The sequence below is a fragment of the Callorhinchus milii genome, unplaced genomic scaffold (genome assembly GCF_018977255.1).
Source record: "Callorhinchus milii isolate IMCB2004 unplaced genomic scaffold, IMCB_Cmil_1.0 Scaffold21, whole genome shotgun sequence".
NCBI classification, from domain to species: Eukaryota; Metazoa; Chordata; class Chondrichthyes; order Chimaeriformes; family Callorhinchidae; genus Callorhinchus; species Callorhinchus milii.
Genome location: NW_024704762.1, coordinates 2,060,640 through 2,120,639, shown reverse-complemented (window position 1 = coordinate 2,120,639; position 60,000 = coordinate 2,060,640). Strand labels below are relative to the sequence as shown.

The 60,000-nt window shown below is 48.2% G+C and overlaps 1 protein-coding gene across 3 annotated transcripts; it reads left to right on the top strand.

Annotated features, from left to right (window-relative positions):
* The first annotated feature begins 31,775 nt into the window (after positions 1–31,775).
* tnfaip8l1 (tumor necrosis factor, alpha-induced protein 8-like 1) lies at positions 31,776–50,238 on the top strand. 3 transcript variants are annotated; one of them, XM_007907971.2, is made up of 3 exons: positions 31,776–31,841; positions 32,315–32,402; positions 49,649–50,238. In XM_007907971.2, exon 3 carries the CDS (start codon positions 49,654–49,656, stop codon positions 50,212–50,214), a length of 561 nt encoding a protein of 186 aa, XP_007906162.1. In that variant the 5' UTR covers positions 31,776–31,841; positions 32,315–32,402; positions 49,649–49,653; the 3' UTR covers positions 50,215–50,238. The 3 variants fall into 3 exon arrangements, with proteins under 3 accessions (XP_007906162.1, XP_007906163.1, XP_007906160.1); XM_007907972.2 differs by having other exon boundaries at positions 31,776–31,975; XM_007907969.2 differs by lacking the exons at positions 31,776–31,841; positions 32,315–32,402 and adding an exon at positions 43,759–43,971.
* The last annotated feature ends 9,762 nt before the right edge of the window (positions 50,239–60,000 follow it).

Sequence of the window (60,000 nt, the reverse complement as noted above, 5' to 3'; positions counted from 1 at the left end):
GTGAGAGTGTGTGAGAGCGTATGTGTGTGTGTGTGTGTGTGACAGCTCTCATCCTGTTTCGAGAATGATTTGAATCCTGGTCGGTGAATCACAACGCTCAATGAGGCAGAGGAACATTTAAATCGAGTGTGTCTCTAGCGCTCCGGAGCAATGAATTATTCACCATAGTGCTGTGCTGAGGGGATAGGTGTCAGCCCGGCTCAGTTCGGAGCACTCTCGCTTCTCAGTCAAAAGGTTGTGGGTTCAAGCCCAGTGTGACGGCTTTGAGCTCACAGTCTAACGTTGGCACTTCATTTATTCAGCTGGGAAAATGGATGGATTTCCTCCCAGTGTCCTGGCCAACAATGGCCAAGACAAAATTGGTCATTCCTTTCATAGCTGTGTGCAGGCAGTCGCTGTGCCCAAGTTGTCTGCGACGTTTTACCTACGATTGCACAGTCACTACACTTCACTGTAAATCCTGTGAAGCGCTTCAAGACGTCTCGAGACGACAATGATAACAAATGCATGGATCATACTACCCGCACACCAGTATATCCTGATGTAAGGAAGACTCTTATGAACACTCATGTTTAACATGTGAACATGTTTAATGTACCTTTTACTTATCTCTTGTAAGTCTCTTTATTAAGTCACGGTCTGCAAGTTGCCAGCTATATTTTTTCACTGGGTTGCCTCATGATCCAGTGCATTTAAATTTGTGTTCCCACGGTTGGTTGACCGACACAATTTGACTTCAGGCGGGAGAAAGAGAAAAGAGTTTCTCTTTCCTGGTGTCCTGGCCGACAATTCCCCAGATAAAAATTGATCATTCGTGTCACGGCTGATTGCGGGACACTGCTGCGCGCAAGTTGCCTACAAAATACACCGTCACTACACTTTACTGTATATTCAGGGAAGCTCTTTAAGGCGTCCTACATGAAATCCGTTGCATCAAACGCAAGGAATATTCATTTTATTTTTTGGATTGACCGTCACTTGTGAGCAGAATGTAGTGTTATGGAATGAAACAGATTTATTTAGGATGCAAAAAATAGTGGGGTCAATTTTTGGGGGGCAGGGGAGGGTGCAGAGGGAATGTATATCTCCTGGTAACTGGCACATCACATGTGTCGCCCCCACTAAAGACTTGTGAATGTGCTTTGAGATGTCCTCACGATGAAACGCTGTATCAAATAGAAGGATTATTATTATTATATTGAAAGAAAACCATATTTCAAGTTACCTTATCCTTGAGGAGGTCGTGACTTTACCCAGATCCCTTTTACTGATCACTGAAAAGAAAACAAATTATTTTGACATTAAACCGTGTTTAAAATTTAATATGTAGTGTCTTAAAATATGTATGTGGTACAAGCCAGATTGACTCGGGGCATTTAAAGCCGGTGTGACAATAGCAGTCTCACATTGTGCAGTGAGTGCCAGCTTTATTTTAGAAGTCTTATATACGCTTATTAATAATAAATCTTTATTATAATAATCCCTGCACGCCAGGGACATAGGATTGCAGTGTGGGTTTACAGCGCTGGAAGAAGTGTGGCAATGTTCTGTGAAACGCTTTGAGACGCACCCTCTGGAACTCCATCCCACAGCCCCTCTGCCTCATCCCCTCCCTTGCCCTCTTCAAGACCCATCTCTAGACCCTCATCTTCAACCGTGCCTTTGGTCACCCTCCTACCCCTACCTTCCCTGCCCTCCACCCGATCTGATCCCAACCACCAGCTCGGGTGTGGATCCCTGATTGTCCAGCACCTTGGGACGTCCTCTTGACATGAAAGGCACTGTACAAGTGTAATTTGTTGTTGTCTCAATGATGTGATAAGGCACTGTATCAAATGGAAGAATTATTATTATTCTCCTGTGATACAATTTGAAAAGTGAAGGGAGTTTCTCTTAGTTTGTCGGCCAACTATCCTCCAGTCTGAATTGATCATTCATTTAATAGCTGTAGGTAGGACATCGCTATGCGTCAATTTGCTGCTGCATCTGCCTACAAACACCCGGTCACTACGTTCAACAGTAATTACTGAGAAAAAATTTAAAATTTTATATTCTCTCTATTAAATGTGAGAATTATTACTATGACTTCCTGATTTGTCTCCTCTGCTCTCCTGCTCTCTACACCCTCGATGCTGTCCGCTCTGGATCTTTGTGTAATTTTCTCAAATCTCTAAAAATCTGTAGTCGCTGCAGCTTAATTATTAAAAATAATCATTGCCTTTGATATAGCACCTTATCACATCGTTGAGACGTCTCAAAGTGCTTCACCGCGTATACTGTAAAGTGTAGTGACTGTGTAGTTTGTAGTGATTAATTCTATTTGGGGGGGGGATTTGTTGGCGAGGACATGGGCAGAGAGAAACTCCCACCTCTTTTCCAATAGCGCTATGAGATTTTTAACGTCCACCTGAACAGGCAGACGGGACCTCGGTTCAACGTCTCATGCAAAGGACGGCACCTTCGACAATCCAGCACTCCCCCAGTACTCTACTGGAGTGTCGGGGGAGACTGGGAGGGATTTGAACCGCCTTCTGACTCCCGAGTCGAGACTGAGAATCAAACGTTGTTCGGCAATAACAAAAATCAGCCATTTCGAAAGGAATTCGCCGTGAAATGCAGGACGCCAGTGAGAGCTGTGTGGTGTCTGAGATCAGCAGAGATGCGAGGCGTGCTGTGTCAGAAAGCTCCCTTTTATCCCAGGTCACCAAAAACAAAGAGAAGTTAAAAAGGGGAATAATCTCAGAGCTGCCAAAAACCAAGTTGCAAAACCTTCCATTTTTACTAACCAGGACATCAAGTACCTATGAATTCCACACTAGTCTCTCGCTAATTGCTTCCCGTTTCACCTAATTAGTGTTGATCCAAACACAGCCGTTCACATCACACACAGATTGTGACAGACACTCACACTAACAGGCGCAACTATTCACAAAGATCAACTATTTTTCTTTTAAATGTCTGTCTCCTTCAGTGTATTCGCATCTTCAACTTAACTCCAGAGATAGTTTTTATTTTATTCTGGTCAGTCGGACACATGCGGAAACCCATCACCGTTGCTTAAGAGACTCCAAACCAAGCTGAGAATCCCGAGCAGCCCACCTTCACGTGGAAATCCCAGAGATAGATTGTTGGAACAGAATGCGCTTTCTCTCTCTCTCTCTCTGGAGGGACGCAGCCCTCTTACCTAATTCCGGAGAGTATTAGGCGCAGGTTGGAAAAAGCCAAGGCTTTGGGGGGAGCCCAGAGTGTGCATTGGGGTAACTACTGGAGTCTAACCAGCTAAAACCACACAGCTTATCACTGATAGAGCTGTCTGGCAAGCTTTCCCACTGCTTACCCAGCTAGGACCTTTGGCTTGCAGGGTTACCAGGAGCTGAGTGGGAGGATTCCCTGCCCTCAGGGTCTGTAGGCAAAGGGAGATTCAGGCAGTGCAACTTTGGGAGGGGGCAGAGGTACTGCGGAGTTGTGTGTGGGGGGAATTACAGTAGCCGAGTCGGTCTCGTGGGGAGAAATCCCACCTGGCTCCAGATATTCCTCGCATTTTAGAGCGGCCAAATTATTATTCAACATAAACTTCAAAGAAGTGTAGCAGTTTTCTTCATTCCCCAGACAATGAACAGCTGTACTTCACAGATCATTTCCTGCCTCAGCTGAAGCTAACAATAAGAATTCTATTTGACAATAATAGCGTCTTATCACATCGAAAGGCAACTTCAGGGGATTTTTACTGTGAAGAGTGGGGACTCTGCAATTTGTAGTCAAACTCAGCAGCCAATTCACGCAGAGCACTGTTCCACAAACGGACATGAAGTGAATGAGCGATTTTGTTTTGGGAGATTGTTGGATAGGACATCAGGAGAGAGACACTCTACTACTTTTGAGTAGTGCCAAGGGATCTTCGACGTCCACACTGAACAGGCAGATGGGACCTTAGTTTAACATCTCATCTGAAGGACGGCACCTCCGACAACAACAATAATATAATAATTATTTCACTTGATGTCGTGCCTTATCACGTCGTTGAGACATCTCAAACCGCTTCACAGAATATATTGACTGTGCATTTTGTGGGCTATTTTATTATAATTTATTTGATTATATTTATATTTTATTGACAAGGCAATGCACTGCCCAGCCCTGAACTGGAGCTATTTCGTTTCATTTAATTATGTTTTAATTTATTACATTTTATAACATTTAGTGTATTTGGAGTCCTGTAGCTCAGTGGTTGAGCACTCGCTTTGCAAGCTAGAGACCTGAGTTCAATTCCAGGCAGAGGGCGAAACCTTGGGCAAGTTTCCTTACTCCACACAGAGCCTAATAATAATCCCTCCAAAACCAAAAACAATAATAAATTGGTCATTTTCAATCCATGACTGATTGTGGGACATTGCTGTGCGCAATTGGCTGCCGCGTTCGCCCACAAATATACAGTCAATTCACTTTACAGTGTGTTCTGTGAAGCGCTTTGGGACGTCCTCCCGACGTGAAAAGCGCTATATCAAATGCAAGGATTATTATTATTATTATTATTATTATTATTTACCATATTTTATTTTTATTATATTTTATTGACGCTGCCCTGGAGTGTCAGCCGAGACCGTGAGATCAAAGTCCCAACATACAACCTTTGGAACCAGAGGCAGGAGAGAGAACGACTGAGCCAGGTGGAAGTTGCTTCAAGTTTTCATTACAAAACTTTTCGAAAAGGAGCAGAACAATTGAACTTGCTGCTTGGCTGCCCTGAAAATTGTGCATTAAAACTAATAGCCTTCACACTGCAACTCTCTGTCAGACCTGCCAGCACCGATAGACTCAATGCTGCTACCAGGTCCTCATTCAAAATAACTGCTGTCTTGTCACTGGTAATCAAAAGTGAAATCTGTGACAATTCCCCCACTGCTCCATTCACCATCCATTCTCTGCTACTCACAGGGCATTCGTTGCTTATTCCAGTGACCACCCATCTTCAGGAACCCGGGCAGAAATCATCTGCGGTCCATTTGAGATGTTAACCCATTCAATTAATGTCTTAGCTTGTTAAACTCCAGCAGCCACCCTCCATACTCACACGCAGCAGTCCCCAAACCTTGGCTCTTGCCAGCCTGCACCCAATGTTATCATATTAATCCTTGCATTTGATACAGCATCACGTCAGTGAGATGTCTCAAAGCGCTTCACAGAATATACTGTGAAGTCAATTGACTGCACATTTTGTGGGCGAAACACAGCAGCCAATTGCGCACAGCAGCGTCCCACAAACAGTCGTGGATTAAATGACCCAATTATTTGTTGAGGGAGTGATTATTACCCCTGAAAAATGATCCGTCAATCGACTAACAACCAGGTTCCCACTTACTGCTAGGTGAACAGAGGTGTGTGGAGTAAGGAAACTTGCCTAATATTTTGCCCTGGCTGGGAATTGAACCCAGGTCCTTTCTCTTACGAGGTGAGCGCTCTAACCACTAAGTTACAGGAATCCTCCAATAATCTCTGGTATTAGGTAAGCAGGGTGGATCCCTCCGGGGAGAGAGTGCACATTCCATTCCAGTCACAGGAGTTTCTGGAATATGTGGATTTCATGTGGATACGATGGGTTTCTCCATGTGTCAGACACCCGTCTGATGCCAAAAATCTAATCTTCAGTGAAGCTTTAGAGAGAAAATGACAAAGCTGCATCTGACATAGTGCCTTATCACATCATTCAAAACGTCTCACAGTGCTTTTTCACAGGGCTTACTGTAAAGTGACTGTATTTGCAGATGTGCTCAATGATGCCTTTAGTTATTAACAGGGGGGAAATTAATGTTAATTAACCAACTCAAATTAGCATCCATAGTTAATAAAATATCAAGATATAAAAACCCTCTCAGGGTCTGAGCACCACTATCCTGTGCGACGCTGAGGCAAAAGCAATTTTAGGTTGTTAATTTTAGACCCTAATATAGTAATTATCATTTGATATAACAGCTATATAACATTATCAAGATACTCAAAGTGCTTCGCAGGATTTATTATAAAGTCTAGTTTTATTCACTCACAAACAGTACACAGTCAATCCACTTTACAGTGTATCCTTTGAAGCGCTTTGAGATGTCTCAAAAACGTGAGAAGGCTCTCTATCAAGATTAATTAATCAATTAATTAATTAATGACCGTGTGTTTTGCAGGCAAATCCAGCGGCTAATTTGCACACAGCAATGTCCCTCAAGCGTCCTTGGAGTGAATGATGGCTTTTATCTGGGGGATGGTGGGGCAGGGCACTGGGAGAGAGAAACTCCCTTATCCAATAGGCAGAATTGATAGTCGATCGACCCATTACACATTGATATCATGTTAATGGTCTCTGGGCCTCCTCTTTAGCACAGCGCTGCCCGGGGTGAAGGAGAGTGATGAATGACATTGACATCTGTAGAAGGCGGACAGAAGTTTGGCTTCATTCCTTTGATTTCCACCTCCCCCCCTCCCCCGAGCCCCTGAATTGACTGCTATATTAAAGTTCATCTCATCCCCGGAATTCATGTCCTTTCAATCATTTCCATTCTCACCTAAAGCGTTGGAAAGAAACTGCCTCTGAGTGTCACATTAATTGCACACATTCACAGATTAGCTTTCTATCTGGTTTCAGCGTCTCCTGTAGGGCTCTGACTCCTTCTGAGTTCCTGATAGGAATAATAATAATAATATTATTAATCCTTGCATTTGATATGGCGCCTTATCACGTCTTCGAGACGTCTCAAAGCGCATCACAAAATATACTGTAAAGTGAATTGATTGTGTATTTTCTGGGCGAAACACAGCAGCCAATTGCGCACAGCAGCGTCCCACAACAGTCGTGGGCTGAGCGACCAAATTGTTACTATTTTTTATTTCGAAGGGATTATTACCCCTGGAAAAGCGATTCCGCGAATCGACTAACAAATGGGTTCCTGCTTACTGCTAGGTAAACAGAGGTGTGATAGGAATTTCCAGTCAAATTATATCATCTGATGGATTTTGAGGTTTTTTTTGGCACATCGCGAAATGTTCACCATGTTAGAAGTTGGATCACGTTCCTTATTAGCGTCATGACTTGGACCAAACTCAGAAGAGCGCCCACCTACTGCACCAATGTGACACTGTCCTAGTCCCACACTGACCAACCTGGGGCCTCTGTGAGTGAGGTAAGCTCTCAGCCCGGCTCAGTCGCATTCTCGCCTCTGAGTCATGGTTATAATAATAATAATAATAATCCTTGCATTTGATATAGCGCTTTTCACGTCGGGAGGACGTCCCAAAGCGCTTCACAGAACACACTGTAAAGTGAATTGACTGTACATTTGTGGGCGAACGCGGCAGCCAATTGCGCACAGCAATGTCCCACAAACAGTCGTAGATTGAAAATGACCAATTTATTATTGTTTTTGTTTTTGAAGGGATTATTATTAGGCTCTGTGTGGAGTAAGGAAACTTGCCCAAGGTTTCGCTCTCTGTCTGGAATTGAACTCAGGTCTCTCGCTTGCAAAGCGAGTGCTCTAACCACTGAGCTACAGGACTCCACAATTATGCGACAGAAAGTCACATTGTGTGGAACATTTGCCCTCTTGTTGTGAGTTCACACCTCACGGTCACAGTCTCACTCCAGTGGCGTGCTGGGGGTGGGGTGGGGGGGGGGGGGTGGCCCAGGGGTTGCATTGTTGGACATCCCCTAGTTACACAACTTAGCTCAAGAAATTGCGCAATTTAGAGCCCACAAGGGTCTGAATTAGTTCCCTTTGCTCAGATGGCTCCAGCCTTCTTCATGTCCCCGCCACTCCACCATCGCAACTCCTTGAATCCCTGGACCTCTCTGACTCAATCCTATCCTGTTTCTCTCTCCCCATGTCCTGGCTGACAATCCCCCAAATAAAATTGGTCACTCAGTCCATGGCTGTTTGTGGGACACTGATGTGTGCAAATTAGCAGCCACGTTTCGCCCACTAAATACAGTCACTCCACTTTACAGTATATCCTATGAAACGCTTTGAGACATCTTGACAACGTGATAAGGCAAGTAAGTATTATTATTACAAATGTAAATTTGTATTGCACTGTACTGTATAGAGCACCTATAATACTGAACCAAATCCAGACGCTTCATAGTAATCACTGTTAAGTGGAGTGACTGTGTATTTGTTGGTACGCGCAGCAAATTACACTTAGGAGTAAAATCCCCCAAAGCACTTGGAGACGTCCCTGTGACATGAAATGGCGCCGTATCAAATGAATGTAAGGATTAATATCTTATTATTATTCCTCTTTTAGCGGAAAGAGGAGCGATGAACCGAACGAGAATTTTTATTTTAATCAACAAAAGATGCAAAGAAAAAAATCGCTGATTAAAAAAAACACACTGGTCACAAAAATACAAGAATAAAAGATTAATCCTGATTATTTTGAGTTTCCTCAGGCGTGAAAAACTCTAAGGACCACAGCCTTGTTGAAGGCGGGTTGCTTGAAGAAATTAGTTGTGATGCTTGCTTCTTGCACCCTTAAATGCCAAATGAATGTGACACAACCCTGTCTCGCAGGAGATTAAAGTCTACCCTTTTACTCCTGGGAAGAGTTGAAACAACTCAGGTCCCGTTATCTTGAAAGGCTCCTTGAAACTCGGAAGGCTGCCTACTCATTAGTCATTAGGCAAATCAGCTCTCGTCCCAAAACAGGACAAGAATCCGAAGCCAGAATCAAATGAGCAATTTTCACAATTTGCGTGAGTTCCCGTCGAAAGTCATTAGCATGCGATTGTCAGGTCAACACAACTCTGCCTGGCAAATGTGCCTTGAGGGTTCAGCAGAGAAATAATTACCACGTCCTTGGCTTCTTCTTTGTAAAATGTTTTAATTAACAAATTTAAATGGGTTTTGTTTTAATTATTTCCTCTACACACACACCGCCACCACACACACACCACCAAACACACACAAAGAAACGCACACAACACCACCACCACACACCAAATACTCACACCAAACACATACACACCACCACGCACACCACATAAATACATACACACACACCGCCACCTCACACATCGCACACCACACACCACCACACACACAGCATATACACACACACACACCATCACACACATACAGCTTTCTCCTGTGGTGCTCCGAGACACTACCTCGTGTGAGGGACGCTATATAAATGTAAGTTGTTATTGCTGTTATTGGTGGCACTGTCCCCACCCAACACCGCCCCACTCTCTTCCATCTTTTTGCCCCATAGTGACTGAAGGGTGGGGTGGGGAGTGTTGCGTGGGGCAAGGCTGCTTTCCAAAAGGACAGAGAGAGAGAGAGAGAGACCTGGGCGGGGAGATGGACAGATCACAGGTGATCCCAATCCTGTCCTCTCCCAGCATCCACACACCGGCATGTCCCGGTGGGTAAATTGCTAAGATACGCAATTATGGGGGAAGAGGGGGGAGGTAGACGGATGGGGGACGATTGAGGAAGATAATGGGCGAAGGAGCAGGTGAGAGGAGGAGGGAGGAACGGAGGTGAGAATGGGAGTTGAAGGAAGGGGCTGGAGTGGGGGCGAGGGGTAATTGGGGAGTGGAGGCAGGGAGAGTGAAGGAAAGGAGGTGAGAGGAAGTGGTGGGAGGGGGATTGAGTTCAGTGGGAGGGAGGGAGGGAGGGAGGGAGGGAGTAGGGAGCAGGTATGGGAGAAAAGGGTGGGTGAGATAGGAGACGGGAAGCAGAATAATACTGGGATCATACAGGGAAAGCAAACGACCGGGTTGTACACCGCATCACGACACAAAAATTAAAACACTCAGGAGCTTCCGAAATGCAGGTTTGCATTTCTTCAATGATAAGGACTGCAAAGTGACATTTGTGTGGATATGTGAGCAGTGCAATCAGAAACCGGGCACAAGTCGTCAGCTCTTATCCTCTCAGTGTAAGGTAACAAAGGTGGTAATGTTGATGTATTTTTGCCTTCCCAGCGCTGTGGATTTAAAAGGATTAATGTGTCTGCGCCAACCCTGAACAGTGTAAAAAGTCCAATGATACTCTTCCATCAACTCGTTTTATTTCATTACAAATTGTAGAGGAAAATCCTGGGAGTCCACTTTAGAACACTACTCCGGGGCGAACGTGGAGAATAATAGCGTATTATTTGTTTTAAGGGGATTTTGAGTCAAGCACAAAGTTACAATTTCACAGATGGTGTATCGCCTGTATCGCTGGCTTCCAACCCGGGCACATAAAGTGAACAGCTCAGCACTGCTCCTTCTCCTGTGTGTTCGGTTGTCTTTAAGTGGCTTCTGCCACCGCCTCCGTATCCACGTTTTGGGCAAGTCCCTCAAGAGCAATCCTGTCAGTCCCGTTTACCTCCTTCCTCCCCTCTCTCCCGGCGGAACAGGCTCGAGGGACTGAATGGCTGCCTCCTGTTTCTATGTATCTGTCTAGTTTCCTCTTGATGGCCAATATGGATTCTGCCTCAACCAACAGCTCATTTAGTATCTTAACTTGAAAACAATTCTCCTAATTTCCACATTTTCCCTTTTGTTATTTTAAATCGATGCCCTCTCATGACTGATTCACCAAACAGTAGAAGTAATGTCTCCCTGTTGATTCTAGCAAAATCCCTCATAATTTTAAAGACCTTGATCAGGTCACCCATTGTTTCAGCAGAATTTCCCAAACTCCCTAGACCTCCAATCTCGCTTATAGACCAAACCACTCATTCCCAGTGAATCTCCTGTGCACCCCTCTGCTTCCTTGACGTCTTCCTAAAGTTGGCTGATCCACACTGGACACAGTATTCTGACTGTGGTCTAACTATCAATTTATATAAGTATATTCTGTGGCGCGCTTTGAAAATGTCTTGAAGACGGGAAAAGGCGCTATACTAAATGCAAGGATTATTGTTATTATTATTAGTTCATGCCATCGCTCACCACAGCACTAAGCCCTCCCTCAAACCGTTTAACAGACCACAACCCGGAACAGTTGCCAATTTTTACTGATGGTAGAAAATCTGTCATGGATCTTTTATTTTTATTTTAAAAATAGCTATCGCCATCCCTCGAGCATTAAACATTTCACCCACAAAATACACAGTCACTACCTTTTACAGTATATTCTGTGAAGCGCTTTGAGACGTCTCGAAGTCGTGATAAGGCGATGTATCAAATGCAAGGATTATAACCTGCCAGTGAAGCATTCCTGTTTGCCGATCCCAAAATCGCAAGATTGGTTCGGATGAAGAAGGCCCTTCAGCCTGACCTCACCCGATCTCATCCCTCACTCTACAGTCCTCCCATCACAGTATCAATTTGATTTTTAAATGAGTCCCAGTGTCCTGGCATTAACCGAACTTCATGGTAACCTAATTCTGATCATTAGATATCCTCTGGGTAAAGAAAAAACCTTGTGGTGTGTGTCTTGAAATTGTCCTTTGCAACTCTAAACCCGTGACCTCTTGCTCTGCTGTCTCGGTGCTTCTGAAAGTATTGTTGAGTTTATTTTCCAATTTAAAATCTTGCACACCTTTACAAGATCCCCTTGAGACGTCTCTTTTCAAGGCTGAAGAGCCCTAGCTTGTCTAACTGTTGCTCATAGCTCATTCCTCTAACACTGGGGATCAACCTTGTTGCTCAAATGCCTCTCAGTCCCATTACCGCGACCGCGCTGGAGCTCGCTGACTGGGATCACTGGGATTTAAAAAAACTGCTCAATGCTGTGAAGGGAGGGACGGTATGAGGGCGTCCTGGAAGGATGAGATCAGATAGGCCGAAGGGACTCCTTAAGAAGATAAGAAGATAATAGGACAAGTTTGCAGGGCTACGGGGAGAGCGCGGGGGAGTGGGATTGATTTGGGTAGCTTCAAAGAGCCGGCACAGATACAATGGGCCGAACGGCCTCCTTCTGTGCTGTATAATTCTATGATTCTATGATAAGAAATTGCTAGCCGAAAGAAGACCAAGGTCCATCCAGTTCGGCTTCCACCATCCTGGCCGTCGCTGGACATGTCGTGTCCCAAACTATATAGTGTATCCCAAGATATAGTTTTGTGAAATAAATCTATCTTCATCCAAACCAATCTTGCGACCTTCTGATCTTAAGACCTAAGACTAAGACCAAGTGGAATTCAGACCTGTGATGCCCGCATTCCGACATAGTTCATTGGCTGAGAACTGGCCGGGCTGATCATTCCCCTTCCCAAACCCAGGGTCCAGTAGGGCTTGGGAAGAAGCTAAGTTGGTGGAATGATGATTCCTTATGCATATCCCACTCGACTTCCTGAAACAAGAGAGAATGAGGACGGAACAACAAACGGAAATGGAAGAAAGGTTTCTCTCAGAATGAAAAAACATCAAAGGCCCCAAAGCCTTATTATTTCTGTACTGAATTCACTTTGTGGAACAGGAAATTGATGATCAAAGCCTCCCAGCTACTGTCAAGAGGATGCCCTGCTGTGATGCCGTCTGCAGTCTGACTCTAATGTCCTCAATCAAAAGCTCTTTCCAGTTCTGAGAGATACCAAAGTCTTCTCTAGCCCCAGTTATTGTTCTTTTCTCTTCAATCCCCATTTTCTTCCCCTCCTCAGGGGCATTTAACTCCTCTTTCCTTCTACAGGGTGACCAGAAAATCGTGATACCATTTACAATGTCTAATAAGTCTTGAAGAAATTATGATTTTTTTTAGAGAATAGGGTAGATATCATGACTTTTTGTTACCATGCATTTGTCACGTGTCAGGTCAGTCTCCGTCAGAAGGTTGCGGGTTCAAGCCCCCACTTGAGGTGCTTTGTGCTCACTGGGTCAGGGGGTGGCGTTAGGGGGTATAGGGGGTACAGCATCTTCAGAAGGGTCATTATTTTGACGAGACGTTAAACCAAGGTCTCGACAGCCTGTTCAGGTGACCCAAAAGTTTCCGTGACACTGTTTGGAAAGAGAAGGAAGTCTCTACTGGCGTCTGGCCTACAATCTTGTGGAGTGAAGGGGGGAGGGAAGACCATCTTGTTGAGACGTCTCAAAGTGCTTCACAAGATATACCGCAAATCGCAGGGACTGTGTATTTTGTGGGAAAACACAGCAACCAGTTACGTACAGCAGTGTCCCACAGGCAGCTGTGGAGTGAGTGACCCATTTATTTGGGAGAGTTATTGGCCAAGACAAATAATAACAATGATAATAAGCTTTGCATTTGATAAAGCGCTATTCATTTCAGGAGGATTTCTCAAAGTGCTTCACCAGGATTTTACTGTAAAGTGTTGTGACTATGCGCATTGTATGCAAGTGCCTCGATCAGCCCTGTGAGAGGGCAGAATGACCAGAGAGCCGATAAGACTGCCATAAAATGGAGCAAGAGATTAACTAATGAATTAATCAAAATAAATGGTTGTTGATTTGATCCTTGCGCTAATCCCATTAATAATAGTTGCTTTTTAATTCATACTTGTCGTGTCGTTTTATTCCAGCAAACATGGCACAAATTGGAGGAAGAATAATTATTTTTCCGCCCGGCTGCTGTTGCTTTCAAGGTTCGGTGTTGGATTGTTACGATGTCCTCACAGAGAGAGCAAACTATCGTGCATCACTCAGAAGATTGTGGGTCCAAGTCGTAAGTACATCAGAACTTGGAACTAACAGTCTAGGGTCACACTCCAGTGCAGGTCGAAGGTGTTGACCTTTGGATGAGACGTTAAACCGAGGTCCCATAATGTCTGTTCAGTTGGATAATAATAATAATAATCCTTGCATTTGATATAGCGCTTTTCACGTCGGGAGGACGTCCCGAAGCGCTTCACAGAACACACTGTAAAGTGAATTGACTGTATATTTGTGGGCGAACGCGGCAGCCAATTGCGCACAGCAATGTCCCACAAACAGTCGTAGATTGAAAATGACCAATTTATTATTGTTTTTGTTTTGGAGGGATTATTATTAGGCTCTGTGTGGAGTAAGGAAACTTGCCCAAGGTTTCGCCCTCTGCCTGGAATTGAACTCTGGTCTCTCACTTGCAAAGCGAGTGCTCTAACCACTGAGCTACAGGACTCCACATGTTAAAGATCCCATAGCACTATTCAAAAAGAGAAGAGAATTTCTCCCAGTGTTTTGGCCAACAATCCCCCGGATAACATTGGTCATTTATTTTTTCTATGGCTGTTTGTGTGACACTGCTGTGTGCAAAGGGGCTCCAGTGCTCACCCACAAAAATACACAGTCATTGCGTTTTATAGCGCATCCTGTGAAGCGCTTTGGGACGTCCTCCCGACATGAAAGGCGCTATTCCAAATACAAGGATTATTGTTATTATTATTAATGATACAATTTACATTTATACAAAGCCTTTCACATTAGGAGGACATCTCAAAATGCTTCACGCAAATGACCGGCACCTGATCTTGGGATGGGAGGGAGGTGGGGGTGGTGGGGCGCGGTGGGACGGAAGGACTGAGCAGGGCGAGGGAGAGGGGTTAAAGTGACAGAAAGCACGATGGAAGGATAATCCCCTCTGGTTTGATCCCGTGTCTCCTGCTCTCTGATTCCTGTGGTCAGTCGAGCCGCCATTTTCAATGGGGTTGGAATAGGCAACAAAGCTGGAGATAGCAACGTAGTGGATTCTGCTCACCATAGCAACAGCCGGTGGGAAATCTTTGGGTGAATAAGGTTCATTAATTGTGTTATTAACTTAAATATCTTAAATTATTTCCACTGGTCAGCGAGTCAGTGGCTGGAGGGCATCAATTTAAGATAGCAAGCAGAGGAGGAGATCAAGAGGATTTTTTTTGTGCTGAGAGCTGTTTGGATGTGGAACACCCAGCCCGGAGCGATGATCAAGACAGGATCTAGACTGGCTCTCAAGCGAGAGAAATAACTAAAGAGAAATAATCTGCAAAACACAGATTCTTTTTAAAACAGTTTACAGTTGATGCAGTGCCTTTCATGTCCGCAGGACGTCTCATTATGCTAACCAGAATTTTAATAATAATAATAATCATTGCATTTGATATAGTGCCTTATCATGTAGTTGAGACATCTCAAAGCTAAAAATTTATATGAATATATCTGTATATACATAAATGCGATACAAATTTAAACATAGATTTTGCCGTTAAGTGTGGTTTAAATAAAATTGAGACGTCTCAAAGCTATAGATTTATAAAGTTATAGATATACATCAATTCAATATAAATTTATGTATATATTTTACTATAAAGTGTAGTGACTGTACTCGTAGGCAAACACGGCAGCCAATTTGCGCACAGCAACGTCCCAGATACAGCCCTGAGGTGAGCGACTGATTTTAAACAGGACTGAAAGAATTATTCCTTCAAAGGGCCAGCGCACACGCAGACACAATGAGCTGAACGGCCTACCTCTGCGCTGAAAATGTCTCTGTTTCTATGGAAAGATGTGAAGCAAACTGAGAAGAGAGATTGGAGATAAAGCGAAATGAAGGAGACTGAGGCAGTCTGTCTCGCTCAGGCACAACTGTGCGACTGTTTTTCCAGCTTTCTCTGTATTTTTATTTGTGTCAGATCGGAGCCTGGGGAGCCAGAGTTTGCTGTGTAAGTGTAAAATAAAATAATAATCCTAACGTTTGGCAGATCGCCTTTGCCAGAAGGACATCTCAAAGTGCTACATGGGATATACTTTAAAGTCTACTCGCTGTGTATTTTTGTAGGCCAACCGGGCTGCCAATTTGCCAACAGCAATGTCCCGCAAACAGCCGTGTGTGTCATCCTGCGAATCAGAAGGTTGTGGGTTCAAGCCCCACTTTGGGTCTTGAAAATCACACAGTCTAAGATGATGCTCCAGAGCAGCGCTGGGGAGGGGCGGGGGGTGGGAGGGGGGGATGTTGCAGTATCAGAGGTACCGTCCTTCGGATGAGACGTTAAACCGAGGTCCCATCTGCCCGTTCAGGTTGGACATTAAGATCGCGCGGCGCTATTCAAAAAGAGAAGCGAGTTTCCCTCTCCCTGTGTCCCAGCCAACAAGCCCCCAAATAAAATTTGTCGCTCACTTCATGGCTGTTTCTGGGATATTGCTGTGTGCAAACTGGCTGCCACGTTCGCCTAGTACACAGTCACTACACAATGAACCCTGCGAAGCGCTTTGAGACATCCTCCCAACGTGAAACACCAGGATTATTATTGTGAAGCAAATGAGCAATTTTGCCTGGGGGAATGTTGTCCAGGACGCAGGAGGAAACTCCCTTCTCTTTTCAAGTAAGTTCACAGTCTGCAGGGGAACATTGCACTATGGGAACCATTTAACCTTAGCTTGTCTTTGCCAAATAGCTGGCCATTTGATGTTCACACGTACTGGCAGGTCCCGTCTCTGCCAGTTCACATGAACATCAAATCACCAGCTACACGATTGAAGGAGATCCTGTGGTGTTGTTGGCAAAGAGAAGGGAGTCTCTCTCTCTCTCTCTCTCTTGGCGTCCTGACCAACAAATCCCCATAAAAAGTCGGTCACCCACTCCAAGGGACCATCGTAATCCATTTGCTTGCAAAGCCCGTCACTGCCTTGGCAATAATTATCCGCGAAATGAGTTTCCAGGGAATGAGATGCTGTAAAAAACATAGGTTATAAGGAATGCCTATCCTGGATTCTATTTCCTTCTTTACACCTTAGCTTTACAACTGAACCTTAGCGAGGATTTATTCGCTGTATAAAATCTCGCCTCTAGCCCCATCGTGCTTGGTGGGCGGGGGTGGGTGGGAGTGGGAGAAGTTACAGGAAAAAAGCATTGTTTGCAGGACAACCCCCTGACCCTACATACCCTATGCCAGGAGTGGGGGGGGTGGGGGGGTGGTCAAACCTTTTGGCTGCTGAGATTTCGGATGCCCTATTTGAGAAATCTCCGAGGGCCACTTAAGCAATATTTTTGTGTTTCCCTTCGACAAACGTAACATTTATGGGTTATGGACGGAGTGGGCAGGAGAGGTGAAATGGAGGGGTGGGGAGGGGATGAAATCAGCTACCAGTTGGATCACCCTGCTATGTGAAGGTGCTACCTAAAAGCAAATTGTCGTCGATGGTGTCAGCAGTTGTGTTGGTTTTTGGGAAGGAGAGTCAGAGAGAGAGGAGAGGAAAGGCCATAAGCCATATTTGTTGGAAATCCAAAATAAAGGCAGGAAAAGGTCCCCAGCATTGCGATCAGCATCTGAACCAGAGACAGAGAGACAAAGAGAGGGGAAACAGGAGAGAGAACGAGAGAGTGAGTGAGATATGGAATGATAGAGTCCATGGGAAAGATAATGAGAGAGAGAGAGAGAGAGAGAGGGGAGAAAGAGAAGGAGAATGAGAGCAAGCACACAAGAGAGAGAGAATGACAGAGCAAGACAGAGGAATAAAACAAGAGATACAGCAAGTGCGAAAATGAGAGAAATTGCATGAGAGAGAGGGAGAGAGCGCATGAGAAAGAATGAGTGAAAGAGAGAGAGAGAAAGAGTCAGAAAGAGAGAATGAGCCAGACAGAGAGAACAAGAGAGAGAGAAATTTGAAGCTAATGACAGGTGTGTGGGTTGTCGAAGGTGTAATCAGAATGCTCTCCGCTGTTTGAAACGATGAAGGGAACAGACAAGATGAGTAGTTGGGGGATATGTTTTGCCTCCAGGATAGTGATGAACAACAAGGGGCCATAAAATCCCAACTGAGTTAGAACTGAGATCAGAAACTTTCTCTTCACACAGAGATAAGAGTGAGAGTGAGAGAGAGACTGAGAAAGAGAGAGAATGAGTGAGAGAGAGAGAGAGAGAGAGAGAATAATAATAATAATAATAATAATAATCCTTGCATTTGATATAGCGCCTTATCCTGGATCACTGCTGTGCTGACAGAACGTCAAGTCCTGGATGAGAACTAACTTTCTTCAGTTGAACGTCGAGAAGACCGAGGCTCTCCTGATTGTCTCCCGTCAGCACCTCCTCACCTCAGGCGCTGACAGCATCACCTTCCATGGTTTCACACTCCACCTCACTGAGCCAGTCCAGAACCCTGGGGTCTTGTTTGACCCTCAACTCTCCTTTCTACCCCACATCCGCGCCATGACCCGCTCTGCCTTCCCCCACCTCTGCAACGTCGCCCGGCTCCGCCATTGTTTCACGCCGCAGCTGCCGAGACCCTCACATACGCCTTCATTACTTCAAGGCTCGACTATGCAAACTCACTGCTTGTCGGCCTCCCCAACGCCTCCCGCCACAGGCTGCAGATCATCCAGAACTCTGCAGCCCGTGTCCTCTCCCGCAGTCCCTCTGCCTCGCCCCCGCCTCCCTCGCCACATTCAATACCCACCTCAAGACCCTCCTTTTCGTTCGTGCTTTCGATCACACTGCTTCCCCCCCTGGTCTCCCCCCTCCCCCACCCCGACCCTCAGCTCGGGTCCAAAACTCTGTCTGTCCAGCACTTTGGGACGTCCTCCCGACATGACAGGCGTTACACAAATGTAACTTTGTTGTTGTTGTTGTTGTTATCACGTCTTCGAGGCGCCTCAAAGTGCATCGCAGAATATACTGTAAAGTGAATTGACCGTAAATCTTGTGAGCGAGACGCGGCAGCCCATAAACAGTCATGGATTGAGTGATCAAATTATTATTATTATTATTTTATTTTTATTTTTTGATGGGATTATTACCCCCAGAAAAGCGATCTGCCAATCGACTGACAACCGGGTTCCTACTTACTGCTGGGTAAACAGAGGCGTGCGGAGTAAGGAAACTTGCCCAACATTTTGGCAATTTTATTTACTGATGCGCTTTGAGGCATTGGAGGCTGGATCAAATGCAAGGTAACTTGCACCATTTATCAGCTGATTCCTAATTGACAATTTTGTCTGTTAAAAACTAATGGTCCGACTGTAAAATGGATGGGAGCAGTGAAAAGGTTGCTGTGTGTGAGTGATAAAGCCTATGTAATTCTCTAAGGACCAGGAACACAGGTTAATATGAAAATGCTGGTTCAGTGAAGAGTGACCATACATACAAAAGCTAGAAAAGTGACTATAACTGTGCTTCAGGCATATAATATCTGATCAATATTTAATTCACATTTTGCTAAATCCAATTTGCTTCCAGAAGGGATGTCAATGGGAAGTTTAACAAGATTCCTTATTATCAACTAGCGCAAATTATTGAGCAGCCCCCATGGTGTACTGGCGAGAGCTGCGGCTTACAGACCACAGACTCGTTGGTTCGAATCCCGGTGTGTGCTGAGTCTCCTGGTCTCAACTGGGGCTGAGTGGGGAAGCTGCATAGGGTTTGCCTGGGTTAGGGAGGGGGAGATCAGCCGGGGTTCCTGCTCCTAACACCTCTAAAGCACCCTCTACTGGTTGTCTGTGTGTATATGTGTGTGTGGGGGGAGGGAGGGGGTGTTGTGTGTGTGGGGAGTGTTGTTTGTGCGCGCGTGCATGTATTGTGTGTGTGTGTGTATTGGGTGCATGTGTATGTTTGTGTATATGTGTTTGTGTACACGTATGTGTGTGTGTATATATACATGTGCATGTATATGTGTATGTCTGTCTGTGTGTGTGTGTGTTGGCTGCCAGGTTAGGAGAGGTCAGGCGAAGACGTGATGTCCTCTGCAATTGGGTGGCACTGGCCGACACCCACTGAGGTGAATAACGGCACCTTGGGGTGGTGAGAAAGAGGCCGGCACCCATGGAATCAAACCCCAACAAGAAGAGGTCAGCCCAGGAGGCAGAGAGGTCCTGTGTCCAGTGGGGAGAAAACTAGAACAAAATCAGATGTACCTTAGATATATTGTTCAAATGAAAGAGAAATAAAACCATTCCAATAAAATAATAACAATCCTTGCACTTGTTAGAGCACTTTATCATGTCGCTGAGACATCTCAAAGCACTTCACGGTTTTTATGAAGGTCTTGCTGCGGGAGAATTTTGGGGGCTCGTGGAGTCCCAAAGCATGCTGGCTAGCGCGACCAAGAGAGCCAGGGTTCGATTCATAGAATCCTAGAATCATACGGCACAGAAAGAGGCCATTCGGCCCATCGCGTCTGCCGGCTCCGAAAAGAGCAATCCAACTCAATCCCACCGGCCGCTTTCTCTCCATAGCCCCTGCAATCCTGTCCTCCCCAAATACCCATCTACTTCTCTCTTAAAAGTTGTCATTGAATCGGCTTCCACTACCCTTTCAGGTAATACATTCCAGATCCCAACAACTCGCTGGGTGATTTTTCCTCACCTCCCCTCTGTTTCTTCTAACAACTATCTTAAATCGGTGTCCTCGGGTTACTGACCAACATGACAGTCGAAACAGCTTTTCCCAGTTCAACCTATCAAATCCTCTCATGATCTTAAAAACCTCTATTAAATACCCTCTTAATCTTCTCTGCTCGAGGGAGAATAATCCTAATTTTGCTAATTTCTCCTCATAACTAAGGTCCTTCATTCCTGGTACCGTCCTGGTAAATCTCCTTTGCACCCTCTCCAATCCCCTAACATCTTTCTTAAAGTGCGGTGCCCAGAACTGAACGCAGTCTCCAACTGAGGCCTAACCAGCATTTTAAAATATCCAACATAACTTCCTGACTTGTGTATTCTATGCCCCTATTTATAAAGCCTAGTATCCCGGATGCTTTTTTAACAGCTTTATCTACCTGTCCCGCCAGCTTCTGAGATTGGCAGGTCTCTGGTCTCTCTGTTCTTTTCCCCTCTTTAAGATTGTACCATCAGTTTATAATGCCTCTCCTCATTCTTCCTATCAAAATGCAACACTTCACATTTCTCCACATCAAACCTTACCTGCCACGTTTCTGCCCATTTTATCAATCTGTCTAAGTCCTCTTGGTGTCTGGTGCTGTCCTCCTCACCATTAACTACTTTTCGTAGCTTAGTATCGTCTGCAAATTTGGAAATTGTGCTCTCTATATCCAGGTTCGGACCATTAATATAGATCAGGAAGAGCAGTGGTTTCAATACCAACCCTGAAGGACACCACTACACCACTACACACCTCCCTCCAGTCAGAAAAACAACCGTCACTACCAAATCTTAGTCAAGTTTCCTTACTCCGCACGCCTCTGTTTAGCTAGCAGTAAGTAGGAACCCGGACGGTCATCGATTGGCGGATCGCTTTCCGGGGGCAATAACCCCTCCAGAAAAAAACAAGGTGATAAAGCGCTGTATCAAATGCAAGAATTATTATCAAAAATGCAAGGACTATTGGGTTGGAGGAGAGAAGGAGGGAGGCAATGACAATTTAGTGTCAATCTGCCGCGCTGTGTGTCTCTTCCTGATTATTTCTCCTGTGGAGTGTTGAACGTTTTAGAAATTCAATAAAGACACTTTCCTTATTAAGAAATCCATTAAGAAATACTGAAAATCAGAGCCCGATCCCCTCCCTTTCCTGCAGCGTCCTCAGTCGTTTATCAGCCTCAAGGGTTTGCGAGTGCCTGAAGACTTAATTAATTAAGTACCCAGCATCAAACACAGGCGCTGTGTAATTCAATCTCTCTCAGTCGAGTGGAGGATACACCATTGAGATCAATTGACTGAAAGACTTCTGCATCACTGTCTCTGGTGTGAAACGCTTAGCTTGTGTGTGGCGGAAGCAATGAGACATTCAAATAGCCTTTAAATAATCAATTATCCCACTTCCGAGCATTCACCATTCAGTTTTGTGCCGCTTGCTCCTCAATACATCAGCGTCCGATTAATTCCATTGCAAAGATTCTGAGTAAATCAGCTACTGACTCAAGACAAACCATTTGCATTCAGATTCCACCTATCGTTCGCCCACAAAATACACAGTCAATTCACTTTACAGTATAGTCTGTGAAGCGCTTTAAGACGTCTCGAAAACGTGATAAGGTGCTGTATCAAATGCAAAGATTATTGTTACTGTTTACCGGCCAAACCATTTTGTCTTAAAATAATAAACTAATATTTGCATTTGATATTTACGACTGTCCAGAATCGCAGAAAATCCTTCAACTCGGTCTCAATTTTAATTAGTCGTAATTAATTAATTGAGACGTCTCAACGAGGTGATAAGGCAAATGCAAGGATTATTATTGTATTATTGTTATTATTATTATTAATAATTTGGAAGCTGATTCCCTGCAGCTTTTAAAAACAAACCACATTCCAAATTAAGACCAAATTGAAGACTTTTCAATGAAGTTCTCAAAGTTTAAGAAAAGAATTAAGGAGGCCAGGCTGAAAACTGCCAGCCTCACCACCGTGCAGAGCTCCAAGACATTATCCTACTGAAGGGCGCTGTATAAATACAAGCTGTTGGTGTTGTTGTTGTTGCCTTAAGAAGAAAGTCTATCTTGTGTTCCTGGAGCGCAGTAAAGTAGTTGCAGTGCTCGGGGCAGAGCTGTACTGCCACCTCACCGCACATGTGGGATAGTGCAGCTCATCATTGTCTGTGCTCACAAACGTCTAAAGAACAAGTCAGACAGACGTGCCCACGATAGGAGACTGGCTGCTGATTTAATAACGTGGCATTAGAGCCAGGAACCAGCGGTCAGAGACCGTTACAGCAGATACGGGGCTAACTGAGAAGAAGGGGTGAGGCAGAGGAGTTCCAGAGGTTACGAGCCTCGCAGTAAGTAAGAACCCGTTGTTAGTCGAATGGCAGATCGCTTTTCCAGGAGTAATAATTGCTTCAAAAAATATATATATTTTTTAAATTTGTCGCTATTTCAAATGCAAGGATTATTATCAGAATGATTAATTATTGATCCAGCGCCTTATCACGTTGTTCAAACGCCACAAAGCGCTTCACAGAATATACTGCAAAGTGAATTGACTGTGTATTTTGTGGGCGAAACGCAGCAGCCGGTCGCGCGCAGCAGCGTCCCCACAAACAGACGTGGGTTGAGTGACCGAATTATTTATTTATTGATTTTTTTGAAGGAATTATTACCCCCGGAAAAGCGATCGGCCAATCAACTGACAACCGGGTTCAACAACAACAACAACAACTTGGATTTATATAGTGCCCTCCACGCCGGACGGCGTCTCAGAGCTTCACAGTAACGGATCCCGGGGCCAAGCCGGGGTGGGGGAGGAGCCAGGGGAGGGGGAGGAGCCAGGGGAGGGGGAGGGGAGGAGCCAGGGGGAGGGGGAGGAGCCATGAGGAGGGGGAGGAGCCGAGGAGGGGGAGGAGCCAGGGAGGGGAGGAGCCAGAGGGAGGGGAGGAAGGTGACCAAAGGCGCGGTCGAAGAGAAAGGTCTTCAACAGAGAATAGGAAGAGAGAGGGCGAGGGGAAGGGAATGAGGAAGGGAGTTCCAGAGCCTCGGGCGCAGTGGCTGAAGGCACGGCCACCGAGGGGGGAGCGGAGGACTCGGGGGACGAGGAGGAGGCCAGACCCGGGGGAACGAAGGCAACGGGTACTGTTTTGAGGAGAGAGGAGGTCAGAGAGGTCGGGGGGTGCAGAGGAGCGCAGGGACTTGAATACGAGGTGAGGATCTTGAAGTGGATCCTCTCTGGGACAGGAGCCGGTGCAGTCTGGACAGGACTGGGGGGATCGGGGAGAGGGGTTTTGGGGTGTGGGGGAGGGCCAGGACTGGGTGGATCGGGGAGAGGTGTTTGGGTGTGTGGGGTAGGGCTAGGACTGGGGGGATCGGGGAGAGGGGTTTGGGGAAGGGGGGGAGGGCCAGGACTCGGGGGATCGGGGAGAGGGGTTTGGGGAAGGGGGGAGGGCCAGGACTGGGGGGATCGGGGAGAGGGGGGGGGGGGGGGGGGGGGGGGAGGGGGTTTGGGGGGGGGGAGGGCCAGGACTGGGGGATCGGGGAGAGGGGTTTGGGGGTGTGGGGGAGGGCCAGGACTGGGGGGATCGGGGAGAGCGGTTTGGTGCGGGTGAGAATGCGGGCGGCAGAGTTCTGAATGAGTTGGATTTTATGGATGGTAGTGGATGGGAGACTGGTGAGGAGGGCATTAGAATAGTGCAGCCGAGAGGTGACAAAGGCCTGGACCAGGGTTTCAGCGGCTTTCAGAGAGAGGTATTGGCGGAGATGGGCGATGCGTCGGAGGTGGAAGAAGGCGATGCTGGTGAGGGACCGGATGTGGGGGAGAAAGGATAATTGGGGGTCGAACCTGACGCCTAGATTGCGTATGGGTTCAGAGAGCTTTAGAGAGAGAGGTCGGGTAGGTGGAGGAGGTGAGAACCGTGAGATTTTAGACGTTGACAAGAGCCAACCAGAGTCCTGTAGCTCAGTGGTTAGAGCACTCGCTTTGCAAGTGAGAGACCTGAGTTCAATTCCAGGCAGAGGGCGAAACCTTGGGCAAGTTTCCTTACTCCACACAGAGCCTAATAATAATCCTCCAAAACAAAACAATAATAAATTGGTCATTTTCAATCTACGACTGTTTGTGGGACATTGCTGTGCGCAATTGGCTGCCGTGTTCGCCCACAAATATACAGTCAATTCACTTTAAGGTGTGTTCTGTGAAGCGCTTTGGGACGTCCTCTGGACGTGAAAAGCGCTATATCAAATGCAAGGATTATTATTATTATTATTATAAAGAGTATGGCTTCCGTCTTGTCAACGTTCAGCTGAAGGAAATTTGCGCTCATCCAGCTCCTGAGGTTTGACAGGCAGAACATCAGGGGACTGGGGGTCGCAAAAGCGGTGGAAAAATAGAGTTGTAGGGAAGTGTACCCCATGTCAGCGGATGACATCCCCAAGAGGGAGCATGTAGATCAGAAAGAGGAGGGGCCAAGGATGGATCCTTGGGGTACCCGCAGGTGACCGGGTGAGAGCGGGAGGAGAAGCCGTTTGTGCAGATGTACTGCTGGTGGTTTGTGAGGTAGGACTGGACGTCCTCCCGACGTGAAAAGCGCTATATCAAATGCAAGGATTATTACTATTATTATTATTATTATAGGACTCGAACCAGCGAGGAGCCCTGGTCACAGATAGAGAGGATGTCATTTGTGACTTTCACAAGCGCAGTCTCTGACCTGTGAGTAGGGCGGAAACCAGACTGGAGGGGTTTCCTACTGACTGCTAGGTAAACAGAGGCATGTGGAGTAAGGAAACTTGCCTAAGATTTTGCCCTGCCAGGAATCGAACCCGAGTCCCCTCGCTTGCGAGGCGAACGCTCTGACCACTAAGCTACGGGATCCATCAGAACAGCAGTCGGATCAACTGATCTTTGTCGATATTTGGGCTGTTTTGTTGAATACTTCGCAAAAGGTACAGTATAATTTACATTTGTGCAGCACCTTTCATGTCAGGAGGACGTCTCAAAGTGCTGTAGGCATCTGACTGGATAAGCGAGCCAAAGAGGACGGGGGTGGGTGGGATGGATGAAAACACGGTCAAAGAGATAAGTCTTGAGGCAGCCTGTAAACTTGGGGAAGGGGTGTTCAGATCTAAAGACTCAAGACTTCCCTTCAACAAGTCTGCAATGATTTGACTGCTGATTAACTAATTCAATCAGAGAAGGGACTTTCTCTTTCTCCGTGTCTTGGCCAACAATCCCTCAAATGAATTGGCCATTGACTATATGGCTGTTTGTGGGGCTTTGCTGTGCGCAGATTTGCCGCTGTCTTTGCCCACAAAATACACAGTTACTAATCTTCACAGAAAGACACCTTCAGACATTCTTGATGGTTTAAACTCTGAGAATGTGAGGCGCTTCATCAACCGAGATCTGTCGTCAAATCCTGGACCATGGTGCCATCTAGTGGTTAAAGACCACACATCACACGCTTCCCGCAATTAACGGTCATTGTGTGGGATGTCCTCAAAGTCCTGTTAACCCCTATTACAAAACGGTGATCTGAGATTACAGAGGAGCTGGAACAAGCTGTCAGAGATGGGTTTGGCCTCCGCGCTCCATCCATGTTACAGAAGATGTCGCACCAAACATGGTGACGGATGATTGCCATGAAAATGATGGCTTCACTCACTCACACACCGACCCTCTGGACAAATAAATACATTTAAACAACTTGTACTGAATATAATCGAGTACTTCTCAATCTAATCATCATCCTTCTTCCACACGTTTCAGTTGGTCAGTGCATTGTAGAGAGAGAGAGAGAGAGAAAAAGAGAGAGAAAATGGTAACAAATCTTTGTGGACACCCTGGTTTCTGCTCGCTAAACAGGAGCAATAATTCCTAAATCCTCTTCCACGCTGTAACCAGTTCTCTCGCCTCTGTTTTGTGCTGCGTCTCCTGGTTCGTTGTAACGTTGTCATTAACTGAAGGAGCAGGAATGTGCATCACCAATAACTACCCCCCACCACCACCCAACCCACCCCATCTCCCCACACTTGCCTCTCTTCATCTCAACCTTCTGTGAATGTCTTGGTCACCCAGTTCTTGAGCCAGGCAGGTCCGCAGTATTCCAAGGCACTGCTGATGACAGCCCAACCAGCCTGGCTCATCAACGGGACTTAGAAGGGCAGACCAGTCACTGGGGGGCAGGGAATCCTCCCACTAACGGTAAGGTGGTCCTAGCTGGACAAGCAGCGGGAAGCTTGCTGGCAGTGCTCTTAGTGGCAAGCTGTGTGGTTTTAAACTTCATTAGTTACTTGAATGCAAACTCTGAGGTCCCCAAGTCATGGCTCTTGCCATCCTGGACCTAATACTCTCTGAAATTAGGTAAGCAGGGTGTGTCCGCAAGGAGAGAGAGAGAGAGAAAGAGTGCGCAGCCCATTCTAGACCAGGGGAGATGAACGTGTTGAGATGGTGTACCTATATGTAGCTTTCAGGTGTGGTCCCCCGCCTCGCTCGCCCCACTATTGGCGGGCGGGCCTTCCGCCACTATTGCTCCACCCTCTGGAACTCCATCCCAGTCCCTCTGCCTCGCCCCTCCCTTCCCACCTTCAAGACCCATCTCAAGACCCTCCTCTTCGACCGTGCTTTCGATCTCCCTGCTTCCCCTCCTGCCTTCCACCCTCCCCAAACTGACCAGAGGAAAAGCACTCACTCTGTGGCTGGCCCATTCCAGGGCTCATTCCCCAGGCTCTGGGCTTCCTCCGACATCTCCTCTCAGGTTTTCTTCATGCATCAGCCTGACCAGGCAAACCACAATGCTTCAAGAGGGCGTCTCAAGCTGTTTTACAGGATTGAGCGTAAAGTGAAGTGACTGGGTATTTATAGGCAAAGTTGGCAGCCAATTTGAACACAGCACCGTCCCAGAAACAGCCATTAAGTCAACGACGGATTTTATTTGTGGAATTGTTGGCCAGGACACCGGGAGAGAGACAGAAACTCCCTTCTCTTTTCGAAAGGGATCTTTAAAATCCCCCTGAACCTGCAGATGGGACCTCGGTTTAACATCTCATCTGAAGGACAGCACCTCCGACAATTCGGCGTTCCCCCAGCACTGGATTGGAACGTCAGCTTAGTGATTCCAAGTCCCAACGTCAGTGATTCCAGTCCCAACGTGGGGGAGGGAGGGAGGTTTAAACCCACAACCTTCTGACTCAGAGGCGAGAGAGAGAGAGGGAGAGAAGGAGTGCTACCAACTGAGCCACATTGTTGTTGTTGTTGACTCTCATGAGGAACAATGGGAACGTCGGGATCACCAGGAGATGGGAAACGAGCTTCCACCCCAGGTGGGGAGGTGATTGTGAACCCAAAGTGGACCCTGTTTCCTGAGGCCTGAGCCAGCGAGTAGGAAATACAGCCTTGGTTATTGTTTACTGTTGAGCTTCCTGTGTATTGTTCTGACACACAGGACGCGGGTCACACGCTGGCCGGGTGGGGAGGGGGGGTCAGAAAGATGAGTGCCTCAGGCCCAGGCTGTAGTAATGCCTCCCAACCCAGTAACACGTGGTCTTCAGCCCTGAGAGACTCCCTGGGGTCAGACTGAGATCATACGTCACATCAGACTGAAGCTCAACTGAAGTCTGACCTCTCACACACACATTTGACCTCTCACACACACGCCTGACCTCTCACACACACGCCTGACCTCTCACACACACGCCTGACCTCTCACATACACGCCTGACCTCTCAAACACATGCCTGACCTCTCACACACACACTCTCTCATCATACATTTACCAACTAAGCCGCGGGGGGGAGGGGGGAAGGGGGAAGCGGGGGTGGGGAGAAGGGTGAGAGGGGAAAGTGGTGGTAGGGAGGAGTCAGGGGAGGGGGGGCCACTTCCATCAGCTCATGGTATTTCTGGAGATTGTCAATGAGAACAAAGCAAACGACACGTCGTATTGCCCAGGATCCTCTCCATCGCTCGCTCTCATTTGGTCTTGATTTGTCTCCAAAATGAAAACCATATTTTATCACATTCCTTTTCCACATGACATTTTCTGATCTCTTCCTCCCCACAGAATCTCTCTGCCTCTCTCTCCCCCTCCCCCCCCACCACCACCACCACCCACCTCATCTCTCTCCTTATCATGTCTTTTTGCACCAGTTTCTTTGACTCTATTTGCAGGGCGGGGGGAGTGGTGGGTGAGGGGAATACACTGCCTTGCTGTGTCTCACGCGGCATTGAGAGGCGGATGGGGGGGTAGGGGGTGGTGTGTGGGGGGAGCTGATTTACTTTGACAAAGAAAATGTTTATGTCCTGAAAGTTTGCAATCATCAACGCTGGATTCTGAACCACAGGAACATCAAACTGTGTTGAAGTAGGGAAGGGGAAAGGCAAGGAATGGGGGCAAGGTAAGTGAATAATAATAATAATAATAATGCTTGCACTTGATATTGCACCTAATCACGTTGTTGAGACGTCTCAAAGCGCTTCACAGAATATTCTACAAAGTGACTGTATAGTTTGTGGGTGAATGGGGTAAAGGCAGAGGAATGCAGAATGGGATCAAAGAGACAAGAGATCAGAAGGGGCAAAACACCTTGATCCTATCACCCTCTATTCTGCCTGGGATGGGGTGTGTGTGTGTGGGTGGTGGGGAGGGGGGAGAGCAGGGGGCAGGGAGAGGTGGAGGGTCACTGGATGTTGGTACAATAGTCCTCTCCCCCACCAACTGAGAACAGCTCAGCGTTAAGATTATTTTTTTGGTCACCGTATGTCTGACACACGCGGAAATCCATCCTCGTGCTTAAGAGCATCCAAACTGAGAATTCCCCCTCCATTCCTGACCTCCATATTGGGACGCTGTCTTTTGGAATGGAACGTGCAACCTCTCTCTCCCTGGAGCGACACTCCCTGCTAACCTAATTCCCGCAAAGTATCAGACGCAGGTTGGCAAGAGCCAAGGCTTGGGGGTAACTGCTCGAGAGTAACCAGTTAAAACCACCATAGTTTGCCATTGATGGCCCGAGGTTGGTTGCAGTACCTTCCACTCCCACCGGAGCAGTATCGATCCCAGCTGAGACTTTCAGAGGAACAACCTTATCTATGTTCAGGCTATTCCATGAATTAAACAGCTATTTAGTGTTACATTGTCATCAGTCTGTGATTACGAAAGGCCTAAAGATTGACGGGGAAGTTGGTGCGACGAAAATGGCAGCGATCACAAGGAGATTTCCTTGAAGAAAGAACCATTTCAAGGTCCTGGTGAAGAATAGCATGTTCTGTTCTCTATCTGCTCCTTCCTACCCCTCCCTCCCACATCTGTGACCTTCTCTGACCTCATGCTTCCGCTCGCACCCTCTCCTCGGTCAACGGAAGCCTTCCTCGTGGAGTGGGAAGTCAATCTCTGCCCACAGTGACTGGTCTGCCCTTCTCAGCCTTCAGCCACTACACTCCAAAACTCTGGAGCACTCTCCCTCAATCCCTCCTCTTTGTCCCCTCCTTCCCCACCTTCAGGTTGCGCCTGAAGACCTTCCTCTTCAACCGTGCTTACGGTCACCTCCCCTCTCCCACCGGCTCGGCATCGTGCTCCGCCACGGTCAAGAGCTCTGGGACGCTTCCCTGCATGAGGGGCATTGTGCAAATGGAAGTAGTTGTTGTTGCTGTTGTTACCCCTCTCAGTCCTGCCATGAAGTCAGGCATCGTCATTTCCACTTCCCTCTCCTCCCCCCAACCCCCTCTCTGACACTCACTTTGAGACGCTACTCTGTAAAAGACTTTATAAATGCAAGTTATTGTTGTCGCTCCGAGAGCAGTGATAGTGTTGTTGTTGCTCAGAGAACATTAACATTAACAGTAACAGTCTTCCGTGCTGAGTCAACGCTAATAATATTTAGCTTTTAAAACAAAACATTCCATTCCCAATACAGGAATTTCCCTGCATTGGGAATGGAATGCGCATTCTCTCCTGGGAGGGACACTTCCTGCTTTACTAAATCCAGGAGACCATTAATCGCAGGCTGGCAAGAGCCAAGGTTTGGGGACCTAAAATCACCTTGGTTGCTATTTGAAAGCGCTGCCTGACGAGCTTTCCCAGGCTTGAAAGGGTTAACTGGAGCTGAGTGGGTAAGGATCCCTGACCCCTATGACTGGTCCGCCAATTAGCCAGGCTGGGCTCTGCTGCCCTGGAATACCGCCCGGCTCAGGAAGTGGACTACCGAGACTGCCATGGAGTCTCGGTAGTCCACTTCCCAGTGGAGTCCTGTAGCTCAGTGGTTAGAGCACTCGCTTTGCAAGTGAGAGACCTGAGTTCAATTCCAGGCAGAGGGCGAAACCTTGGGCAAGTTTCCTTACTCCACACAGAGCCTAATAATAATCCCTTCAAAACCAAAAACAATAATAAATTGGTCATTTTCAATCTACGACTGTTTGTGGGACATTGCTGTGCGCAATTGGCTGCCGCGTTCGCTCACAAATATACAGTCAATTCACTTTACAGTGTGTTCTGTGAAGCGCTTTGGGACGTCCTCTGGACGTGAAAAGCGCTATATCAAATGCAAGGATTATTATTATTATTATTATGGAGGGTGGACTCGATTCTGACATTCTGTTATCAGCTCGTGTTCCAAGGAAACTCCGCTCAGCCCCCCCCACCCCCAAAGGAATAGTCATCTGATAAGCGCAGGTTTGAGCCCTCAATAAGATGGATGGCAGGTACCAGGAACTCCCAGCGAGCAGCACGGCTCAGCCTGAAATGCGTGAGAGCGTGAATGGCATCGCTGCGTTTAAATAGGACACCCGCTCCCAAAACTAGGTCTGGATTTGAAAATTTGGCGCAATTAAATAAGCAATAAATTTGAAGGCCAAACCGTCTCACGGAATGAGACTGTGTGCAACTATAATAATACAGCAATAACTCTCGCTTTTGATAAAGCGTCTTATCACGTCGTTGAGGCGTCTCGAAGCGCTTCATAGAAGCGGAGTGACTGTGTGTTTTGTTGGCAGCAGCCAATTGCACACAGCAGTGTCCCACAAACAGTCGTGGATTGATTGACCATATTTTTTTAGAGTGAGGGTGGGGGAGAGGTGGAGGGTGGTGCGGGGGTATTAACCCCGGAAAGCGTTCCGCCAACCGACTAACAACTGGGTTCCTAATTGCAGGCTTTTATGTGCTTAGTATGTGTATGTGTGCGGTGCGGTGCGGGGGGGAGATTAAACAGAGGTAAGAGAGCATACAATGGGAGAGGGGGGGTACGGCCATGGCTCAACCAGAGAAAACAAACCGCAGTGCCACACATTAATGCCCTGAATTTGACTTTGTACTGAGGCTGACTGGTCTATTTGGGGTTGCTATCAGGATTGGCTGCTGTGGATGCCAATCCCCCCCTCTCTGGCTTGATTCCCATTTAAAAACTTTTTTTCTCTCCTTTTTTTTAAAAAAAAGAGCTCTGGAGTCAGATTTCAAACTCCCACAAAACGACAAGAGGCTGTGAATGCACTGCTCTCTCTCTCTCTCTCTCTCTTTCTCTCTCTTTAGGTTAACAAAAAAAAATTCTCTCCCATTGGAAGGATCCCAACTTGTGTTTGTCCTGGTGGGAAGAGAAGGACACACAGAGAACATCTCGTCTGGTGTCTGGATCCAAGTTTACCATAGATCAGGTAATCCCTCCCCATCGAGCGATCCTGGAGGGAATGGGACTGAGAGGGCATTGGGGGAAACACAATGAGAAGAGATCTGGAAATGGGAAGGGTTTGGAGAAAGAGTGAGAGAGAAGTCTCAGGGAAGCAGGAAGGTAGTAACAATTTTTTTGGGGGGGTTGGATTGGGGGGTTGGGGGGTGGAGAAGGGGGAAAGATTGTAAAAAAAAACATGTCGAGTGACTTAGAGTTTTGCCAAAAGCGATTAACCCCTTAAAAAGTTTTTTTTTCTTTTACACAGAGACCAGAGACTCATTAAAAAAAAGTTCCAAAATAAGACTTGACTTGTGGGGTCAGCAATGATCTGTTGGAATTGTGTTTGGATTTCTGTGTACAGGAAGATTAAGGGAAAGGAATCGCTTGTGTATGTACAGATATATATATATATGTGTATATATATCCATATTTATATATATTCTCTGTTGCACTTTATAGATTGTTGTCAGTGTGGATTGAAGAGGACGTTTGAACACAGACAGAATCCTTTCTCAGCCCTTTAACCAAACCAACAACAAAAAGCTCAGTAAGTAAATAAATCGTTGTAATTTTTAATTGGGGGGTGTGGGGGGGAGTTGGTTTGAATGAGGTTTTTGGGGGGGGAGTGGGGGGGAACTGCTGGAATGGGAGAGAAAACCAATTGAAAATGTTGCTGTGCGTTTTATTTTAATTGCATGTAATTATGTATCTATGAAGATCAGAGCGGCTGTTGGGGGTGTGGGGGGGTGTGGGGGGTGTGGGGGTGGGGGGTGGGGGGGGGTTTGGGGGTGTGTGGGGGGTGTGTGGGGGTGTGGGGGTGTGTGGGGGGGGGGTGTGGGGGGGTGTGTGGGGGGGGTGTGTGGGGGTGTGGGGGGGTGTGTGTGGGGGGGTGTGTGGGGGGGGTGTGTGTGTGTGTGGGGGGTGTGTGTGGGGGGTGTAGGGTGGGGTGTGTGTGGGGGGTGTGTGTGGGGGGGGGTGTGGGGGTGTGTGTGGGGGTGTGTAGGGTGGGGTGTGTGTGTGGGGGGTGTGGGGGTGTGTGTGGGTGTGTGTGTGTGGGGGATGTGTGGGGTGGGGTGTGGGGGTGTGTGTGGGGGTGTGTGTGGGGTGTGGGGGGGTGTGTGTGGAGGTGTGTGTGTGGGGGTGTGGGGGTGTGTGGGGTGTAAGATTGTTTGGGGGTTTTCCTGTGTTCCCTGTGGGGGAGATGTTTGATGTCCAATACACTTGGCGGATGATTGACGTGGCCGGCGGCCAATCAGCGGGGCTGCTGCCGCTGTAGCGATTGACCGGCCCAATCACGGGTGGCGTGTGGGGCGGGGCGTGACCGTTTCCTTGGGAACCAGCAACAAGCGTCACCAGCGTGGGAACCCCACCTGAGCTCAGGTGTAGCCCAGAGGGTCGGGGTCTGGGGCCCCCCGGCGGGTCCGGGGCCCCCCGGCGGGTCCGGGCCCCCCGGCGGGTCCGGGGCCCCCGGCGGGTCCGGGGCCCCGGCGGGTCCGGGGCCCCCGGCGGGTCTGGGACCAGGGCCCCCCGGCGGGTCCGGGGCCCCCGGGCGGGTCCGGGGCCCCCGGGCGGGTCCGGGGCCCCCCGGCGGGTCCGGGGCCCCCCGGCGGGTCCGGGGCCGGGGGCAGAGTCCCAGCACCTCAGCTGCTGGGCAACAGCGCAGCACACATTTACATTTGTACGTAACCGCGTTCACGTCCCCAAAAGGGTCTGGACAGTCAGGGCCCTGGACCCGAGCCGGGATTGTTACTCCGCTCGGGTCTGTAACTCTGTCTGTCCAGGGCCTTGGGACGTCCTCCCGACGCGAAAGGCACTGCAAATGTAATTTTGTTGTTGTTGGGATCAGGGAGGGTGGACGGCAGAAGATACATTTGTAGAAATTCCTGTGTCTGGAGTGGAATGCGCGCGCTCTCCTAAGAGGGGAACTTGCTGTTTGCTTAATGCTGGAGAGTATTAGGGCGCAGGTTGGCAAGAGCCAAGAGCTTGGGCATGGATGTAATTGCTGGAGCTCACTCAGCTGCTTGTCCAACTAGGACCACCCTAAGCGGTTAGGGTTTTACCTGAAGCTGAGTGGTTAAGAAATCCTGCCCTCAGTGACTGGTCTGCCCTTCCAGATCCTGCCGATGATCCAGGCTGGTCAGGCTGTCATCAGAACACTGTTCCTCCGAGAGGAAGGTTTCAAACCGCTCCCCACGCTATCACCATAACCTCCTGTGGTCCTCCTCCCTCGCCCACTCTGCCACCCCCGCCTACTCCACATTCCCCGCAATCACTTTGTTCCAGCTTTCCAGAATTAATTCCCTAAATCCCCCATCCTCCTCCCCTCGTTCCCCCTTTGCTTTCGAAACCTGTCTCTTTTTAAAAAAAACTACTACTATAACTTTGCTTTCAGCCACCTCCCTCCCACCCAGCTCAGCTCTCTGTAATGCTCTTTGAGCTGTTTTAATAATAATAATAATTCTTGTATTTGAAATAGCGCCTCATCACATTGTTGAAACGTCTCAAAGCAGTTCACAGGATCTACTGCAAACTGCACTGAATATACTGTTACGTGGAGCGACTGTGTATTTTGTGGGCGAAACCCAGCAAAGTCCCACAAACAGCCATGGATTGAGTGACCAATTTTATTTGGGGGATTGTTGGCCAAGACACCGGGAGAGAGAAACACTTCTCTTTTCAAATCGCATCATGGGATCTTTAACATTCACCTGAATAGATAGATAGGATCTTGCTTTAACATCTCATCCGAAGCACGGCACCTCGGACAATACAATGGAGACAATGTGAAGAAGGTGCTACATAAGTGCAAACCTTTGTAATAATAATTCTTGCCTTTGATATAGTGCCTTAGCACATGGTTGAGACATCTCAAAGCGCTTCACAGAATATATTGTGAATTCACTGTGTATTTTGTGGGTGAAAGTGACCCCTGGAAAGCGATCTGCCAATCGACTAACAACCAGGTTCCCACTTATCGCTAGGTCAACCGAAGTTTGTGGAGTAAGGAAAATTGCTTATGGTTGCGTCCTGCCCAAGAACTTTTAGTTGATTTGTTTAATAGACTAAGGCTTGCTACCCGCTGGGAATGAAAGCCAGATTGGCTTGTGTTGCACTCCTGGCCCACGTTTCTCTCGAGTGGATTTAAATGGTTGCAGACGCTCAGGGCACTTTGCAGCTCAGTAAATCAACACAAGCTGTGTGTACAGGACTCTCACCTCCCCACCGCGCCCCCTTGGGGCTGAGCTGTGAAAGTGATGTTCACTTGTTAATGAGCGGCTGACACCCGGAGTCTGAGCTTCTCTGGAGCCAAGTATGTCCCTTCTTCTCACCATTAACTGTAGCTACAGGGCATCACATATCCAGGCTCCGCTCGTGCCCTGCCCGGCTCTGGGCTGTTACAGGAGCTGAGGTCCAACATTGTTCCCACTCCTACTCTGACGCCAGGTGAGAGTCAGGGAGGGAACCCTGCTCAGAAACAGCTTATCACCGCCTCCACAGAGCAAATGAAACACTTTAATTTGAATTAAAGACAAGTCCCAGCCTGGCTCAATTGGTAGCATTCTTGCCTCTGGGACAGAAGATTGTGGGTTTCAAGCCCCACTTCACACTCCAAATGCAGCACTGGGCTGTGTTGCGTTGTTAGGGGTACCGTCCTTTGGATGGGACATTAAACTGAGGTTCAGCTGGATGTTAAAGAACTCGTACCGCTATTTGCAAAGAGAAGGCAGTTTCTCTTTCCTGGTGTCCTGGTCAACAATCCCCAGATAAAATCAGTCATTCACTCATGGCTGTTTGTGGGACATCGCTGTGCACAATTAGGCTGTCGCATTTGCCTACAAATACAGTCTCTATACTTTAGAGTAAGATTCTGTGAAGTGCTTTGAGGTGTGTTTGACATGATAAAATGCTGTACCAGTACAATCCAATCCAAATTATTAATACAACTTATTAAAGAGGTAACCTGATGAATACAGGAGGCGTGGGAGCTCGTGTAGCGTATAAACAACAACTTGCATTCATATAGTGGCCTTCATGCAGGTCAGGGTCTCGGACCACAGGAGCAGAGCCTGACACCGAGGGAAGGGGGTAAGCATGGTAGAAGAGGAAGATCTTCAGTCTTGATCTAAAAGAGGGGAAGGAGGGGGCAAGGCGGAGTGTTTGTGGAGAGAGTTCCAAAGCATCAGGATGTAGTGGCTGAAAGTACGGCCGCCGATGGTGGTGGAGAAGAGGGGACGAGGGACAAGCAGGAGGCCAGAGCCAGCCGAGCAGAGGCAGTGGGTAGAGGAGTGGGAGGAAAGGAGATCAGAAAGGTAGGGAGGTGCAAAGGCATATAAATACCGGCACAGATAATTTGGGCCGAACAGCCCCAAATTAACCCCAACTGCTGAGATCAGGCCCCCACGTTTCCCCACAGGAAGACGGGACATGACAAAACTCAAAGAAAAAGCCACTCATTTCTATCAAGAGAGAAGGATTGAAGTGGAAAGAGGAGCGGGGGAGCTAATGTCATTCCTGGAGTAGGTACAATCCAGTAAAAATCTGGGGTCCCCAAGCCTTGGCTCTTGCCAACCTGCACCTAATACTTTACGGAATTGGGTAAGTGGGATGCTTCCCTCCAGGGAGAGAGAGAGAGCACATCCATTCCAACAATCTATCTCTGGAATTTCCATGTGTAGGTGGAATGGGACGTCTAGAAGACGTGAAAAGCGCTATATCAAGTGCAAGGATTATTATTATTATTATTTAATTCTCAGCTTGGGTTTGGAGACTCTTAAGCAATAGTGATGGATTTCTGCATGTGTCAGACACCCGGCCGAGCAAAAAAAAAACTGTTTGCCAAAGTCCATCCCCGGTGACTCCGGCTGGCCAACAATACATGAGTACCTCTCTCTGTGGCACGCCCAACTGTTTGTTCTTTCGGAAATAAACTTGTGGAAGGAACCACGAGAAGTGAGATAGTCTCAAGTGACACAATTAGATAATTGCCTGTAATTGTGCCAGTAACCTGTCATGGGAGGCAGGTGTCAGGCTGACTCAGTCAATCGCACTCGCACTTCTGAGACAGAAGGTTGTGGGATCACGTCAACATGTCAGCACTTTGAACTCAGTCCTGGGTGACTCTCCAATGCCGTGCTGGGCAAGTGTTACATTGCGGAGCTCAGGCCATCTGCTTATTCAGGTGAACATCAAAGATCCTGTGGGCCCATTCAAAAAGAGAACGGTGTTTCAACTCTTCCAGTATCCACCCTGGCCAACAATCCTCCAGATTAAATTGATCATTCACTAATTTTATTGGCTCTTCGGCAAAAATTGTTATACCCAAAATTGTGAAGGGCTTTGAGACGTCTTCCCGATGTCAAAGGCGCTAAATCGAATCAAGAATTATTATTAATAATCACCTTCAAGATGTTTCTTACTGTCTGCATAACTGGGTCTAATTTGTGGCGTTGGCTTAATAGGATTCCTCAAATAGGGGTCTCTCTCGCAGATGGAGGTAAACGGAATTATGTCGCGCTGCTGACTGCTAATTGAGGATTGCCGTTAAGAAATACCGCAAAAGTAGACACCAAATATATTCCCCTCCCACGGTTTCCTGGCTCTCCCTCCTGGAGTCTAGCCTCGGCCAAGTCGTCCTTCTTCTCCAGGATAATCCTGGAGGCGAAGAACAACCCCAGGCTACTGTTTTCCACCACAACCCGACTCCTCCGTCCCCCCCGCCACCCCGCGCAGGTCATCTCCTCCAACCTTCACTGCGAGGAGATGCTGGATTTCCTTGAATCCAAGATCAAGGGAATCCGCTCCGCGGTCACTTCCCCTCCAACTTCCACCCACCACCCACCCCTTCCCTCCCACACTCCGACTCCTACCCATCCTCCCCTACACACCTTCGTACCCGTTTCCCCACCCTCTGTCACTGAACTCATCCTATCCCTAAAACCAACCACCTGCTCCCTTGACCCCATCCCCACTCCACTCCTTATCTCCCAGCTCCACTTTCTTGCCCCACATATCACTGACATCATCAACCTGTCCCTCTCCTCTGGCTCTGTCCCCATTCCATTAAAAACTGCCATCATCACGCCCACCCTGAAAAAACCCTCCCTTGATGCGTCGCAGCTATCAAGCTACCGGCCCATCTCCAACCTCCCCTTTCTCTCCAAGGTCTTGGAAAGAGTTGTCGCCTCCCAACTGCGCTCTTTCCTTTCCACCCATTCTCTTTTCGAACCCCTTCAGTCAGGTTTCCGTGCTGCCCATAGCACAGAAACTGCCCTGGTCAAGGTCACCAATGATATCCTGACCATCTGTGACCAGGGCTCCCTCTGTCTCCTCGTCCTCCTCGACCTATCGGCAGCATTCGATACGGTCGACCACGCTATCCTACTCCACCGCTTGTCCTCCCACCTCAACCTTCAAGGCACTGTCCTTGAATGGTTTAGGTCGTACCTTTCTCACCGTCTTCACTTTGTCTCAACGAATGGCTTCTCCTCCACCCCCCGTACTGTCTCATGTGGTGTCCCTCAGGGCTCTGTCCTCGGTCCCCTCCTCTTCACCCTCTATATGCTCCCCCTTGGTGACATCATCCGCAAACATGGGTTAACTTCCACATGTATGCGGATGACACCCAACTCTACCTTTCCTCCTCTACTCTCAACTCCACGACCACCGATGTCCTGACAGCTGCCTGTCCGACATCGAGTCCTGGACGAGAGACAACTTTCTTCAGCTCAACGTGCGAAAAACCGAGGCCCTCCTGATTGGCTCACGTCAGCGCCTCCGCACCTCAGGCGCTGACACCATCAGCATCCAAGGCTGCACTCTCCACCTCTCAAAGCCAGTCAGGAACCTCGGCGTTTTGTTCGACCCTGAGCTGTCCTTTCTCCCTCACATCCGCACCACAACTGGCACCGCCTTCCATCACCTCCGGAACATCGCCAGACTACGGCACTACCTCACCCCTCACGCTGCTGAAACCCTGGTCCACGCCTTTGTCACCTCAAGGCTGGACTATGGGAACTCTCTCCTCGCCGGCCTTCCCGCCACCTCCCTCCACACGCTGCAGGTCATTCAGAACTCTGCAGCTCGTGTACTGTCCCGCACCAGGCTTCGGGACCACATCACTCCCACCCTCGCTCGCCTCCACTGGCTCCCCATCCCCCAGAGGATTGATTTCAAGATCCTCATCCTCACCTACAAGGCCATTCACGGCCTTGCTCCCTCCTACCTCTCCAACCTACTATCCCCCTACCTGCCCGTACCCTCCGTTCCTCTGGCTCCGGTCTGCTCCACGTCCCCCGCCCCAACCGCCCTACCATCGGTGGTCGGGCCTTCAGCCTCTCAGCCCCAGGCTCTGGAACTCCATCCCCCAGTGCCTTCGCCGCTTCCTCCCTTTCCTCCTTCAAGGCCGGTCTCAAAACCTTTCTCTTTGACCGAGCCTTCAGCTCCCCTCTCGACTCTCTTCCCCTCCTCGCTCCCTCCCTTCCCTCCCCTCACCCTGACCATTTCCCCCCTGCTCGGGTCATGACCCAACTGTGCAGCGCCTTGGGACGTCCTCCTGACGTGAAAGGTGCTTTATAAATGGAATCTTGTTGTTGTTGTTGTTGTTGTGGAGTGACTGGCTCAAACTCGACAGTCGTGGATTGAGGGACCACATTTTTATTTTGTGACAAACTGAGCAAGGAAATACGTGTATGGGTGCACTCTCCTCCGTAGTCTCACTGAGTAGATCCGATGGTGATCCACTCAGTGATAATTGTCAACAGTTGCTATATTTCCAATTCTCTCAATTGCACAGGATGAGTGAGCTCTTGTCTGTCTCCTCGTTAACAGCCAGCAAAGCCAGGGTTATTTTAAATAATTCACGGCAGCGCCTCTGCAATCAAATATTGATGGCTGGCGAGGTTCTCAGCTTTAAGGTTGAGTTGGGAGGTTGACTGATCAGCAAGATGTGCAAAGCTAATATTCCATCAGCCACAATTAAACCGCTCTTTGTTTCCTCTCTTCGCTCCTAGCCTGATGTGGGAGGGACAAAAACTAGGAGACTGCAATCTGACTCCCAGTGAAATCTTGTAATGGCTCTGTCAGCTAACAAAGGCCACCATTGTATTGTGCAAAGCCCAGGTTACACAGACTGATGGCAGTACGGAATCAGGACATTTGGCCCAACTGATCTGTGTCAGTGTTTAAACTCCTCACGAGCTCCCACCTATACTCCTCTCCCTCATGTAGGTATAGTAGTTACAATATATTCTGTGAAGCGCTTTGAGACGTCTCAATGACGTGGTCAGACATCATATCAAATGCAAGGATTATTATTATTATTAATCGTGGCGGAGGTAAATCTTTGGGTTATTTGCTGACGACCTTTCCTAAGGTTGTAGTACATCTTTTTCTAATGGTTTTAACTTTTTTTTAAATAATAGGGTAGATATTTTTGGTCACTCTGTACATCTACTGCTTTTTGTTTCAACTACTGGTCTCGAGGGGAAAGGAGTTCAGTGTTGAGTTATCAGGTGCGGCGAGTTAGGCATAGATATAAATAATAAATAAATGCAGCCGGGATATTAACAGTGTGATGACTTAACCCCGTGACAAGTTTAGCCAGTGTTGAGTTATCCGGAGTTTACTGCATTTAGACCTTTATAATAAAAACAGAAGTCACTGGGAACACAGAGCAGGTCAGACAGCATCTATGGAGAGAGGAAAATTAGTTCACTGACGTGAGTTCTGATGAAAGGTCATCGATCCAAAAGGTTAACTCTGTTTTTATTTCAGATAATAATAATAATAATCCTTGCATTTGATTTAGCGCTTTTCACGTCGGGAGGACGTCCAGCGCTTCAGTGGAGTCCTGTAGCTCAGTGGTTAGAGCACTCGCTTTGCAAGCGAGAGACCTGAGTTCAATTCCAGGCAGAGGTCGAAACCTTGGGCAAGTTTCCTTACTCCACACAGAGCCTAATAATAATCCCTCCAAAACCAAAAACAATAATAAATTGGTCATTTTCAATCTACGACTGTTTGTGGGACATTGCTGTGCGCAATTGGCTGTCGCGTTCGCCCACAAATATACAGTCAATTCACTTTACAGTGTGTTCTGTGAAGCACTTTGGGACGTCCTCCTGACGTGAAAAGCGCTATATCAAATGCAAGGATTATTATTATTATTATTATTATTCACAGAACACACTGTAAAATGAATTGACTGTATATTTGTGGGCGAACGCGGCAGCCAATTGCGCACAGCAATGTCCCACAAACAGTCGTAGATTGAAAATGACCAATTTATTATTGTTTTGGTTTTGGAGGGATTATTATTAGGCTCTGTGTGGAGTAAGGAAACTTGCCCAAGGTTTCGCCCTCTGCCTGGAATTGAACTCAGGTCTCTCACTTACAAAGCGAGTGCTCTAACCACTGAGCTACAGGACTCCACAAACATCATAATAACAGTACAATAATAATGCTTGCATTTGATATAACACCTTATCGGGTCGTTGAGATTTCTCAAAGAGCTTCAGGGGATAGACTGTAAAGTGTAGTGGCTGTGTATTTTGTAGGTGAAATGTGAAATATTTTGCAGCCAATGGCTCACACACAGCCTTGGATTGAGTGACCGATTTTATTTGGGGCATTGTTGGCCAAGACAATCTGGGAGAGAGAAACTCCTTCCCTTTTCAAATAGCACAAGGGGATTTTTGAGGAAACTTGCCCAAGGTTTCGCAAAGCGAGTGCTCTAACCACTGAGCTACAGGACTCCACCTGTACAGATTTCCAGTGTCTACAGTATTTTGCCTCCCATTACGTTTATTGTGCTCTGGCTATCTCTGGGACAGCTGTTTGAAGTGCTTTCGTCTGTGGATGTATGTGCATTAATACAGAGCTATCCTCTCGTTATCTACTTAGACTTGTCGGTTTACGATTTTAATCGGTTAAAACATTGTATTTTTGTCGGCTCGGTCAGTTTTTCTCCCGTGTTGAGGAAAATGAATACCACTTTACTCCACTTCAAGCGTAATCTGTGAAGCGCTTTGAGACGTCTCAACGACATGATAAGGCGCTGTAGCAAATGCAAGGATTATCAGTATAATTGTAGCACCACCAGCTGAGGGTGTGGGGGAAAAGGCAAAGGAAATGGTGTAACCCAGGCTCAGTCCGTAGCACGTTTGCATCTGAGTCAGAAGGTTGTGGGTTTAAGCCCTACCCCGGGACTTTGAGCTCACAGTCCAGGTTGACAATCCATTGCAGTCCTAGGCATTGTCGCAGGCGTCCTTTGGATGAGACACCAAACCAAGGTCCCGTCTGCCTGTTCAGGCGGACGTTAAGGATCCCATGGCTACTCCCTACTCAAAAGAGAAGGGACTCTCTAATCCAATGTCATGGCCAAATCCACTCAAATAAAATCAGTCATTTACATCATGGCTGTTTAAGGTACATTGCTGTGTGCAAACTTACTGCAACATTTGCCCACAAAGTATACAGTCGCTGTAAGTGGAGTCCTATGACTTAGTGGTAAGAGCTACAACTAGAGTTGTAGTTGTAGTTCTAGAGTTGTAGAGTTCAACTACTGGGTGGGGCAAAACCCAAGGCAAGTTTCCTGACTCCACACGCGTATGTTTACCTAGCTGTAAGTAGGAACCCAGTTGTTAGTCGATTGGCGGATCACTTTCCATGGGTAATAAGCCCTTCAAAAGAAACAAATAATAATAATTTGGTCACTCAATCCACCGCTATTTGAGGGTACGCTGCTTGCTCAATTGGCTGCAGCGTTTAGCCCACAAAATATACAGTCAATTCACTTTACAGTATATTTTGTGAAGCGCTTTGAGACGTCTCGAAGACGTGATAAAAGCACTATATCAAATGCAAGGATTATTATTATTTTGATTATTTATTCTTATTATCGGTGTTGCACTTGGCAAACTTCCTGATTTGTGTGGCTCAGTTGACAGGACAAGCCCTCCAGGATACAGCTCCTCATAACAGCTGCCGGAAGCCGGCACCAGGCTATGGATCTGGGCGATGTGCTGTACTGTTGCCCTCAGGAATGTTTGCACTTCGGGCTGAAGTGTTTGTGCAAATGAGTCACTGCTTTGTGTGTGTGTGTGTGTGTGAATCCCAGATTGGAAATGGAATTCAAGTGCTAAACAAACTGTGTAATTGCAACCCAGAACGAGATAATTATAATAATCTTTGCATTTGAAATAGCGCCTTATCACATTTTCGAGACGTCTCAAAGCACTTCGCAGGATACCCTGTGAAGTGAATTGACGATATATTTTGTGGGCGAAACGCAGCAGCCAATTGCGCACCTCAGGGTCAGTAGGTGGTGTGTTCAAGCCCTCATGTGGGAGACTTGGAGCTCGCAGTCTTGGCTGACAGTTGGGAGTATGAGGGGAAAGAAATGAAATGAGTGGGGAGCACTGTTTCACCTTTTTGGGAGAAGAGAGACTTTTGAGGGGAGGGGACCGGTGAGGGAGGGAGCGAGCGATTTGAACACATTCCAGTAAACGTGCGAAGCAAACGAACAGGATTTTCGTCTTCCTAAAAAGGTGGGTTTTAAGTGAGACCGAAACGTTCTGCATCGGCGCAGCAATAATCATAATAACATAACAATCCTTGCGTTTGATACGGTGCCTTATCGCGTTTTTGAGACGTCTCAAAGCGCTTTGCGGAATGCACTGCAAAGTGAAACGACTGTACGTTGTGTGGGCGAAACGCCGCAGCCAATTGCGCACAGGAGCGTCCCAACCTCACCAAGTTAACTTTGCTTTTTTTTAAAAAATAAATGAGATGGAGAGACTTGAGCCTGGAGCCAGGTGAGGCTGCTTTTCCTCAGCCAATCGCTCTCTCAGCAATCGGTGATCTTATCAGAGAGGCAGGTATTTAGTTGTTTGGCGGAGACTTGAGAGGCTGGAAGTCAGGGTGAGAGGGGGTGCCTTGTAAAGTCTCTGGTGGCTCTCCAGTCTGACGGTCGCTCGGGCAGGAGCTGTCTGTGTCTCCTGCTCGCTGTTTGAGCACTCCTGCCCCCTCCCACCTGTTCGTGTTTCTCAGCGTCGGTCAGTTCCCTTTCTTCCCTCGCTCCCCGGGTCCCAGCATGGAGCAGAAAGGTGATTCACAGCCAGGTAAGGTGTGGCCTGATCAGCCTGCACACTGCTTGTAGTAGCAAGTACAGCACAGCCCTGACTGCTATCTGCCCCGCGCTTTTACCTGCAGTCACTTGCATAGTAATTTACATCCCAATGAATCTGGGAATCTCCAAATCAATCTGAAAGAGAGAGATCCTTCCCTCTGCCCCCCCCCCCCCCCCCCCCCCACTCATGAAAACTAAGATTGTAATTTGCTGTGTCTGGCTCTGGTCTGGGGTCTCTCAGCTTGTGGGGGTGGGTGGGGGGCTCTGTGTCTGACCGGGTCTCTCTTTCTGTTTGAGTGAATGACTGACTCTCCCGTCTTTTGCTCTCTCTCTCTCTGAGTGAGTGACTGACTGGGTCTCTCTCTCTCTCTCTGAATGGGACTCGCTCTCGTGCTATGACCTGTTCAAGATGATGAGGTGATTCGATAGGGTGAACAAGGAGAAACTATTTCCATTGGCGGGTAACCCGAGGACACTGATTTAAAATGGTTGTGAAAAAGAAACAGAGGGGAGGTGAGGAGAAATGTTTTCATACAGCGTGTTGTTGAGATCCGGAATGTGTGGCCTGAAAGGCTGGAGGAAGCCGATTCGATAACTGCTTTTAAGGGAGAAGTAGATAATTATTTGGGAGGACAAGTTTGCAGAGCTATGGGGAGGGAGCGTGGGAGTGGGGTTGATCAGGGCTATGGGGAGAGAGCGGGGGAGTGGGGTTGATCAGGGCTATGGGGAGAGAGCGGGGGAGTGGGGTTGATCAGGGCTATGGGGAGAGAGCGGGGGAGTGGGGTTGATCAGGGCTATGGGGACAGAGTGGGGGAGTGGGATTGATTTGGAAGCTCTTTTCAAAGAGCCGGCACAGACATAATGGGCCGAATGGCCTCCTTCTGTGCTGTATAATTCCATGATTCTATGAACATTTCCCGCCTCCGCCACTACCTCTCCCCTCAGGCTGCCGAGATCCTCATTCACACTTTCATCACGTCCAGGCTTGACTACGCTAACTCTCTGCTCACCGAACTTCCCAACTCTTCCCTTCACAAGCTACAGATTATTCAGAACTCTGCAACTCCTGTCTCTCCCTCGCTAAACTCCATGACCATCTCACACCCGCCCTCACCCGGCTCCACTGGCTCCCCATCCCCCAGAGGATAGTTTAAAATCCTCGTCCTCACTTTTGAAGCTCTCTCAGGTCGTGCTCCCCTCTACCTCTGAGAGCTATTAACATCCGGAGCCCCTCGGCCTCACCTCCTCCCTTGCCTCCTTCAAGACCTCTTTGAACGCAAGTTCCGTCACCGTCCCATTCCCCTTTCCTTCCACGTCCCTTGACTCCAACCCCCAGCTCAGGTGCAAATCCTTCGCTGTCCAGTGCCTTGGGAAGTGATCCTCAATTTTTTGCTTTTGACCGATTGTGTCTCTCTGTGAGTGAGTGACTGACGGATTATTTCTCTGTCTCTCTCTCTGAAAGTCACTGACTGATGGGGTCTCTCTCTCTCTCTGACTGATGGGGTCTCTCTGTGTCTCTCTCTCTTTCTGACTGACTGATGGGGTCTCGCTCTGTCTTTCTCTCTCTGACAGACTGACGGGGTCTCTCTGTCTCTCTCTCTGTGACTGACTGACAGGGAGTCTCTCTCTCTGTGTCTCTGTCTCTCTCTCTCTCTCTCTCTCTGACTGACTGACGGGGTTTCTGTTTGTAGATTTTTAAATCTTGATTCGGGAAAGTTCTGAGAACTGTTCTAGTTATTTGCACTTTCTCCCCTGACCCAGCGAGAGGAAGCGGATTGGAGGGTTAGTGTCCCGGGTAAAACAGGACGTTGCACTAAAACCTGGTTGTGTACTTTGGACCAAGACCAGGAGAGGCTCTTACAACAGTTGTTATCCCACTTGTGAGGAAAAGTTGAACTTTGCAATCTGTGTGTGTCTATTGTGTGTGTCTGTGTGGTGTGTGTGTGTGTGTCGGGAGTGGGGGATGGTGAGTGGGGTCTCCTTGTACCTGAACTGGCTCCAAGGTGACGGTTTGCCAATGGAATGTCAGAATCAATGTCAGCGCCTTGGGACGTCCTCCTGACGTGAAAGGCGCTTTATAAATGGAATCTTGTTGTTGTTGTTGTCAAGCCAATTCTCCCTGGCGGTGTCTTTAGGCCGGTTCCTGAGCCAGGAGGGTCTGTAATATTCCAGACACTCACTGATGACAGCCCAGCCTGGCTCATCAACAGGACCCGGAAGGGCAGATCAGCCACTGGGGGGGGTGTGGGACTCATCCCACTCAACTCCTGTTAACCCTGCAAGTCAAAGCCCTAAAGGGTAGGGTGGTCCTAGTTGGACAAGCAGAGGAAAAGCTTGCCAGGTAGATGGTTTTAGCTGGTTAGACTCCAGCAGTTACCTCAACACACACCCTGGGGTGCCCAAGCCTTGGATCTTGCCAACCTGCTTTCCGGAATTGAGTAACCGGGAGGTGTCCCTCGAGTGAGAGAGCGCACATTCCATTCCAATACAAATCACGGGAATTTGCAGATTTAAGTGAGATTCCTGGCAGTCTGGTTAAGGATACTCTTAATCACGGTGATGGGTTTCCCATGTGCCAGATACCCGGCAATGACGGGTGGTTGGATGATAGGTTATAAATATTTTGCACATTACCCCTCCCGAAGCCAGCAGTCTCCCCCACCCCTTCTTTCCCCAAGCTACCAGCTTCCTTTGCAGAATGCACTCAATAAGGTGGGGAGGGTGGGGGGAACTTCTCACCAAAGACCACCCCTCTCCTTCTGTTTAAGCGCTTTGAGATGTCTCAACCACATGACAAAATGCTGGATCGAATGCAAGGACTATTATGATGACGTTTATGTTCAGCTGAGAGATTGGCGTCACTCGCAGACACTGGCGCCCAGCTTCACTGTGGCTCCCTTTCTCTCCCCCTCCCTCTGCCCCCCGCCTACCCCCTCCAACTCGCCCTTATGATAAGGGAGCAGCTGTCGCCAGTGCAGGACGACTGAGCCTCTCTCTGCATCTATTTCCACTGAAGCCCAGAATAGCCTGTAGTTGATTCCCACACGGCTCTATTTCCAGCCTCTATGTGTCCTGACTCCAACCTCTGTGTGTGTCCTGACTCAAACCAGACACTGTCACCAACTCACAGTTACAGAGACGAGATACAATAACGGAGACAACTCTCCCCCCACCCCCCACCACTTCTCCCCCCTCCGCCCCACCCGCCCACCATACCAGTTAATCTGATTAGTGTTTCCGCCACATAGAATGTTTGCTTTGGTGCAATGAGTCAGAGGTTGTATTGAGACAAAATATACAGTCAACTTTACGATATATCCTGTGAAGCCCTTTGAGACATCGTGATGACGTGTAAGGCGCTACATCACATGCAAGGATTGTTTGTTAATCAAAGACACGGAGGAGGGAGGTTGGAGGAGATAAATCTTTGGGTTGTTAGCTGACCACCTTCCCTATGGTTGTAGTTCATCTTTTTCTAACGCTTTCAACCTGTGGGATTCCCTGGTGTCTCTACTCAGCCAGAGTTTTGAGGGGTTTTCTCCTGTTTTATGCCAGTTTATGTCCTCTGTCTCCCCCTCTCACCTCCGAGTCAGGAGGCTGTGGGTTCAAGGACTTCGTCAGGACTTTGAGCTCAAGAATCCAGGCTGTTGCTCCAGTGCAGTCCTGGGGGAAGCGTTATATTGTTGGAGTATCATTGTGTGAGATGAGATGTTAAACCCAGGTCCCGTCTGCCTGTGCAGGTGGATGTCAAAGATCCCAGGACGTTATTTGAAAGGAGAAGGGAGTTTCTCTCTCTCTCTTTCTCTCCCGGTGTCCTGACCATCAATCCCCCTCCCCCCCTAAATAAAATTGGTCTCTTACCTCATGGCTGTTTGCTATGCGCAATTGGGCTGCTGCGTTCGTCTACAAATACTCAGTCACTGAGCTTCACAGTCAATCATGTGAAGCACTTTAGGACGTCCTCTCGCTTCGAAATGCGCTCTACTAACTACAAGGATTATTATGTGTTGTTGTAATATATTGCCTCTCGGCAGTTTTTTCCTAAAACACAATAAAACGGGGTCCCGGAAAATAAATAAAATCATAATAATAATAATAACATGAATAATTTTGCATTCCTTGCATTTGATACAGTGCCTTTCCCATCAGGAGGTACTATATCAAAGCAAAGATGATTATTATTATTTTTATTATCATCATCGCCTCACAAGGGAGAGACGCGAGTTTGATTCTCAGGCAGGACGAATTGTCAGGTAAGTTTCCTTACTCCACACGCCTCTGTTTACCAGCAGTAAGTAGGAACCCGGTTGTTAGTCGATCGGTGGATCACTTTTCTTTGGATAATAATCCCATCATAATTTTTTTTAAAAAATTTGTTCACTCAATCCCCGGCTGTTTGTGGGACGCTGCTGTACGCAATTGGCAGCCGTGTTTCGCCCACAAAACATGCAGTCAATTACTCTACAGCGTATCCCGTGAAGCGCTTTAAGACGTCTCGAGGACATGATGAGGGCTGTATCACATGCAAGGATTATTATTATAGCTCTGGTTACAACTTTACTCGTGTAGAATGGGGGAGGAGGTGATGCCCCCCGGTGCCCCTGGCGAGGGAGCGGGCGACTCAAATGTACCAGCTCGTGTTCGCCCGCTGGAATGTACGTCTCGGGGGAGGTTTGGGGGGAAGGGAGGGGAGAAGAGACTTCTAACTTGTCCTGGCTGACAATCCCCCAAATAGAATTGGTGGTTCACTCCACGGCTGTGTGTGGGACGCTCTGGCACAATTGGCTGCCGCGTTTGGCCCAGAAAAGACACAGTCAATTCACTTTACAGTCTATTCTGTGAAGCGCTTTGAGGCGTCTCTGGCAGAATATCCTGAGGCGTGAGGGGCGCTATATAACCGCCAGCTGTTCTTGTTGTCTCAACTGCGTGATAACAACAACAACAACAAATTACACTTATTCACGTCGGGAGAACAGTCAGGGTTTTGGACCCGAGTTCGAGGTTGAGATCAGGAGGGGTGGACGGCAGGGATGAGCTGCTGTATCAAATGGAAGGATTATTAGTGTTATTATTCTGTCAAATAACTTTGTGGATGTGTTCCTCAGAGCCAGGCTCTGCTGCTCTCTCCGTCTGAGCAGCCTCCAGGAGGGCAAATCGCCCACATCTTGTGTAAGACATTCTCAACATTCCACCCACCTGAAGCTGTAATTTCAGACGTGGGCAGGTTTAGACCTGCTTCCCAGCCCCGGCGAAACACGGCTCAGCTCACAACACACCACTCTACACTCTCCCTCTCTTCCCCTCTCTCTCTCTCTGGCTCTCGCTGGGAGTTTTTCCCTTGAATTTAGAGGTTCCACTCTCTATCCATGGCTCGAGTCTTACCCACTGTGGGACATGGAGCAGGTCTGAGCCAGTGGAGCAGAAGGAGAGGGCGGGGGGAGACATGGGGGCGGAGGGGAGGGAGAGAAAGGGAAGAGGGAGAGAAAGGGGGGAGAGGGGAAGGAGAGGGGGAAGGAGAGTGAGAGAGCCGGCCACAAGGAAGGAGGGGTGGGAAGGAAGGGGGAGGCAGAGAAGGAGAGTGAGAGAGCGGGCCACAAGGGAGAGCGGGGGAGGAAGAGCAGACCCCTGGCCAATGTTTGACCCACTTCTTGCCCTCGGCTGTGTTTCAGGGGCGATGGACGTCTTCAACACCAAACACCTGGCCATGCAGGCACAGAAGAAGCTCCTGGGCAAAATGGCCTCCAAGAGCGTGGCCAGCATATTCATCGACGACACGAGCAGCGAGGTGCTGGACGAGCTGTACCGGGTGTCCAAGGAATTCTCCCACAGCAAGAAAGAAGCCCAGAAGGTCATCAAGGACCTGATCAAGGTAGTCATCAAGCTGGGCGTGCTTTACCGCAATCGGCAGTTCAGCCCCGAGGAGCTTGCCGTGGTGCACCGATTCCGCACCAAGGTCCACCAGCTGGCCATGACGGCGGTCAGCTTCCACCAGATCGACTTCACCTTCGACCGGAGAGTCCTGGCTGGGATCCTGGGCGAGTGCCGAGACCTCCTGCACCAGGCCATCGGCCGACACCTGACCGCCAAGTCCCATGGGCGAGTCAACCACGTCTTCAACCACTTTGCGGACTGCGAACTGCTGGCCGCCCTCTACAGCCGCGCTGAGCCCTACCGCACGCACCTCCACAGGCTCAGCGACGGGGTTAACAAGATGCTGGAGGAGGGGAGTATCTGACCTGGACTGGAGAGGGAGGGAGTGAGGGAGTGAGGGAAGAGGTTAGTAGAGGAGGGGAGAGGGTGAGTGCAGTCTACACTGACCCCCTCCCCTCCTCTCTTCTCCTCCGCCCATACCCACTCCAGCCCATCCCTCCACACACACATACTTTAAGATTGGATCTTTTGAAACTCCCTCCACCCACCCCACCACCCCCAACACATGCACACACAAGCCCAGCCTCAGGGCAAAGTAACCCTGGGAACTGTCCACCAGTGTCTCTCAGCTGGACTTCAGGGTAAGCCGAGCTTCCAACCTGGATTTAGCTGCACTGATGGATAGATGGTGGACGATAAATGTGTGTGATACAGTTGGGATTGAGGGAGTGGGAGGGTCGAGTTGGTCCTAACCTCTTCCATCGGAGGCTGGTCGATCAAGGTCCATCAAACTCGTGGGTCCCTACTTCAACCTCGTTCATCAGTGACGTGGAGATGATTCTATGGGACTGGTATTGAGCAAAGTGTCATGAGCAGCCTCTCCCCAACTTCACCCCAGAACTGTATCCCTCCCCCTCTAACCATAATCTTAGTGGAGTCTGGAGCTCAGTGGTTAGAGCCCTCGCCTCACAAGCGAGAGGACCTGAGTTCGATTCCCGGGCAGGGGGAAACGTTGAGCAAGTTTCTTTATTCCACACGCCTCTGTTTACCTGGCAGTGAGTAGCAACCTGATTGTTAGTCAATTGGCGGATTGCTTTTCTGGGGGTATTAACTCTGCAACTCAACCTCCAATCAATCCACATTACAGTAAAACCCTGGGATATTCCAGTGCAGAGCTGGGGGAGGTGATGTCCTTTGGCTGAGACACTAAACCAATGTCCCGTCTGCCTGTTGAGGTGGACGTTAAAGATCCTGTGGAGCTACTCAAGGAGCCAAGGGAGCTTCTCTCTTCTGGTGTCCTGGCTGGCAATCCCCCAGACACAATCGGCCATTCACTTTATACCAGTCTGCGGGACATTGCTGGATGCAAAATGGCTGCCGCGGTTACTACACTTTACGGTATATCCTTTGAGAGACTCTCCACCTGACGTGAAAGTCGCTGCGTCAAATACAAGGATTATAATTATTATCTCTATATTCCTGAGATGGAGATGAAGTTTGAAAAGATCCACCTGGGAGATTGAACTATTTGTCCCATTTTCACCACTTGAGGAGAACAGTCACTAAACAATGGTGGTGGCTGGAACGAGAGAGGTCTTGAGAACAGCTCCCCACTCTCCCACACACTGGACTTACTTGTCAGTGTCGAAGAAAGTGATCATCACTTTACCCAGCATCTCCATCACAAGGTCTGACTGAGACTGAGTGAGCGGCGAAGGAGAGAGACCGGAGCTATAAAATCCAGATTCAATCAATTACCCCGTCACAAGGTGTGTGAGCCCAGTCAAACACCGTGGCCTTCTCCCTTGCAAACCAGGCCTCTGAATTCCACCCGGTCTTAGCCTATAGGGCCTTTGTTGTCTCTAAAAATCGAAGACTGTTCACTCAACGGAAAACTCTTGATCTGGTCTGGATTTGGAAAGAAACTTTTAAGAAGAGTTCAAGCACTGCGAGTAAATGAGGCGAGACTTGGCTTGTGGTTTCTAGAAACGTAGCTTAATTTTATTTTTGAGTTGGGGGCGCGGGGGGGCATTTTAACCTTCCAATAACTTTACTGTAAAGATATCTTGACTGAGATGAAACAGCTGCTTCCTCTCTTGTGGGATTGTGTGTGTGTGATGGATGGATGTTGGCCACGAGCAGTTAATAAGAGAGGAGATTTGGCCTCTGTGACTAAGCAATCAGTGTATATTTCAATTCTGTATATCTGTTGTCTTCCAAATGGTCGGAAGGTTTTATTTCTGTCTTTTGTAAATCGTCGCAGAATATTTGATCTGCGCTGTGACTGTGGTGTAAAACACGGAGCGTGAACTCGAAGGGTTGGCGGACAGTGTTACCCGCTTAACACGACCTGTCAGAATGGCCATCGATTATCACCCCCTCACTGTTGTCTGGTGTCCCCGTTCCTCTTGCGTGCTCCAAAATTTGCAAAACTCCACCATGTTTAATCCGAATTAAGTGGGGAGCGGAAGTGGGAAGAATTCCATTGGCACAGAATTCCAAGTAGTCTTAGCCTGTGAGGCAGAGCGGGCCGGGCTTCCTTTGGCCTCAGCGCCCCCGAGAGGGGAATGGGCAGTACTGTTCACTAACCATAGACACCCAACTTTTTTTTGGGTGGGGTGGTCAGCTGAGTGTCCGACACACCTGGTGTCTAACCAGTTGACATCCTTGAATCCAGTGAAGCTGTGAAAGCAGTTGCAAGAGATACCATCTGTATCTCCCGCACCGTGAGTGGCTTTGAGATGACTTTATGTTTTATGTCTCTCTTGTATTGCTGTGTATTGCACTTGCGTTTTCCAAAAACTTCTAATCTCAATTACTGGACCTCATTTTGCACCCCTCCACTCCCCTCCCTTTCTCTCCCCCACCCCGCATCCCCCCCCACTCCCTCTCTTCTCCCCGTCACTCCCCCTGAAATAATTCTGTATTTAAATAAAGGGAAATTTCTTTTACGTAACCAACTGTTTTTAACTCCGCACGTGCGAGCGGAGAGAGTCTTCAACACTGAGCTCCGGCCTCTCGACAATAACAACAGCTTCCACTTACACGGGGCAGTGTCTCGGAGCGCTTAACATTGGCGGAGTTTGACACCCAGCCAGGGGAGGTGGGAGTGGGGGGCAGAGAGGGGAAAAGGTGACTGTACACAAAGTCAATGTGAAGTGACAATTTGAAATGAATAATTAGAACAGCATTATGGGTTATGAAATGGCGGAAATTCGACCCCACAATCTACATTGCAGCTACAATGTGACTCAGACGCTGGAGATGCATTTAAGACACGTTAGGGAGGGAATGAGGAGGGGAGGCTCAGGTGGAATATAAACCCCCGCACAGGCTGGTTGGGTTGAGTAGCCTGTTTCTGTGTTGTATGCTCTTTGTAAATCTATGTATCGACCCTGAGCTGTCCTTTCTTCCTCATATCCGCGCCACAACTGGCACCGCCTTCCACCACCTCCGGAATATCGCCAGACTACGGCACTACCTCACCCCTCACGCTGCTGAAACTCTTATCACCTCAAGGCTGGACTATGGGAACTCTCTCCTCGTCGGCCTTCCCGGCCCTCCCTCCACACTGCAGGTCATTCAGAACTCTGCAGCTCGTGTACTGACCCGCACCAGGCTTCGGGACCACATCATTCCCATCCTCGCCCTCGCTCGTCTCCACTGGCTCCCCATCCCCCAGAGGATCGAATTCAAGATCCTCATCCTCACCTACAAGGCCATTCACGGCCTCGCTCCCTCCAACCTCTCCGACCTACTATCCCCCCATGTACCTGCCTGTACCCTCCGTTCCTCTGGCTCCGGTCTGCTCCACATCCCCGCCCCAACCGCCCTACCATCGGTGGCCGGGCCTTCAGCCCCGAGGCTCTGGAACCCCATCTCCCAGTGCCTTCGCCGCTTCCTTCCTTTCCTCCTTCAAGGCCGGTCTCAAGACCTTTCTCTTCAACCGTGCCTTCACCTCCCCTCTCGACTCTCTACCCCCTCCTCCTCGCTCCCTCCCTTCCCTCCCCTCACCCTGACCATTTCCCCTCTGCTTGGGTCCCGACCAAACTGTCCAGTGCCTTGGGACGTCCTCCCGACGTGAAAGGCGCTCTATAAATAAAATCTTCTTGTTGTTGTATGTAATCTTGACACAAGGTTTCTTAATTTTTATATAGATAATATATTTTTGAAAAGCAGAAAAGTGTAAAAAAGACAATGATCCCACAATGTGGCTGCGGTCACTTCACCCCGGCTCAGCGACAGGCTCCACCAGTGTTAAGTGCTCCTGGAAGTTACCCTATGCTGTATAAATGCAAGTTGTTGTTGTTGTTGACCGAGGTCTCTAGGATCTCCAGCCTGATGCGGAGGAAAATCCTGGACGAGGATCAAACCCACTCGTCTGATAAACAGCCTGAGCCGCCCGGGATCCCAGGTCCCTCGTTTGTTTGTAAAATTCTGAATTCCTCGACCTGTGGTTTTATACAGAAGCTGCTGGTGTTTACAGTCAGATACACGCACAGACCAGCACAGGTGGTCCCGGCTCCAGATCAGCTTAAACAGCTTACATGTGGCTTCTGGACAGAGGCGGGATGGGGCGGGGATGGGTGGGGGATCGGAAGAGGACAGAATAATGATAATAATTGCATTTCATATAGTGCCTTATTATTCGCCCACAAAATATACAGTCAATTCACTTTACAGTATATTCTGTGAAGCGCTCTGAGACGTCTCGAAGACGCGATCAGGCGCTGTATCAAATGCAAGGATTATATCACATCGTTAAGACTCTCAAAGCGCTTCACAGCATATACTGTCAAGTGGAGTAACTGTGTATTTTGTGGGTGAAATATGGCAGCGAATTGTGAACAGCAGTGTTCCCACAAACAGTTGTGGATTGAGTGACAAAATTATTATTATTATTTTATTTTTTTGAACGGATTATTATCCCCAGAAAGCAATTCTCCAACCGGGTTCCTATTTACCGCAAGGTATCAGGTGTGGGGGGGTAAGGAAACCCGCCTAAGATTTTGCCCGACCGGGAATCGAACCCGGGTCCTCTCGCTTGTGAGTCGAGGATGCAAACCATCGCACTGGGCTCCCAAGAAGGAGATGTACAAATACTGTCAATCCTTCGCTTTCTGTGCTCTGCCTTTTTTGTTTAATTACCAAATGCAATGTTTCCAATTCTTTCTGATTTTCTCACCCGCTCCGTGTGCCTCTCTGTGCCCGATCTGCCCTCCTCTTGCTGCGATGTGGTTCCATGCGTGCTGGTTACCGTCTGGTAATGCCACCACCCCCCTCTGCCTACCCCCTCCCCGCGCCCCCCCACCCCACTCCTATGACCATTGTTCATGTGTGAGGCTTTTGGTAGTGATTGTCAGCGGTGCCGCCTGACTGTACAGGGTGTCATGGCTGAGCCTGACCTCTGCTCACCCGGCCGTCACACACACATACACAGAATAGAGGGTGTCCTTGGGGGACCAGGAACCCAGGCTGTTTCTTTCTTCCCCCATGGAGCTTTGGCTGAGATCAGGAAACCTGGGCTGGGATGGACTGGGCTTCGAACTAGAAGCGATCTTCTGCTCTGCAACCTGCACCTCTGTCCAGCTTGACCTTTCCTTTTTAAAAGAAAATGAAAAGGCCGGCAGCGTTGGGAACTGTGGAGAAATGAGATCTGGGATTGAGTCTCACAGAGAAACCCACAGAGTAGGAAACACAGAACCACGAAACGTTCAAATTGAGAAGCTTCAAGTGACACGAGAGGCAAAATTCGCCTCCTGGACAATATGACGTTCTACAACAATGACAACTTGCATTGACATCGCACCTTTCCTGTGGGTAGGGGCTCAGAGCGCCTGATGGTTCAACGCTGATCTGGGAAGGGAGAGAGGGTGACTGGGGTACGGAGGGATTGAAGCAGGGAGTTCCAGAGTCTCGGGGTGTAGTGGCTGAAAGCACGGGCCGCCCATGGTGGAGCGGAGGGGCTGAGGGCCTTGCAGAAGACCCGAGGCAGCTGAGGGAAGACGGTGGTAGTGGAGTGGGGTGTGAACCCCTTGTCTGGCCTCCAGAGGAGAGGTAGGGAGATGCCAGGACGGGAAGAGATTTGAAGGACAGGGGGTGATGGGGGTTACGGAGCCCCAGGATATGGGCTGCAGAGTTTCAAACCAACGTACATGTTTACTATTTATTCGCAGATTGTCAACCGCATTACTTTGTTTGCCATTAAATTTTCGATCCCATCTAAATGGTGATTCAGGCTGACGTTAAAGGGACCATCGAGCCGTCACTATTCCGAAGTGATGTGGAGTTTTCTGCTGGGTTAAGTCCCGCCTTGTGTCCTTATTTCCCCCCTGTTTCAGGTGGACATTAAAAAATCCCCTTGTGCTATTTGAAAAGGGAAGGAGTTTCTCTCTCCCAGATTGTCTTGGCCAACAATGCCCCAAATAAAATCGGTCACTCAATCCAAGGCTGTGTGTGAGCCATTGGCTGCAAAATATTTCACATTTCACCTACAAAATACACAGCCACTACACTTTACAGTCTATCCCCTGAAGCGCTTTGAGAAATCTCAACGACCCGATAAGGTGTTTTATCAAATGCAAGCATTATTATTGTATTGTTATTATGATGTTTGTGGAGTCCTGTAGCTCAGTGGTTAGAGAGACCTGAGTTCAATTCCAGGCAGAGGGCGAAACCTTGGGCAAGTTTCCTTACTCCACACAGAGCCTAATAATAATCCCTCCAAAACCAAAAACAATAATAAATTGGTCATTTTCAATCTACGACTGTTTGTGGGACATTGCTGTGCGCAATTGGCTGCCGCGTTCGCCCACAAATATACAGTCAGTTCACTTTACAGTGTGTTCTGTGAAGCGCTTTGGGACGTCCTCCCGACGTGAAAAGCGCTATATCAAATGCGAGGATTATTATTATTATATTATATAATCCTTCGGAGTTTTGCCTTCGCAATGCTCGCCGGGCTCCGACACAACCTCCCCTTTTAATCTTCGTCACTTTGATGGCTTTTTGCAGACGGGTCTTGCGGTGCGGCGGTGGCTTGTCTTTGTGTGATCTGTAGATGTGCGTTCACCAGCACAGATGCCTGTCTCACCTCTCAGTGAGTTTCTCTCACTGCACATTACACCTGGTGGGAATTGTCAATGGTTGGATTGGTGTGTAATTCCACGCTGTGGCCACACGGTGGCAGTGTCACCCTACGGCCCATCACACCCTCCAGCCCCTAGTGGCGCAGTCAGGTCACTGCAGGTGACCCATGAGCCACAAACCAGTCTTTTTTGATGATAATTATTTCGTGAGGATTTGACTTAAAACTGTGCAACAGCTTATTGCAGGTGTGGAGAACTGAGCAATTCCTACTCCCCCCTAAAGGAATCCCGTTAAGAAATACCGCAAATTTACACCCCAATTAATGACATGGGATTCACCATTTATACTTGAATATAAGGGTTTGTTCCATTATGTGTTGGTTCATTCATAGATTCATAGAATGTTACGGCACAGAAGGAGGCCATTCGGCCCATCGAGTCTGTGCGGCTCTTTGACAGAGCGTCACTTTCACTAACCCCAATCACCAGCTTTCTCCCCATAACCCTACAACCCCGTCCTCCCCAGATACCTATCCAGTTCTCTCTTAAAAGCTGTTATCGAATCGGACTTCACTGCCCTTTCGGCGATCATTCCAAATTCAACAACTCGCTGAGTGAAAACATTTCTTCTAACCTCCCCTCTGCTTCTTTTGGTAGATATCTTAAGACTGTGACCACGAGTCACAGACACACCTACCAGCGGAAACAGCTTTTCCCTATCTCGCCTGTCGAAACCTTTCATGATCTTGAAGACCTCTATCAGGTCCCCGCGTAACCTTCTCTGCTCTAATGGGAAAAGTCCTAACTTCTCCACCTGTCCTCATAGCTAAGGTTCCCCATTCCTGGTATCATTCTCGTGAATCTCCTCTGCACCCTTTCCAGTGCCTTAATGTCCTTCCTGAGGTAAGGTGCCCAGAACTGGACGCAGTACTCCAGCTGAGGCCTAACCAGTGTTTTGTATAGATTAACCATAACCCCTACTCTTATACTCTATGCCCCTACTAATAAAGCTCAGTACACCAAATGCCTTTTTTACTGCCCTATCTACCTGCCCCTACCTTTAATGATTCGCTTACTTGAACACCCAGATCTCTCTGTACGTTCACCCCCTTAAGATTGAGCTCCAAGTCTATATTGCCTCCTATCATTTTTCCTTCCTAAGTGTATCACCTCACACTTATCCACATTGAAATCCATCTGCCACATGTCAGCCCATTCCACCATTCTGTGTATGTCTGCCTGCAGTTGGTCACATCTCTCACTATTTACTACCCTACCTAACTTTGTATCATCTGCAAACTTGGAAATAGTGCTCTCTATGCCCAAGTCCAGATCATTAATATATATTAGAAAGAGCAGTGGTCCCAATACCGATCCCTGGGGGACACCGCTGCACACCTTCCATTTCGAGAAACACCCATTAACCACCACCCTCTGCTTTCTGTCACTCAGTCAGTTCTTAATCCAAACTGCCACTTAATACTGTGGGCCTCTAATTTTTTATTAATCTCTTATGCGGTACTGTGTCAAAAGCCTTTTTGAAATCCATGTAAATAACGTCCACCGCATTTCCCTCATCAACCTCCGCAGTCACCTCTGCAAAAGATTTACCTTTAACAAATCCATGTTGGCTGTCTCTAATTACCTCGTGTTCCTCTAAATAGAGATTTATTCTGTCCCGGATTATGGTCTCCAGTAGCTTTCCTATTACCGAAGTTAGGCTGACTGGCCTGTAATTTCCGGGTTTGTCTTTCTGCCCCTTTTTGTAGAGTGGGGTAACATTAGCCACTCTCCAGTCTCTTGGCACCACTCCTGTGTCCAATGACGATTGAAATATAATGGCCAAAGCCTCCGCTATTTGAACCCGTATCTCCCACAGCAACCTTGGGTGAAACCCATCTGGTCCTGGTGACTTATCAATTTTGAGCCCAGTCAATCTTTTCAGAACTTCCTCTCTGTCTATAGTAATCTGATCTATCCTCTACCCTCTCATCCAATACTGCGGCATTTGGGGCATCCGTTTCCGTTGTGAAGACAGATGCAAAGTACTCGTTCAGTACATCAGCCATCCCTCTGCCTCCACAACAAGATTGCCGTCATTGCTTTGATTGGCCCCACCCTACCTTTAACTAACCTTTTTTCCTTTATGTGCTTGTAAAATATTTTAGGATTCCCCTTTATGTTACCCGCTAACCTCTTCTCATGCGATCTTTTAGCCTGTCTTATCACTCTTTTAAGATCACTCCTGCATTCTCTATAATGCGCTTTGCTATCCTCAGTATCTTGCGTCTTCCAATTGTCGTACGGCATCTTCTTTTTAATTCTAGACAGAATATCCCTGGTCATCCAGGCCGGCTTGGTTGTCGCACATTTCCCTTCTGTGGGAATATATCTATTTAGACCCTGAGCTATCGTATCTTTGAGGGGTGGAGGATGGGGTTTAGAGGAGGATGGGGTTATCTATGGGGTGGGGATTGAGGGGGTGTTTCTGTGTGTGTGTAAGTATGCATGTGGGGGGCGTAGGGGGTGAGTGTGTGTGTGTGTGTGTGTGTATATCACACACTTATTGTGTTGTTGCACTTTCCCCTTTTCCTGTGTCTACCACATTCCCTTGCTTCTCTCCCGCCTGCTCAGTCCGGCTCGCGCTCTCTCCCTCTCCCTCTCTCTCTGCGTGTGAACAGGGAAGGTGTGGCTGTGTTCCGCAGTCAGTAGAACTGAGAAGGTAAAGTGGACACACTGAGGCAGCGGGAGGATGGGACTCAGATCAGGGCTGTTTAAGGCAAATTAGGAGACACCAGGAAGTTTTTCTTTACCTACATGGTAATTAACAACTGAAACTGGGTTGTCAGAAAGGCCAGGACGCTGGGACACTGAAAGTATACCCTCATCCCCGCCCGACCTAACGCCATATACAGTCACTACACTTTGCAGTAAACTGAGTGAATCGCTTTGAGACATCTCCCAACATGTAAGTAGCTGTGACAAATGCAGGGATAATTAAAAGGAGCTGAAGGGTCTTTTTCATGCGAAGCTCTCGTGCGATCTAGCAAATAAACTGGCGG

Excerpts from the sequence above, each read along its gene's own strand:
- tnfaip8l1 (XM_007907969.2), top strand. The coding sequence starts at position 43,944 with ATGGAGCAGAAAGGTGATTCACAGCCAG. Across the intron at positions 43,972-49,648 it reads GAAAGGTGATTCACAGCCAG|GGGCGATGGACGTCTTCAAC; the intron begins GTAAGGTGTGGC and ends GCTGTGTTTCAG.